The 72089-nt window shown below is 37.1% G+C and overlaps 1 protein-coding gene and 1 long non-coding RNA gene across 3 annotated transcripts; one reads left to right on the forward strand and one right to left on the reverse strand.

Moving 5' to 3' along the window:
- The first annotated feature begins 19929 nt into the window (after positions 1-19929).
- Positions 19930-47825, forward strand: RAD21 (RAD21 cohesin complex component). 2 transcript variants are annotated; one of them, XM_045805757.2, is made up of 14 exons: positions 19930-20137; positions 27210-27384; positions 31953-32082; positions 34085-34184; positions 35816-35922; positions 36809-37015; positions 37474-37599; positions 37911-38033; positions 39644-39867; positions 40933-41092; positions 41479-41627; positions 43536-43685; positions 45407-45490; positions 46104-47825. In XM_045805757.2, exons 2-14 carry the CDS (start codon positions 27241-27243, stop codon positions 46293-46295), a joined length of 1896 nt encoding a protein of 631 aa, XP_045661713.1. In that variant the 5' UTR covers positions 19930-20137; positions 27210-27240; the 3' UTR covers positions 46296-47825. The 2 variants fall into 2 exon arrangements, with proteins under 2 accessions (XP_045661713.1, XP_045661714.1); XM_045805758.2 differs by lacking the exon at positions 19930-20137 and adding an exon at positions 20428-20559.
- On the reverse strand, positions 41048-45016 carry LOC148109430 (uncharacterized). Its single transcript, XR_015725745.1, has 3 exons — positions 44931-45016; positions 42543-42712; positions 41048-41130 (listed from the first exon to the last, which is right to left on the reverse strand). It is a non-coding gene; the product is annotated as an uncharacterized LOC148109430 (long non-coding RNA).
- Positions 47826-72089: the final 24264 nt, after the last annotated feature.

A 72089-nucleotide genomic window follows, 5' to 3' on the forward strand; every position in this document is an offset into this window, starting at 1 on the left:
AAGCCTAAATCCTCACTTTTATTTCCAAAGCACAAGAGCCCATTGCTAAACCTATAATAAAAATGCAATACATACCTAGTGATTGACTGACTTTAGGATTATGATATGATATGATATGATATGATATGATATGATATGATATGATATGTCTGACAGTGAGAGACACAGTCCCTGCCTCATGTAGCTTACTACCTAGTCCGAGAAACACATACTAAAATAGCATGTATTACCAATAATTATTTAACTAGAGTTGCAGTTAATACTAAAATTGTCTCTGAGATCCAGTTTTTAATACTACATCTCTTTTTAGTGAGTCCTTCTGCTCCCATATCCATGAAGCTGTCTCTTCCAGATTTCAAGCTCAGATCAATTTAAAAAACTGTTTCACTCCTCTGACTCGAACTCTGTGGTCCTCAAACTGGGGTACTTTTGCCCCTAGGAGATATATGGCTATGCCTAGAGACGTTTTTGGTTGTCATTTAGGGAGGGAAAGGGAGATGTTACTGGCATCTAGAAGGTAGAGGCCAGAGATACTGCTAAAGATCCTAGGCACTGGAAGACAGCTACAACAAAGAATTGTCCAGCCCAAAATAACAATAACGCCAAGGCTGAGAACTCCTGCTCAAATGCGTATTCTCTCAGATGTCTTCTGAGTAGTCTTCTTCTCAGCCCACCTTCCATGTGTTTCTTTTAATCCCTAGACTTGTCTACAATTGTAATGACAAAGGTTTTTATAATAAGATCTCTTTTGTCTCAGACAGAAATGAATATTCATAGAATATGTGTATTATTTGTGAGGGTGGCATATTTGCATAGAAAGATAAATGTAAACTGCTATCTCCTACAGAAATGAGTTTATTTTCTCACTTTTAGCTTTCCACTGAAAAGAGGTAGTGTGTCAAAGCCTACTCACTGTTCTCCACCCTTAAGACACGTTTCTGTGCTGCATCTGACAACTTACACGCAGATTTTCTTTAGATGTATAACTGTACTATAATAAAGATGAAGTCTGTTAAAAGAATCCCCTAAATGGTAGATTTAATCATGTAACTCATTAATTCTTCACACAAAAATGTTACATCAAAGACATGTATTTTTAAATTTTCCATTGATAACATCTAAAACAAATAAATACCAAACTACATATGACATTTTTAATAGCACACAGTGTTATTGGAAATCACAGTGGCTTGAAATATATTGGTATTAGTAGATCTGTTCTTTCATTTCAAGAAGCATATATTAGTTTGAAATCTATTCAGATCTTTGAATAGTCTAGCTTAAAATACATGCAATTAATATAGCAAGCCAAGTGATTAATTACTTAAGAAATCTCTGAAGAAATTTCTGCTTTGGAATAAGTGTGAATCTCTGACAAAGGGCTTATCTCTTCACTTCATCCAGCCATTCTGGTCTCCTTACTGTTCCTTGAAACTTGGAGGGAAGCTCCTGTCTCAGAACCTTCTCACCTTGTTCCCTCTCCCTGAACACCCACATGGTTCATCCTCTCACTTCCTTCAAATCTTCTCATATCACTTTCTTGGGGGTGCCTTCCCTCACGCCCTCAATACTCTCTACATTTCCTGCACTGTTTTTCTCCCGTGCACTTGTATCACTCTCTAACATGACAAATATTTTACTCATTTATTGTAGTAAGTATTCAATTAATATGTGTTGCCTTCAGCTAGTAAATAAAAAGGAAGGAACAGTGAGGATGCCAGCAACATCTGTTCTGCTGGAATGGATTTAGTAGGCATGGTCTGGCTCTGGAGTACTAATGTTGGTAGCAGCTTCTGACTCCAGTCCAAAGCCAAGGTGGTGTGATTATGGAACCAAGTGTCTCAACAATGCCTTTCTGATTCGTCAGCTTCCTCACAGTGGCAGAGATTACTTTTTCTTAGAGGGTGGTTCTCAGCTGATATTCTGAGAGCCACTCCTGGAGACCCAGCTAGAGCCAGCTCTTCTCCACAGTCTGTCTCATTCATTTTAGATTATCCAGTGTTTCCTATTACACACAACTGAGCCCCAACTAGTATTATGTCCCCATTTTACAACAAGAAAGCTGAACATCAGGAACACTAAATGATAGCAATAAGTCAAGCTCAAGTTTATATGATCCCACAAACAAAATGAACACTTCTAGATTCCTCTTTCAGTGACTCAGAATAGTTAAAACTTACTCAGTCCCAGAAATTCCTCCTCCTAATCCCTCAGAAACATCAGTTTCTGGAACTGATGAATACACATATTCTTTCCAGCCCAGCCCTCTGCCTGGAATAGTTTGCACCTGCTACTGATGCCTGTTAAGACCATTCCCAAGAGGCAAGAAAATTTTGCATCTGAGTATTGGAGTGTTTTACATAATGTATCCTGTATGATATTTTTGTGGAATTTTCAATACATGTTATACAGAGAAACTCAAATTAAGTCACAAAAATCAGCTTGGTTTAGTTATGAAACACCCGTTGTGGGTTTACAGTGTATATTATGGATTCAAATCTTCTTGCAACTAAAAATGGCTTGTTTTCCTTTTCTGATTACTCAGTTGATGACTTGTGTGATTTGGGACAATGAAAGATGGAGAATCTAGCTGTTGCTTCCTCTGTTTTGCACATTCTGTTGAACCAGCTAAACTGTTTTCATGTCTAGTTATTTTTCGTGGATCTGCGGAGTTTGCTTTTGAAACTGAAAACGGTTTTGGAGAGAAAACCATCTCAGAATAACATCATGGGGGAAAATCCTCTCCATAATTTATATAGTGTTATACAAACAAGCCAAGGAGGGGCTACTCCTTTGAAGAGACAAACTTGGTAAGACAGGATTCCATAATATAGAAAGCAAATGAAGAAGAGGGTATCAGAAGTTGAATAAAACCAACATATTTTTTCAGGGATACTTGAAACTTAGTAACACAAGGTTATCAAATACCACGTGTTAACTATAACTATATTGCACTTTTAACACACTGGTTTTTTCTGTTTACATAAAGAGTTATTCCATGAGTTTTTAAGACTTGGTCCAAGAAATTATAGAAAGAATGAACAGCCCTTCTAAAGTTGTAAAATAGATAATAAGAAATTATCATTAGTAAAAGTTATTAAAAGAGATATTCTGTTTTTGCCATCAAAATCAACCATAAATTGCCCACCGCTCAAATAGAAATCTGACTCTAACAATGAAGAGACTACCTCTGAAAAATGGCACTTTCATATTATTTAGCACAATAGTTTATTAGGTTTAAAAGAGAGGAATAGAGAGGAGGGAGAGAGAGAATAAAATCTTTGCCACCATCAATAGAAATTATACATATATACATATAAATATAATCATAAATATATTTATAAACATATTTATAAATACATAAGATATATTTATATAAATTATATAAGTTATATAAATAAATATGTTTATAAATAAATCTTTAAATATATAAATTATATATAAATAGATATGTATAAAGATCTATTTATTTGGTATTGAGTGTTTGTGAGTAGGGGGAGGGGCAGAGGGAGAGAAACTTCAAGCAGACTTCCCACTGAGTATGGCCTGATCCCCACTCAGTCTCACAATCCATGAGATCAGGACTTGAGCCAAAACCAAGAGTCAAACACTTAACTGACTGAGCCACCCAGGCGCCTCAAAAGAATTTTTTTTTTATTTTTTAATTTTTGTTTAAGATTTTTATTTATTTGAGAGCGAGAGACTGAGCACAAGCAGGGGGAGTGGCAGGCAGAGGGAGAGGGAGAAGCAGACTCCCTGCTGAGCAGGGAGCCCGATGTGGGGCTTGATCCCAGGATTTCAAGATCATGACCTGAGCCAAATGCAGATGCTTAACCGACTGAGCAACCCAGGCACCCCTAGAAATTATATTTTTAAAAAAGATTTTGTGTTTGTGAACTGTATCATGAAAACCCATTACAAAAAAAGTTATCCTTGGGGCACCTGGGTGGCCCAGTTGGTTAAGCGTCTCTACCTTTGGCTCAGGTCTGATCTTGGGGTCCTGGGATTGAGCCCTGAGTTAGGCTCCCTGCTCAACAGGGAGTCTGTTTTTCTCCCTCTCCCCATGCCACTACCCCCGCCCCTGGCTTGTGTTCTCTCTCTCTCTCAAATAAATAAAATATAAAACAAAACAAAAAAGTTATCCTAGAAACATTACATAGTAAGAATAAACAAATAGGATAACTCCTAGAATGTACCAGTTAGACTCAAGGCAGAGGAATTGCCTTAAGTGTGTAGGGGTTGGAGAAAGACCCTGCTATGCAAAGTCAAGCACGCGTAGGGTAGAAAAGGAAACCCGAGAAGGTCTCATATTTGGATCTGTAGGAAGGGCCCACAATGTACATTTTAAAAAATCATTAAATTCCACAGCCTGACACATTGCCATACACATACTGGTTCAATAAAATATTTGTCCAAGAGTTTGATACCAGTGATGTCTACTGAGCACAGATGCACATGGCAACTCCTTTCTTCCTTCTACTTTCCTTAAATGGTGAAGTGATACCTAGGGCAACAGATACCATGTTCCAACCATGAAGCCACAAGCCTGATATTTTAAGGGTGAAAGAACAGAAAGATGTAAAAGATGTGGGTCTTTGAGGCTATCAAGGAGCTTCTTCCTCCAGATGTTTTGTTATATGAAAAAATTAGATGTCTTATTCTTTATTCCTGAAACCACTGTTATTTATTACTCACAGAAAAAAAAGGTGATTTATTACTTTCAGGGGGAAAAATGCATTCTTAATTGATACGCAGCTAAAAGGAAAAATTTATCTTTTTTTTTTAAAGATTTTATTTATTTATTTGGCAGAGATAGAGACAGCCAGCAAGAGAGGGAACACAAGCAGGGGGAGTGGGAGAGGAAGAAGCAGGCTCATAGCAGAAGAGCCTGATGTGGGGCTCGATCCCATAACGCCGGGATCACGCCCTGAGCCGAAGGCAGACGCTTAACCGCTGTGCCACCCAGGCACCCCAGAAAAATTTATCTTTTATCCTCAAAAATAGGCCTGGTCTGATTTCAAGTCCCCTTTGCCACAACACTCCCAGACAAAACAAACAAACAAACAAGTCATCTCCTTGCTGATATCTGCAATTCTTCATTTAACAGAACACTCTATCTCGGACATGTGATACTGACTCATACTTCATTGTATAGCACCTGCTTTGGCATTGCCTTTGGGTCTACTCCAAAAGAGAATTTCCTGTTTTGGGAACTTTTGGCTCACAAATTCAGATAATCCTTAACATATCTATTTTTTAATTATTACAGGTTTCCTGGTTCAGCTATTGCTGAACTTTTTTTTTTTTTTTAAAGATTTTATTTATTTATGTGACAGAGAGACAGCCAGCGAGAGAGGGAACACAGCAGGGGGAGTGGGAGAGGAAGAAGCAGGCTCATAGCAGAGGAGCCCGATGTGGGACTCGATCCCGGTATGCCGGGATCACGCCCTGAGCCGAAGGCAGACGCTTTAACGACTGCGCTACCCAGGCGCCCCTATTGCTGAACTTTTGTACTCAAATTAATCACACTGCTACCATGCATTGCACAAATAACCACCTCTGAATTTTTTCCACATCAACCATATTTTTTCCTGGATTCTTCTCTCAAACAGTCTCAAAAACACCATTTGTGCCGGTTATCAATCCCAATCCACCTTTCCTTATCTTGCTTTGTGATACAGGAACTGGACTATGTGAACATCTCCCATTTGGCAGCTGTTGCAATGTTAGGCTTTGTCAGCAGGGGGCGTAAAAGGGACATTGCTGGAGGAAGGGTTTGCTCTTGGGGGGGGGGGTGCTCCCACAACTGTTTTTGTTTTGTTTTGTTTTTTAAGATTTTATTCATTTATTTGAGAGAGGGAGAGCACGAGTGGGGGGAAGGGCAGAACGAGAGGGAGAAGCAGACTCTCTGCTGAACCGGGAGCCAGGTGCAGGACTGGATCCCAGGACCGTGGGATCATGACCTGAGCCGAAGGCAGACACACAACCGACTGAGCAACCTAGGTGACCGGCTCCCACAACTCTTAAAAGCAAGCAACCTATGGGACACCTAGAAGCATTCACGCTCCAGCAAGTTTTGCCAGGACCACTGCCAAGTCTCACTAGCACCTCAGAGGGTGGCTTCCCAGTGAGTTTCCCCAACATTCCAGAATGCTGATTACCAGCAAGTTTCACTGGGGCCCCCACGGGTGGTTTACAGTCAGCCATGACTGGTGACACTGCAGCAGATTTCCCTGCTATTAAGTAGGCCACAGCCACACCCTCTCCAGCATGGTCTGGGCGTCAGTGTTGGCCTCCTTTATCTTCCTTCCATGGGTACTGAGCCGCAGCTGTAGAGGTAGATCTGCTATTCTTATATTCTGAGTTCTTTTTATTGCTTAGTCATTAATCCTCTGTTAACTATTAACTATTGAATCCCTTAGTTAATTCCATATTATAAATTCATTATTAATTCATTATTAAATAGTAATTCTTTATATTAAAATGTACCACTCAAATTACTAAGTGATTTCTATCTCCTGGATAGACCCTGACCGACACGTCATCTCTAGGTCATTCGTAGGAATTATGCATGTGGTAACTTTATTTTACACGAATGTCGAGAGTCTACTGACTTCCAAATATCAGTTGTAATGTCAGGCTAAATTTCCAACCCTGGTAATCCAGCACATTAAGTTTAATCAATATATATTATTTTGCCAAGGTCCAGCAATAGGAAAGACTCAAAAACATTGAATTTCGGTTGTGAATTTCAATTGTTCTTCCTTAAACCCATTGACATTCACTTTAATTATAGTCCAAGATAATATTTCAACTATCAGTCTGAGAATTAAATTGCACATCTAAATACATCAATATTCGGGGAAGTGTTTGGGTATTAGAAATGGACTCTGCTATTGCCTACAACTCAAGAATTTGAAATACTTTTTATTTCTGCTAATAATGAGCCTGTAAGCAAACTACATTTTTTAATGTATATTTTCAACCCACACTGTTGAATATCAGAACATTTGAGATCCTTAGGGTCTGCACTATCCTTTGTCAAGAATGACCAATCGTAGAGAAAATATTTGCAAATTGTGTATCTGATAAGGATCTATTATCCAGAGTATGTTAAGAATTCAACAAAAAGACAACCCAATTAAAAACGGACACAGTATTGGAATAGGCATCCTTCAAAAAAGACACATAAATGGCCAACAAGCATATAAAAAATGCTTAATGTCATAGTCAGAAAAATATAAATTAAAATCATAATGAGATAGCACTTCATATCCACTCAGATAAATTTTTTAAAATGCAACATAAAATAACTAGTGTTGGTAAGGATATAGAGAAACTGGAACTCTGCTACCTTGCTGGTAGGAATCTAAAATAGTGCAGACGCTGGGAAAGAGTTACGCTGTGTCTCAATAATTACCATGTGACTTAGCAATTCCACTCCTCAGCATATACCCAAAAGAATTGAAAACAGGTGTTCACACAAATGTTTGTACATGAATGTTCATAGCAACATTGCTCACAGTAGACAAAAGGTGGCATCAATCCAAATGTTCATCAACTTATGAATGGATAAACAAAATCTGGTATATCCGGAACACTGTTCAGCCATAGAAAGGAATGAAGTATGTACACATGACCATGTGGATGAATCTAGAAAACATTACACTAAGAGAATCAGGCAAGAAAAATGTCACATATTGTATAATTCCTTTTATATGAAATATCCAGAATAGGAAAATCCTTGGGTTAGTGGTTTCCAGGAGCTGAAGGGAAGAGAAAATAGGAAATGACTGTTGAATGAGTATGCAGTTCTCTTTTGGAGTCATGAGAATATTCTAGATAGTAGTGATGGTTGTACAACATTGTGAATGCACTAAATGCCACAGAATTGTACACCACAAAATGGTTAAAATGGTGAATTTTATATGTATTTTACCACAATAAAAAGATAAATTATGGAAGGGGAGGAATTGGAGGTGGAAAACATAATTCTTTCAAGAAGTTTTGTTCTAAAGGTAAACTGAGAAATTATATGGTAGCTGGAAGGAGATATGAAGGGAAGGGTAAGTTTTTAAAATATTGGAAATCTTGCTGTCACAAAACAATTATCAAATAAATACTTGTTGAATGGATGATTAGACGTATTGTTACCAGACAGACATAGAGGGTGGCAGAGCTCACCTCGGGATGAAAAGATGAAGATTGCCATTGATGTGCTAGATCCTTGACAGATGAAATTATGACCCACCTTTGCCTCTGATATTTGTGGCCTCACTGTACTAAAGAAATGAATGCTGGCACTAGGGAAGCAACATAAGGCATGGAAGATCATACAGACTAACTAATGCATTGCTTAAAATATCAGGTAGATTTCACCTCAGTTCTCCTTCCCATAATGAGACAGTAGATAAAGGGTCTGTGCTAACAGCAAGGTGTGTGAATGAGAATTCCTATTTCCAATTGATTGTTGGTGAATAAAAGAGATGAATAACTTGTCAAATTGGGTGGTTATATATAAATGTACTTTAATAAATTCCAAATGGTTGACAGTAAATGCTGGTTGAAAAACATTCTGTGAATCTTTGGAAATTTAGGTTAAAATTATTCATGTCTCAATCTCATTTTTTTATTTTTAAAAAATTTTCAGTACTTTAAACATATGCAAAGGTAAAGAGATAATTAAAGTGATCCTTTGTATACACTTCACCCAAATTCAACAACTATCAACTCACAGTCAATCCTGTTTTATAGTCCTACCCACTCCTCTTCCTACTTCTTGGGGATTATTTGGTAATACCTGCCAAACATCCTATCATTTAACATGTAAATATTCTAGTATGGACCTCTAAAGAATAATGATGCTCTTTAAAAAATAGCCACAAGTGGAATAATAAGATGGCAGCAGAGTAGAAGGACCCTAGGCATGTCTTGTCCCATGAACACAACTAAATAACTATCAAATCATCCTAAATACCCCAGAAATTGGCCTAAAGACTGACAGAACAAATTCCACAAATAAAGGGAGAGAAGAAGCCACATCAAAGAAGGCAGTAAGTACAGAGATGTGGTTTATGGGAGAAAACAGATGGTAGGTACTGTGGAGGAGAGGGAGCCATGGTTGCAGACGAGGGCAAGAGGGAGGAGCACACAGAAGAATGCACAAGAAGGACATTTCCCCAAAGCCATTGGCTTGGAAAATGAGAGGGGCTGAATTTCATGAGTTCTTAAAACCAATGGGGCTTAAAGCCAGGCATTTTAAAGGTCAGTGAGCTTGGCTGGGATAGAGCCCCGAGGGCACTGTCTTGTTCCTAGAGAGAAGGCAGGCAAACAACCCAGGGAGCATGGAAACTGTGATCTGAAGAATGCCTGGGACACACAGTGGAGAGATTATTCACTAGTCTAGGAGCGCTTCCCTGAGAGACATCATTCATGGAGATGCTTCTCTGGAAACAAAGGACCTGGCTGGTGCCATCTCCCTCCCCCACCTCTCAGCATAAACACAGAGTCACAGGCAGAAAGCAGCACAGCTCTGACACTGGCTGCCTAACTTGCTTACACCAAGCCCCACCTCTCTGCACTCTGGAGGAACTGCCCTTCTCAGTCAAGCTTGCCTCAGTCCCAGTGTGGTGGTCCTCTACCCCACAAGACCAGTAAAAACCCCTGCCCACACCATGTCTCCTGACCAGAGTTCTGGAGGGCCTCAGTTCTGGTGGCGTTGGTTTCAGGTCTCATTTCGTAAGCAGACCAGAGCACACCTAGTTAAAAGTCATGACATTCAGGCCACGGACCAAACACTGCCCACAGTAGGCAAGGAGAGCCTCTGCAGATGACTGTCTAAAGGATAGAGCAGCCAAAAACAGCAGAGCACATGCAGCACACACTGGAGACTCCCCAAAGTGCCAGACCCTGGGCACTACATGACCTTGTCCTCATAAGGCCATTACTTTTAGGAGCAGGAGACATAACTAGGTTTTCTAACACAGAGAAGAAGGCAGAGACTTAGACAAAATTCCAAGACGGAGGAATGTATCCCAAATGAAAGAACAACGTAAGGTCACAGCCAGAGATCTAAACAAAACAGATAAAAGTAACACGACTAATGGAGAATTTAAACCAACAATCATGAGGCTACTCACTAGGCTTGAGAAAAGAATAGAAGACATCAGTGAGACCCTTAGAAGAGATAAAAGAGTTAAAAAAGAATCAGAGATGAAGAATGCAATAAATGAGTTTGGAAACAGGCCTGATGCAATGAACAACAGTCTGGAAAAAGCAGAGGAATGAATTAGTGACCTAGAAGATAAAATAATGGAAAATAATGAAGCTGAACAAAAGAGAAAAAGAAGAATTATGCAACACGAGAATAGACTTAGGGAACTCAATGACTCAATCAAACGTAATAATATTAATATTATTGGAATCCGCAGAAGAAAAAAAGACAGAAAAGAGGGCAGAAAATTTATTTCAAGAAATAATAGCAGACGACTTCCCGTAATCTGAGGAAGGACACAGACATCCAGATCCAGGAGGCACAGAGAACTCACATCAAAATCAACAAAAGCAGGCCAACACCAAGACATATTGTAATTAAATTTGTAAAATATAGTGTTAAAAAATCTTAAAAGTAGCAAGACAAAAGAAATCCTTAACTTATAAAAGAAAACCCATAAAGCTAGTTGGAGATTTCTCAACAGATACTTGACAAACCAAAAGGGAGTGGCATGATATATTGAGAGTGGTGAGTAGTGAAAATCTAGAGCCAAGGATATTCTATCCAGCAAGGCTCTCATTCAGAACAGGAGAGATAGTTTCCCAGGCAAACAAAAATTAAAGGAGCTTGTGACCACTAAACCAGCCTTGTAAGAAATATTAAAGGGGATCTTTTGAGTGCAAAGGAGAGACCAAAAGTGACAAAGACAAGAAAGGATCAGAAAAAAATCTCCAAAAACAACAACAAAACAAGTAATAAAATGGTAATAAATATATTTCTATCAATAATTACTTTCAATGTAAATGGACTAACTGCTCCAATCAAAAGACATAGTGCTAAAATGGGTTAAAAAAAGAAAAAAAAAAAAAAACCAAGACACATCTATATGCTGCCTACAAGAGACTCATTTTAGACCTAAAGACACCTGCAGATTGAAAGTGAAGGGGTGGAAAAACATTTATCACACAAATAGATGTCAAAAGAAACTCAAAGTAGCAATGCTTATATCGGACAAACTAGACTTTTTTGTTCTTGTACTGTTTTTATCCTGCTTTGGTATCAGTGTAATACTGGCCTCAAGGAATGATTTTGAATGTGTTCCCTCTATTCCATTATTTGTAAGATTTTGATAAAGCTTGTCATTATTTTTTTTAATGTTTGGTAGAATTCAGCAGTGAAACCATGTGGTCTTGGGCTTTTCTGTGCTGGGAGATTTTTTTTAATTTAAATTCAATTCACCAACTGATAGCACATCATTAGTTTTCAGATGTAGTGTTCAGTACTTTATCATTTTCATGTAATACCCAGTCCTAGGAGATTTTTTATTCCTAATTCAACTTTCATTCTTACTATTGGTCTAAGAAGATTTCCTACTTCTTGGATTTAAGATTCATGACTCAATCTTGGTAACTTGTGCATTTTTAGGAATTATCTGGGTTTTTCCTTTAAGTTATCTGATGTGTTAGTATATAATCGTTTAATGTGTTATCACACTATGTATTCCTGTGGTTATCTGTTCTATTATTTTCTCCTCCATTTCTCGTTTTGGGTTTTGAGTCTTCTTTCTTTTTTCCTTAGTTAATGTAGTCAAAGCATTGCTAATTTTGTTTATTTTTTCGGAAAAAAATTGTCATTACTTTCAATGATATTGTTTATTCTGGTCTCTATTTCTGATTTTCTTTGTTATTTCCTTCCTCCACTAAATTTCAGCTAAGTTTCTTCTTTTTCTAGTTCCTTGTAATGTTATTTGAACTTTTTTTTTTAATACAAGCATTTATAGCATAAATTTCACTGTAACATCTGCTGCTTTTGCTGCATCCCGTAGGTTTTGGAATATTGTGTTTTCTTTTCTTTTCTTTTTTTTTTTTTTTTGAGACATATTTTGATTTGCCATTTGACTTATTTGGCTTATTGCTTGTACAGTAGTATGTTATTTAATATTTATAAATCAAATATTTAATATTTACATTGTAGATTTTCCAGCTTTGTTTTATTGTTGATCTTTAGTTTTATACCATTGTGGTTGGAAAATATACTTGTTACATTTCAGTCTTCTTAAATTTGTAATATTTTGTTATGTCTCTTTTTATGTGATTTAAGCAGGGGATTCTTCTGTGTATACTTGAAGAAAATGTGCATTCTATTTTTCTTGGAAGGATTGTTTTATATGTATCTTTGAGAATTGTGTATTCTGAGTATGCTTCAAGTAAAAAATGTTCTTGTTGGGAAAAAAATAACTTTAACTGAGGGTACTCATTTAAAATAAAGCATATCAGAGGGAAAGTGGGTGGGGGGATGGGTAAAATAAGTGAAGGGGATTAAGAGTATACTCAGTACCTGATGAGCACTGAGTAATGACGTGTAGAATTGTTGAATCATTATATTGTACACCTGAAGCTAATATAACACTGTATGTTAACTATACTGAAATTAAAATTAAAAACTTAATATATTTTTTTAGTTTTTTAAAAAGTAAATGCACAGAAAAATTATACCATGCAAATAGTAACCATAAGAAGAGTGCAGTGGAATTACTAGATAAAACAATTCAAGACAAAGATCATTATCAATGATAAAGACATTTTATAATGATAAAGGAATCTGTTTATTAGGAAGTGATAACAGTCATAAATGTGTGTAAGCCTAATAACAGAGTTTTAAATTATATTAATTAAAAATTGATAGAAATAAATGGAGAAATAGTCAATTCTATAACTATAGTTTGAGATCTTCATATGTCTTTCTTAGAAACTGATAGAACAACTAGATAAAAAAATGATGACATAAAGTATCAGAACATTAAAAAAATAAAATAAAAAATAAAAATATAACCACAATACCATTTCACACCTAAAATAAATAATTCCTTACTATCATCCTTTTTTAAAATTTTTTTCTTTATTTTAAAGAGAGAGCCAACATGTCTGCATGAGCAGGGGGAGGGGCAGGGGGGAAAGCAGAGAGACAAGCAGACTCCATGCTGAGCTTAGAACCGCAGGTGGGGCTCAATCTCACAATCTGAGCCGAAATCAAGAGCCGGATGCTTAACCGACTGAGCTACCCAGGCACCCCTACTATCATCTTTTTGAACCTGACCTTCCACGAGCTAGTGGACAAAGAATTTACCCAGTTTTAAAACTTTTATTCTGCAACTTAAAATCCTATCAATGGTTGAAGTAAAACATTAACATAAATTAAATCCAACAGATTCCAGACAAAAAGTACAGTACATAAGAAAAGAGTTTTATATCAGATGCACCTTTATTAATAAAGGGTGGTTGATTCTGGACCATCCAGAAAAGCAGCTATAGTTATCTATATTCAATATAATGCTAAGAAAGAAAAGATCCTAGTGAGAAAACTATCCCAGGAATAATCCATGACTGTTGCACCTTGGTAATTCTACAACATGTGCAGAGACTCTCCTATATGGACTTGACATGGCCAAAGAGAAGTGCTGTTTGGTTTAGGAGACAATATCATGGAGAGAAAGGTAGTAGAAAGTTTTCCAGGCCTGGCTCAACAAATTCATCATCTCCTAACAATTTCAGATAACATGAAATGCTGCCTTCAAAGCAAACATGTAAAGTATTGCCAGTGAATCTAAAATCTAGAATTGGGAACTGCCAAGTCTTGGAATTAAACATGTAAATATATTTCTTCACCATGAAGCTAGTGACTGTGAAAACTAAAGGAAAATGCTGGAGAAACTGACCATGACTATTGATTTATAGGTCCTGGTTTTCTCCCCTATGATTTAAAATGTGTTTTTAAAAGAAAAATGGAATGTATGACAAAGACTTGGAAGAACACATTTTGTGGGAGACTCACCTGCATGACTAAAAAAATAATGAGGAGACAGGGTGCTTGAAAGTGAAGTTTATAGGTGACAGAATTCTTTCAATGAAATCATAAAACAGTAATCTACGAAAGACCACTAAATGATATAACATAGAAGACTGAGCTACTTGAAGTTTGAGACAAGACATTCATTTTTATGTCCCTTGTATCTTATAAAGCACTTGAACCAGGTAAATGTTTGTGTCAGTGAGGACTAGATACAGCTGCAAATAACTGAAGAAACAAAAATATTAAGACATGACTTTCTCAGTTATAAGAAAGAAGTCTGGAGGTGGGCACCTGAGAGGTCACATGAGAGCTCTACAATGTTATCATGGATCCAAACTTGTCCATCTCACTGCTCTACTATCCTTACCATAATCCTTGTACTCATGGTCCATACTGGCTGCTGGAGCACCAGCCATTGCATCCACATTCCAAGCAGCAAGATGAAGGAAAAAGAAGTTTGGGCTGCTCCTTCTTAGGAAATCTTTAGGAACACTCACATATCCCTGAGTAGAACATATTCACTTGGCCACACCTATATGCAAGAAAGGTTGGGAAATATAATGTTTTACCTGAGGCCATGTGCTAAACTAAAGGAAAAGGGGGAAATTTGGGAAGTGACTCTTAGTTTTTGTCATGGAACTCAATATAGATCTTCATTCTATATCAATAGTGATGGAGAAAATTATCAGATCCAACTACAATAATATTAGAATAGTAACTATTATTTACTGGGTTTAAATAATGTGCCAAGCACTATGCTAGATGCTTTAGATCATCTTGGGTAATGAACACCACAGCCATGAGGGTATAAATATAATTAGCCTGATTTTACAGATGAGAAAACTGAGTCTCAGAGAAGTTGAGCAACTTGTTGAAGGTCACACAGCTACTGAATGGAAGAGCCATGATGTAAACCCAGGTCTACCTAGTTCCAAAGTCTGTTCTGTAAAAAAAAAAAAAAAAAAAAAAATCCTGTTCCTTGATGTGGTCCATGTACCAGCAGCCTCAGAATTACCTGGAAGCTTGCCCAAAAGAAAGGCGAATGAAGAAAAGAATTTTGGACCCCACCCCAAACTGCCAGATGCAAATCGGCAATTTCACAAGTTCCCAAGTTGTAAGCCTATTAAAGTTGGACAAGCATCACTCTCTGCCATTCCACCATGAATATATCAGACCTCACTTTTGCCTCCTTTTTGGGGAAAGAATTTCAGTCTGTTATTTTTCAATGTGAGTTTATATTATGTTAATTCCTCACATAGGATTAGCAGATGCGGAAATAATTTCCAAATTACATGGAAGTTACATTAGTTCAGGTATGATTCCTTTCCCCGGCACATTAACTTTTTGCCACCATCAAGTTAAAGCAAAGCACATTAACACAGCTGAGGCCATGGAGGACATGGGACCATACATGATGCCCATTCACTTCGAGTCAGCTCTTGGCTCAGTTTAGCCACAAGCTATGTCTCTGAAGTGCTTACTGCTAGAGTTTCGTTTATCTCTGTGCATTTTGCCCCTGCTCATAACTCAGCAGCTTCTACCTTCCCTTACATCTCTTCCAACAATCCACCTTCACTTTCTTTTTAGGAAAAGTTCTATATTTAGTGCATGACTTCATGATTAATGGTAATTTAACATGTCTTTTTTAAGTTTGCAAGGATATTTCATTAAGATGTTAATATTTTTGTTAGTTGTATAGAATTTAAGAGATCTACCCAACCTTATTTTCTTTCAAATTGCCCTACTATTTTTAGTAAGCAGTTTTGCAGAATGAAAGGAACAAAGTATATCATGTTACAACAACAAAAACACCTGCATTCTGCAATGGCTAGAGGAAACAGTATCCATTTGCTTTTGAATAAACACCCAGTCTCAAAGTTGCAGCACGATGCACAGAAGAGATGATGGGCTTGAAAACAGAAGAAATGCATCAAAATAATCACTGACAAAAACTCCCAGCTTAAGAGTTAAAACTGCTCTCAGCATTGAAATGTAGTTAGCATGATGAAACTTTCTGAGAAAAGTCTAAGTAATTGGCATAGACCCTGACCCAGCTTCTGCGTCTGCAGCATTCCCTGGTTTCAACCTTAATCCTTGACAAATTTACAGTCCCACCTGGCCCATAGACCTGCTGATCCCTGGGCCTGTTCTGGCCCCTTGTGATTCTTCTTTGCTGACACTACCTGCCTGAACAGACCTTTAGGACACCTGGACGGAGATATTTGCAGCCCCTCTCCAGAGCACAATACTGACTCAAACCCACATGCCCAAAGCTGAGCATGTGGCTATGAATAGGATCTACCATTTCTGTGATTTACAAAACCCTCTCTCAAACCCCATTACCAGTCATTTACTTAATATCTAAGCATATTAAGAATTGGTATTTCAATGTTTTGTCCTTAATCTGTCTGCTTTTTATATAACTTCTTTGTCTGATTATAACATTTTTGGCTAGGATTATTGTCCTTAAAATGCATTTCCTTTTTGATCAAGATTACAGTCTGTTCTAGAGAGAAAAAGGATATTGTTGACAAGAAAAGCCAAAATCTACAATTGTTTTTTCACTTTCTGTCCATTTCTCTGCCTAGCCCCACATCATAAAGAGGTTATCTGCTCTTTCTGGATTTTCCTTAATGAGGTTTAGAAGTCTCATGCAACAAATATTTTATACTTTGATTTTTCTTTATTTGAAGAGTTTTTTTAAATTATGGGGCAAAATATTCGATACTAACCCATTACTAATGTTGAAATACTCCTGAAAATCTATCCATTTGCCTAATTTCTCTCCAAATGCAATGCCTCCTACTTAATATATATACAAATAATATATAATTCTCTTTTTAAAATTTGGCAATTCAGAGGAACAAGTCTACAACATTGTGTGTCAATCTTGAGTAACTCTGCCACTATCAGGTGGTCATCTTTTTCTGTAACAGTTTTTATTTCACGTTAAGTCTCAGTTGTGTGTGTGTACATGGGTGTGTGCATGTCATTGTGAAATAAGACAGAAAGAAGACAGCTGCTTTCATAAACATACTCAGGATGGTGGCAGCATCTAGTTCTTCAGACAGTGACTGTCCCAAATCAGAGAATTTATCAACTAAGTAGTCAGAAAAGAAACGCCGACCATTTTCAACTAAAGGAAGATTAAAGCTATAATTTTTTTAAAGATTTTATTTATTTATGTGACAGAGAGACAGCCAGCGAGAGAGGGAACACAGCAGGGGAGTGGGAGAGGAAGAATCAGGCTCCCAGCGGAGGAGCCCGATGTGGGACTCGATCCCAGAACGCCAGGATCACGCCCTGAGCCAAAGGCAGACGCTTAACAACTGTGCTACCCAGGCGCCCCCTTAAAGCTATAATTTAAATCAGTCCTGTCATGGTTTTAGTCAAACAAATTTACAATTATTAAAATTAACATATGCAGATTCATCAAATAAGTATTTCCAGGTAAAGGAGATGTTCACTACAGCTAACTTCTGTAACAAGAAAGGCTAACTTGACATTTTAGTACAAGGAGATGAATGAGTATGTTGATAGGATGGGACTTTAAGCCATAACAGAACATATACCTTGTTCAAAAGAATCAAATCCAGGGGTGGCACAGAGGTTAAGCGTCTGCCTTCGGCTCAGGGCGTGATCCCGGCGTGATGGGATCGAGCCCCACATCAGGCTCCTCCGCTGGGAGCCTGCTTCTTCCTCTCCCACTCCCCCTGCTTGTGTTCCCTCTCTCGCTGGCTGTCTCTATCTCTGTCGAATAAATAAATAAAATCTTAAAAAAAATCAAATCCAGCAGATTTAGGCAGCTAGGGCTGTATGTGAAAAAACTATATAAAATCCACGAAAGGGAAGGTGGACTTGGGTGGAGATCTGATAGGAATAAAAATAGTTCCAGAGAAAAGAAGTGATAGTACCTTGGGAATTCAGTACTGGAGGGAGAGAGGGAGAGGAAGAGAGAAAGAGGGAGAGAAAAAAGAGGAGAGAGGGGGAGAGGGAGATAAATTTTTAAATAAGGATCACAAAATGGGCATAGAGCAAGTATAGTTAAGAGGGATATTTAACACATCCAGGTATTTTCAATGTTCTTAAAAGTTGGATATCTGATAAATATTTGCCCTACCTTGCTGGCTATTCCATTGCTAAGAAAGTAGAAAGAACAAGAATAATAGCCATAATTTACTGAGTAATTACTCAGTTCCAAGCATTATGCTGTGTACTTTCTATACATGATCTCATTTAATTCTTTCAAAAATCATGAAATTATCCCCATCCGGGCAGTAATTGGCAGGGCCATCTTGTAAAGCCCTGAAATTTTGGGTGCGGAGGGAGATCTATTTTGTAGTAATAGCATTACCCTAAATAATACAGAGGATCAGGAAAGACTCTGTTGAGGAAGTGACTGTGGAACTAAGATGTGGAAGATTAAGAATTAGACCAAGGGGAGGGGATGGACATGCAAGACTGTTTTAAGCACAGGGAACAGCCAGTGCAAAAATCTGGAAGCAGAAGTGCTCACAGTGCATTTGATGATTTAAAAAGTGAAGTGACTGGAGCACAGTAAGAAAGCAAGGGAACAGGCAGCAGAGGAAGCTAGAGCAGGAGGCAGGGGCCTCATCAAGTATTCTGGGTAATAGCCTAAAAGCTATAGAAGAGTTTTTAGAAGGGGAGGGGAGTGATTAGACATGTGTTTTGCAAAGGTTCTTTAGGCTGCATTGCCGGGAAGTGATTAATTGAAAGAAGTCAAGAGTGGAAGTGGAGAGACCAGTTAAGGAGGCTACTGAGAGAATGGAAACATGATGGTGGGATAGACAACAAACAAAACAAAACTAACCTTCGTATAATCCTCCTCCATCTGCTCTGTCTCAGTGTATGGTTCCCCAATCCTGTCCATCTAATCCTTGCAAGTCAGTCCCAAACCAGAGGAATTATCTTTGCAACTCCCTCTACCACAACCTCCTAGGGAATCAGTTGCCAATTCCTGTTGGTTTTATTACCTTTAAAAAAACCCACAAACGAATACAAATTACACCTGGACATTTACTCTAGTCCTCTCCAATATGCCTGGATGGTCTTTCTAAAATGAAGAAGCCTCCGTTAGTGTCCAGACACATGACTTTTTTTTTTCCTCTATCCTTATCTTGTTGTCTACTGCCATGGGACTTTTGCACATGCTGTTTTCTCTTCTTGGCAACTCAACCTCCACATCCCAGCTCCACATCAATTCCTCCAGGAAGACCTTCACTTCCACTCCCAACTTCCCTACTTTTGGGTCTCCTTGTACATTCGCCTTTGTGTGTGTGTGTGTGTGTGTGTGTGTGTGTGTCACAAGTATTTCTAAAGATTCCTCCCTAGATATACCAAAAACTTCATGAAGGCAGGTACTGTCTCTTTCGTATGCATCATTATGCCCCAGACCTTAGCTATCACAATATATGGTTCGGAGAAGACCATCTATAAATATAGGTTGACTCAACGAACCCCTAGATTTTATGGAGCTTGTTTAAGGTTTTCATGTTACCTTCGTCACTACGGAAACATTAAAATGATTTTTTGTGTCATGGCAAACAAAGCTGCACAACAACAACTATTCCCTCTAAAACAAGCATAAGAATAACGGTAAACCCAGATATTCACGCCACCACCAAGCACTGCGCGTGCGCTCTCTGCCAGGTCCGCAACGCGTGAAGACCCTCTAGCAAGAGAATCACCTCTGCGCTTGCTCAGTTCGGGGGCTGCACAACCAGAGGGCGGGGTCCAAAGAAAAGGAAATGGTCACTGCGCCTGCGTCGCTGCTTCTAGGGCTTAGGCAGGCTGCGCAGGCGCATAGATACCATTTTGACCGTAAACATCCTGCCGATTTGAACCGAGGATTTGGGCGGCAGGAAGAGCCGCGGCGTAACGGCAGCCATCTTGTTTGTTTGAGTGAATCGGAAAGGAGGCGGTGGCTGTGGCGGCGGCGGGAGCTGTTCCGAAGCTACACCTCACAGGGGCTCCCCCCCCTTTCCCCGCCCCCTCCCCCGACCCTTTTCCCCTCCCCAGGCCACCCAGCCCGCCCAGCTCCCGGCGGAGAGCAAGGTAAGATACTCGGCCAGCCCCACTTATCCTCGGGCTCCCTCCGCCTACCGCTTCCCTGCCGTCTTGCCGTCTAGGAGCCGGACTCGGGGGGGGGGGGGCGCGGGGGAAGCGAGGGAGAAGAGCACTCGCAGCGCCCCGGGACAGTAGCCGTGCTGCCACCCTCCGAGCTCCGGAACGGCAGCGCCGCCCGCCCAGGCCTCTTCCCCCGGGCCCGCCCTCGGCCAGGACCCGCGCAGCCTGGGCGCGCATTATCGCTTGTTTGGTAACAAATGGTTCTGGTCCGTTCCAAGGCCGAGAAAGCCGTTACTCCGCCAGTTCCTCGGGAGCCGCATCTCCCGGGGAAGGTAGAGGAAACCCTGCGCCGCGGAGGGAGAGGCGGAGGTTTGAACGAGCCCGCTCTGGGGACTGGGCCGCCTACTCCGGTAAAAATGGCTGTCTAGGAAGACGCGGGGCGGGAGGCGGCAGCGGGTTGGCGCCCGCGATGGCAGCTCGAAGGGGCATCAACAGTTCGCCGAGCTTGGGTTCTGAGGTGGAGACGTGCGGGCCTTCCCTTCGCGGGCGCTGTGGAGCCGCACCACGGCGGCGGGCCCCTCGCCAGGGACTGCTGCTGCTCCCCCTCCCCTTTTTTAAAGGAAAAATTTTACGTTGGGCATATTACATATTGGACAGACCAATAGAAAACCCGACCAAGGGAAGTTGCTTCTGATTCTTAGGAAATTAGCATAATTGGTGTCTCCCCCCCCCCCCCCCGACTTTTCTAATGATTAGGGATCTTGAGTGTTTTGATACTGATATAGAGACGCTTTGGGAAGAAGGTGTGTGTTTCTGACAAATGGTTGACGTCTTTTTGCTCGCCGGGAAAGGCTTTGCGATTAATCCGTTGTGATGGAGTGGGGTGACACTGTCTAGTTGTGCTGCCAGATATAGCGGCCTTCTTCAAATTTGAAAGAAGGAAACGCTGGAGGGTTTGCCCACCCTATGATTTGTTAGGCTGTCTTAAGCGTTCAGAAACGCGCTTGCGTTTTTAAGGCTTTCTGGTAAAGGCTTGTGTTTATCGGCTCTCTTAGCAAGCGAAAGTTAATATTTGTTCTCCTAATGCTGTTTAGAATCATCACTAAATTCCAGGAAAAAATTATTTTCATAAAATGAATGCAAATACCAGTGACCTGTGTGAGTCGGCAGAATTTTGGAGACAGGTTGGAGATTTCCTAAGTTGTAGAGTCATTAAATTTCCTTTTTTAATGTTGGAGGCAACTCAGTTATTTTTGAAAAGACACTGATGACATATACCATATCCAGTGATTAAATTATTTAACACTTGGTAAATGGTTGAGGTGACAGCAGTGCATAACTAATGGGCATAGTGCTTTTTATACAAAATTAGAATTACATTAGCAGAGTGTAACCTAATTTTTTTGTTATTTATAAGGACAGCACATTAGTACACTCTAGAATCAAGTTTTCTTGAGTGGCATATGTTTAAAGTATTGTTAAAGCTGATTATTTCTTTCCTGATGAATTTCTGTTTATTAGAACACATACTCTGATAAATTTTGTCTTTTACATTTTAGCACAGAGGAAATTTCTAATTTTTGAGAAATAAAGGTTTTGTGTTGTTTGTTTAAATGTGATGTCTGGTTAGGCATAATCTATGCTCTGCTGTGAAATTTTTTTCAAAGTTACTGTTTACTTACGTCTACAGTGGGATTGTGTTGGTTTGCTGTTCTATTTCATTCTCATAATCCTGTTTGGTAAATATCCTAGTTTTATAGATGTGAAAGCTAAGACTCAAATGTTAAGTAACTTTTAACCCTTATTAAACAACTAAGGAGGGAGCAGAATTTGAGTCTAGGACCTTCTGATTGTAAAACTCTTGTTTAAAGAATGTTAGTACCAAAAGGGTGGGGAGCTCTAGTGTGCAGGGTTGGAAGTAACTTCTGTTCTTGAGACACTCCCCAACTCCCCAGAGATAATTACATTATTACATGAGTTAGGTATAGATGTTTTCCAAGGTTAGCAAATCCCTGAATTTCAATCTTCCAGGTGTTTATAGTTTGTGAAAATGAACCACACAGACTAAGCACCTTAACCTGCTAGTTAATGGCAAAGCAGGATTGAGTCTTGACTTCCAGTATAATAGTATTTACTTTGAGTAGTTGATATTTGTGTATGTTCCGAGTTAAAGCAGTATGAAAAGGTAGGTCTCACTTTCCCAGCAGACCCACTTTCCAAAGGTAACCGGTGTCATCATTTTCATCTGTAAGCCACAGATATTTTATGCAAGTGCATTACATATATATTAGAGCCCTCCCTTTATTTTAAATACATATATGTGTATCATTGTTTAAGGCCACATGGAATTGTTATATGGCTGTATTTGTTAAAAGTCGCTAATTAGCAGCTAGGTAAGTTATTTCTGATATTTTGCCATTAAAAGTCATGCTGGCAGGGCAACGCAGTATTGCAGTTAGAAGTGTGGGCTCTGAAATTCAAGTTCCTACGTGCACTAAATGCTAGTGACCTTTGGCACATTGTCCTCTCCTTTTCTCTCGTTTTCTAGTCTGTAAAATGGGCCAGTACTTACCTCATACGGCTGTCATGAAGACGGACACACAAAATTCTTAGATCTTAGTGAGATTTTTTAAGATTTTTGTTACTGATATTTTACATCTCCAAGTATATCTTTGGCATTATTACTGGAAGTGCAATTTCTGGTTTGAAAGTATGAATGTTTGAGATTTTCATAAGATGTTTGCAAACTGCCCTTCAAAGAGGTCATACCAATTTATACAAACATTGTCCTGCCCTGTTTTCTAACAGATGAGTAAAATACCATAATTCATATTGTAAAAACATGAAGTTACTTTTTAGGATATATTGAAAAAAGTTTGCTGCTTTAGGAAAAAAATGAGAAATCATGAAATTGCTAAGCTGTGCTCTGGGACCAAATGTAGGCTTTATGCTAAGATCTTTTGCAAAGGATTAACAGAGATCTACAGAAATTCAGAATCTACAGAGATTAATCGACTTCTTTTTTTAAGATTGGTTAAAGTATAGTAATACTAAGGAAAAAGATTGTTTAAAAGCAATGATTACACTTTCTCCTTCTTTAGATATAAGCCAGTAGTTGATCCACCACAGTGCTTCAGGCTTCCTTTAGTTATTAGGGTGATTTCCTCTTGCTAATTGTTTCCCAGATTAATTTTAGCACCACTCTGCTTTACTTACCCCTGTCCTGTGCCAAGAAAGCATCTATTTAGGAATCTCTGCCTCTGCATAGCTGGGATATTTTAGGCATGGTACTCTGACCGGAGCTTAAGTCCTGGCCATGAGCTACTGACACCTGTTGAAAAGCACCAGTAGTTTTAATTTCTAAAGTCTCCAGAATTTTTTACATGTGTCAATTATGAGATCACTTGGTGTATCTCATTTCCTTATTCATTAAGCACATATTTAGTAGTTGACATGCGGCAGGCAGTGTTCTAAGCGCTAAATATTAAGGAGATTTTTATTTGGAACACAGCTATGTTCTGCAGTAAAACTTGGGACTTCATGTGTATGACAGTGACTGTATTTCTAAGAACACACTGCCATATTGAATTTCTACAAAATCCTGTAGACTTTATAGTGTTGTAGATGCAACTTAATTTTCACACTAACATTTAGGCTTGAAGTAAAAGCACTGCTTTGCAACATAGGTTCATTAATTATGGGAAGCATATTTTGAACTATAAAATACTGCTGAGCAGGATATGAGATACACTTGAGGTGTTATTATTTAATTCTTCTACCTTAGAGTGTTTGATCTGAATTCTTCCTAGTTTCGTATTCCTTAGTTCTTTTCTTAACTTCACATTTGAGAGAAAGAGTTCACAACATTAGGCAATTGATGAAGCCTGTTTTTTTTTTTTCCTTTGGAGACAACTTTCCTGATGTACATTAATGATCCACTGGGAACATCTGGTTCAGCAAATGAGAATTTCAGGACCGTTTGCTATTAAGTGATGGAAAATGGAGAGGAGGCAAACCTGACTGAATTACCACCCTCCACCCTTTCAAACATTTTTGACAGTCATTAAGTCTCTTGCCTCTGATATGTTTAAGTAATAGTTTCTGTACATCACTGGAAAGAATGGGCACAGTTTTTATTTAAAAGTACAGTAAGCAAAATTCTCATTCTAAAATTTACAGTCTCTGTAAAAACATGAAAATTCAGTTTTACTTTGGATTTTTTTAAGCTAATTCAAAAAGGAATTTTTATTCCCACTAGCAGTGTATAAGGGATGAAGCTTCTGTATATCCTCACTGGGCTTTGGTGTTGCCATTATTTTTTATTTTATGTCTTTCAGTAGATGTGCAGTCATCTCTCATGGGTCTAAATTTGCATTTTCTTAATGAATGGTGATGGTGAACATCTTTTCTTGTTCTTATTTGCCGTATGTCCTTTTCTGTAAAATTTCTTTTGCTCATTTTCTAATTAGATTTTTTTACTTGAGTTTTTAGAATTCTTTATTCTGGATCCAGGTCCCTGTCAGATATGTCATTTTCAAAATTTTTTCCCATTTTGTACTTTACATTCTCGGTGAGCTCTTTCGTAGAACAGAATTTCTTAATTTGATAAAGGTCAATTCATTTTTTTTTCCCCTTTGTGGGACATGTTTTTGGTGTCCTGTGTAAAAACTCTTACTGGGCGCCTGGGTGGCTCAGTCAGTTAAGTGTCTGCCTCATGTCATGATTCCAGGGACCTACTTAGCAGGGAGTCTGCTTCTCCCTCTCCTGCTGCTGCTCCCCATTTGTGCGAGCTCTGTCTCTTTCTTTCTCTCTCAAAAAATAATGCGCGCTCTGTCTCTTTCTTTCTCTCAAAAAAAAAAAAATAGATATATTTACCAACATTTAGGTATACCAAAGTTTTTTCCCTCTGGTTTTTTCTAAAAATTTTAAACTTTTACATTTAAGTCTGTGATTTATTTTGAATTACTTTTTATATAATGTGTGAGGATCAAGATTCTTTTTCCCCCCTTGTGGATGATGTCCAATCACCCAAGCATTATTTTTGAAAAGACTATCCTTTCCCCTGTGCCAAGCTTCTTCATCTTTATGAAAAATCATTTGGACTTATTTATGTGGATTTGTGGGTTCCCTGTCCTATTTCGTTGATCTGTATGTTTTTCTGTCTGCCAAACAACGTTGACTGTTGTAGCTATGTAAATCTTAAAATTGGCTAGACAAATTCATTCCACTATATTCTTTAAAAAAAAAAAATTTACCTATTCCCATTCCTTTGCCTTTCCATATAAATTTTACAAAAATCTTGTGAATGGCTATAAAGAAAACTCACTAGGATTTTGACAGGCATTATGTTAAAGTTTCTTTTAAAACTAAACTGTCACTTATCATGCTACCCAACAGTCATATGTCAGGACATTTGTCCCAGAGAAATGAAAACTCTGTTCACTATAAGTTTATATACGTAGGTTTATAGCAGCTTTATTTGAAACAGCCTCAAGCTGGAAACAGCCAAATATCTTTCAATAGGTGATCGACAAAGCAAATAGTGGTATGTCCATCTCATGGAATGCTAGTCCGTGATGAAAAGGAACATACTATTGATACATGCAATAATTTGGGTGGATTTCAAAGAGTGTTAACTGGCTGAATCCGAAAGGTCACATACTGTATGATTCCATTCATATAACATTCTCAATATGACAAAATGGGTGTGACAATTTCAAAGGATAGGAGAGAGAGAGCTTTGTGTTGATGAATTAGTTTTGCATTTTATTCCCTCACAGTGGTGGTTACACAAATCTGCACATGTGATAAAATGGCATAGAATTATACATACACATGTACCAGTGTCACTGTCCTGGTTTTGATACTCTGTGTAAGATGTCACCATTGGGGGAAACTGGAAAAGGGTAAGTGGGACCTCTCTGTACTATTTCTGAGACTCCTATGAATCTATAATTATTTCAAGATCAAAAATGTTTTTTAAAAAGTTTACTTTTCACGTGCTACAGATGTGCTTGAGTTTGTTTCTGTAAAAACATGACATATATCATCTAGTCCTGGGCATTTTAGAAAAAAAATCATCTGGCAAGGTAGATTTTTTAAATCTTACGTAAAAAAGAGGGAAAATAAATAATATAAGGAAACTGTCAACACAGGAAACATAGGAAACATGGACAGATAACATATTCTCCAACCTGGGGTTTTTAAGCTACTTTTTTCCCCCATATATTTATACATAGCTTGTTGAAAGAAAAATAAAATGTGAATAACACTTGTATTTCTACTAAGGCTTCTTTAGTCATAAGATAAATGTTACATTATGTCATTGTCCTGAATACAGTATTTAAATTATAACTGGACAGGTGCTTTTCGAATTCCTGAGTTGGGAAAACTATATATATATCTATATATAGATATAGATAAAATACTTTTTAAGCCTCAGTTTTTCTAAACTACTCATCTGTAAAATGGGACCAACCCTCCTGTTTATTTGGTGCAATATGAAATGCTTATTATCACAGTGCTTGTCACGAGATAGTGGTTATTATATAAAGCATCTAGCTGAGTATCAGTTGTTAATGGGGTTCTAAAAAATGGAAATTTACACATTAATTAATATCTGTGCCTGAGTGTTTTTCTTCTTGGACATACTTTTCTTGGATGAAGAATATGTTACCTAGCTTTTGGTCAGAATCAGACTCCACAGTCCGTAATCAGGATAGGAATGCGATGAACACTTGATGGAACTTCAAAATGAACAAGAGTTTTCTGGTGACAATTTTTACTAAAAAACAAAACAAAACCCTGGCAGTTTTATTTGGAATATGAAAGTGATTTGGCTCTTTTGTCCCTTCTCTTCAGCTCTTAAAATTTTGAGGTCTTGCCCTCTCAGAACTAAGCAATAGGTGGGTTTTTTTTTTTTAATGTGTATTGTACTTTACTCAAACCTTTCATAGTTCTCATACTGAAAAGAATTGTAAACTATTTTCAGATTTCTTATATGTCTTGATTGAATCTTTGTTTTCATACGGTATTTATATTAACTTTTTTTCCCTTTCAGGTTTCCTCCTGTTTCATAAGCAGCCGGAACAATGTTCTACGCACATTTTGTCCTCAGTAAGAGAGGGCCTCTGGCCAAAATTTGGCTAGCGGCCCATTGGGATAAGAAGCTAACCAAAGCCCATGTGTTTGAGTGTAATTTAGAGAGCAGTGTGGAGAGTATCATCTCACCAAAGGTATGTTTGATGTCGGTGTATTTTTGTTCACTTTGTTGATTGTTTATTGATACGTAGAAATTTGTAGAATTTTAGGTTGACATCTGTGTATATTGGAGGCAAAGAAAAATTTGTAGATTATCCATAGTTCCAGTTTGGTATGTTATTCCCTTTAAAAATCCTGTTAGTGCACATATACTTTCATTTGCCAGTTTTCATGGTAGGTAAGTAAGTATGAAGTCAGGCAGTATCCAAATATTTTGTATTTATCCTTCTAGATGTTTTTGTACTTAAATATGTATATAAATGTTTCTAATTTGGGAATTTACAAAATATTCGAAAAAAGGATCCATTAATTGGGAAAGGTTGTAGGGATCAGATCTAATTGTCTTACCCACCTAGTAACCAGTGTTCATAACTTATGCTTGTTCCTCCTTAGCTCCACAGGCCTACTTGCTGTTTCTTGAAAATACCCAGCTTTTTGCTCTTTCTTGAAGATACTCAGCTTTTTTCCTATCTCAAAAACTTTTATACTTGCGTGCTCTTCTCCTAAATATTTAATTACTGTGTCTCCCACTAGAATGGAAGCCTCATGAAAGTCCTTTCCTTACCTGCCTTGTTTACTTCTCTGTGCCTAGAGGAGCTTTAATTGACATCCTCTGAAACTGTTCTGAAGCAGTGTTTTTCACCCTTGGATTTCACAAATAGTGTAACTGGAAGTAATCCAGGGTTTTTGTGTTGCCAAGAAAGGACTTCAGAACACACAGACACAATTACATCTATTAACATCATTAGTACTTCATTGAAAAACAGATACATTGATTTCAAAAATGTATAAGGACTAATCTCAAAGGAAAAGTCCTTTATATATATCTGTATATATATATTAAACGTCTGTGTTTTAAAGGTCCTTTCCTGGACTTTGTATTAACACATACATGCACCCATTTTCCTGTGGAGAAAACGTTCCAGATCATAGCTGTCTGGAACAGCATTGGTAGCTACTCTTAGAATTGGCAGTTTGGACGCTGCTGGCTGCCATAGTTGGTTAAATAAGAGTAGTTCCTTATTGCTGAAAGAGCTAGGGAATCTCAAAGGAATAAACTTGGGATCTGGAAGATACTTGTTCAGAAAAGTCATGTGCGAAAGAATATGTTCTAGGTGAAAAAGTGAAAGTTAGTATTTGTAATTAGAGCTAAATTATAAAATTTCCATCTGTCTGTGGAATTTTGGCTGGTTTTAGAGTTACAGCTGGTGGATTTTATTATGGTTAAGGACATTTCTATCATGTTATTTCTAAGACAATATTAAAATAAAAACTTTACAAACAGGAAAATAGATGATCTCTAGTCCTATCACCTACAGAAGCCTTTAGTGTTTTGGTATGCCTTCTAAAACGTGTGCATGTTTTTACGCATAATTTTTCTCATTATATGTGTACGCAACTGAATTATATGTTTTATAACAAGTCTGCATTCAGGAAAAGCTCTTCATAGCTTTATCATCATTTTTAATGTTGCATTATACAGCGTCATAGTCTCTTATCCACAGAATTTAAGTACAAAAAATGGGAACAGACTTGACAGAAACTGAAGTAAGGTCACTTGTGTATTCATATATTCACTATAGAATCACTAACGTATATGATTATTAGAAACTGCTCTAAATAGATGCTGCTGGGAATGTCTTAATATATATCATATGCTGAATGTTATCTTTATGACCACAAAGCTCTGAATTCCAAAACACACTTGGCCTGTAGGATTTAAGATAAAGGATTATGGACCTGTAATTCATTGTTTTGATTGTACGTGATTTATTTTACCAGTCTCTTTTTTGGATAATCTATATTTTTTACTAATTTCTTGAATTTTAATTCCTCTGGCCCTGTACGGTGTATTAAAATAACAAAGATCTCTCTGGGTAGTAGAACTACAGGTTTACTTTCCTCTTTTTAAAAAGTAACCATTGAATAAACATTGCTTGCAAAATATTTTGTTCACATCTGTGTCTTTTTTGAATTAATTTTTATGGGAGTTTAGAAATACATCAAAACCAGTATTGCATAGAGAAGCTTCATGTTCAGTGATCTTTGTACACATCTGTAAATTTTTCCTTAATGTTGACGTTTAGGAATATAATTGATGGGCCGGGTGATATACACTTAAAGATTTCTAATATGCGTTCATAGTTTGCTCCGTGGGGAGATAGTACCAGTTTGCACTGCTGGTCGAATTGTATGAGACTGATGTTTTCTACTTTTTATAGAAATGCTTACTAAGGTAAGTAAATGGAAAAAGGAGAAGTTGAGCTGTTTTTTTGAAATTAATATGTGTGGCTAATCTTTAATACCTACAAACACATATTGAGGGTGATTTGGCTTAAAAGGATAACAAATTTTTTCATAGTATGTGCAGAGTACTTTGTACCCTATTAGGGAGGCTACAAAAGAGTACAAGACCATCTGATACATGAAAGTATGTAGGCACACGGTTCAGGAATAATGTAAAAGACTGGACTGTGTGTGAGAGAAAGAATAACTTATTTTAAAAACTATTTCTAAGTGGGTTATTTGATTGATCTTGTTTTATTTTGATAAAATATAAAGATACTTCCACAGAGTGAACTGACCTGAAAATTTCTAATGTTTGATCTTGGTGTGCAGTTCTTGTTATGGGTAAATGTTGGTTTGGTTGTTTAAACAAGTGTCAGACGTATAGCTCAGTTGCAGCTGCGTGCCTTCTGCCCCTCCTACCCCCACCCCTCCATTGGAACAGCCACTGGTAATCTCTAGAGCTTTTTCTGGGTATGTAGCCTGTGTTCCTTATTACACCTACATTCTTAACACGAGCGAGCTCAACAAAAACGCCATACTTCATTTTACCTACTCCTATGTTAAACTCTGAACCAAACTAATATACAAAGAAAGCTTTTGCCCAAACAACACCTTTTTTCAAAGTTGCTAATCCTTTACAAGATAATGGCACGCAAAGGGTTTTAAACCCCTCCTCCTTTCTTAAAGTGAAGGTGTAGTCAGTATTTTAAATTTCCTAAAACCACATCATAAAAGTAGATTCTCTTTTTCCATTAGTTGCAGTGTTTTAATTGGGTATTACTTTTCATATCAAGGATTTTTCATATAAGTAAGTCTAGATTTGATCACAAATTTATAATTTTAGATAGCTAAGAATTTAGAGCAGTAAATTTCATAATTTGTGCTGTAAGTCATGTGAATTTGCCATAAATGTAGAGCCTGAGAGTCATTACAAATAGAATCCTAGGCCGCTGTTTTGACAGTACACATATAACTTATAGTGTTTTATTGTATAAGTAACATATTAATCATAACTTAAGCAAATGATTAACAACTTTATTTGCTACTTTAGAATTTGGTATGATTTGGAAAATAGTCTGGGAAAGTTTGAGTTCATGTTGTTTTGTTCTCAAAAATTTTTCCATATTATAGCCAGAGGAATTTTTAATCATTCTATTTAGATTGGATGCTTGCTTTTCTTTCTTTTCCCAACAAATGCATCTCACACAGTGGATCCCACATAAGTGTTGATTGAAATCTACCTTGAAAAAAACAGGCAGAGGAGTATATTTTCTTGTGAAAATAGATGGGTTACCATTATCCTTTATTAGTTTGTTTGCCTTCCAGTCAACTGATAAAACTCAGTGAAAAGTGGCTTAAACAATAAGGAAATTAACAGTCTTATTTCACTAGAAGTTTAGAAATAGGAAGATTTAGGATTAGTTGAGCAGTTCAGTGATGTCATTCATCTAAAAGACTCACCAATTATTTTTCCTTTTAAAGATTTATTTATTTATTTGGAGGGGGTGCAGAGGAAGAGGGAGAGAGAGCCCCAAGCAGACTCTGCACTGAGCATAAGCCCCATGCAGGGCTCAATCCCACAATCCTGAGATCATGACCTGAGCCAAAATTGAGAGTTGGATGCGCAACTGACTGAGCCACCCAGGACTCACCAATCTTGTGTTGGTTTCTTGTCCTTATACTTATGGCCTCGTGACTACAAGCAGCTCCAAACCCATCTGCTCACAACACAGGAAGGGAGAAGAAAGAGGCAGGCGTTCTTCTTTTATTGGGAAAATCTCTCTCAGAAACTGACTTACTTCACTCGTTTTTCTTGTTGGTCGAACTGGGTTTTGTGCCCACTCAAGAAGCATTAGCAGAGAGGAATGAGTTAGTTCTTCAAGGCTGGGGACGTTCACTTCCCAAACATAATCAGAGTTCAGTTAGCCAGCAAGGAGCAAGAGCTACGGATGGGCAACCCAAAAGTGCTCCATATTCCTTAATGTGCTTGTGACAGCGATCTGTGGAGTACTTTACTACCTGCTTCATAGCTACCTTCATATCTATGTTAACTAATGAATTACTACTGGTGTGTTCTTTGTGGATACCCAGGATTTACAGGTAAAGGCATGAATAAAATATAAGTGATTATTAAGAAACTTCACATAAATGATAAAGTAAAAGCTGCCTATAAATTGCACAGAATACAAGCTTTTGAAGTATGATTACCTCTAAAACCAAAAAATTAACTTTAATATTAATATTTTGCTCATAGGTGAAGATGGCACTCCGAACATCAGGACACCTCTTACTGGGAGTAGTTCGTATCTATCACAGAAAAGCCAAATACCTCCTTGCAGACTGTAATGAAGCATTCATTAAGATAAAGATGGCTTTTCGGCCAGGTATCGTTGCCTTATTTTTTTTAAACCTTGGAGTTTTATGTAGTGTGAAAAACTGCAAAACATATATTCTAGATCCCTTCAAAAATAGGGCAAGGCTTGACGAGGCAGTGGTTCAAGGGAAGAAACCCACGTCTGTCATTCATTTGGAATTATGACAATCACTTCTTTTTTTAACCCCTTTTCATCAGCTTTTATAGAACTGAAGAGTCGAAAAGTTGAAAACTGTTACATGATTTTTTTTTTAATGTAGCTCAGAAAAGAAAATCTTAGGGTTTAAAATTTTTTTCTGAATAATTTTAGCATATTCTTAAAATTCACTTTTAACTTGAGACTTTTATTAAATGTTTTCTATAGTTTTTTGTTGTTTGAGCTTAGGTAATGATTGATTCTAAAGCTGGACTCTAGGAACCAAATTTCCATAGGTAATAACTGGTATTTATCTGAATTCATGTATCACTTTATAATTTTTTAAAGCACTGATGAAAGTTTATTGTAATTAAAATAGTGTATAGGAGAGATGCCTTATACAGTAGTTTCTGCAGCAGCTATGTTTTAGTACTTTATTTTAATATATGAACAGTGAAGATTTTGAGATCTAAGATTTTATTTAAAAATAAGGTGTTTATACAGATGGCTAACTGACACATGAAAAGATGGTTAATATCACTCATCAGGGAAATACAAATCAAAACTACAATGAGATATCACTTCACACATGTCAGAATGGCTAAAATGAACAACACAGGGAACAACAGATGTTGGCAAGGTTGTGGAGAAAGGGGAACCCTCTTGAATCCTCTTACACTGTTGGTGGGAATGCAAACTGGTACAGCCACTCTGGAGAACAGTATGGAAGTTCTTCAAAAATTAAAGAACTACCTTATGATCCAGCAGTTGCAGTACTAGGAACTTACCCAAAGGATACAAAAACACTAATTCGAAGGGGTACATGCACCCCAGTGTTTATGGCAGCATTACCTATAATAGCCAAAGTATGGAAAGAGCCCAAATGTCCGTTGATGAATGGATAAAGATGATGTTGGGGGGGAGGGGTGTGTGTACACAAACATACACAATCAAGTATTCAGCCATCAAAAAGAATGAAATCTTGCCATTTGCAGTGACACGGATGGAGCTAGCTAGAGTGTTAGCTAGCTTATGCTAAGCAAAATAAGTCAGAGAAAGGGAAATACCATATGATGTCACTCATGTGGAATTTAAGAAACGAAGCAGGTGAACAGAAAGGAAAGAAAAGGGAGGCAAACCATAAGAGACACTTAACTATAGAGAACAAACATCAAGGTTGCTGGATGGGAGGTGGGGGGGGGTCAGCTAAATGGGTGATGGGTATTAAGGTGGGCACTTTTTAGATGTAAGTGTTATATGTAAGTGATGAATCACTAAATTCTCCTAAAACTAGTATTACACTATATATTAACTAACTGGAATTTAAATAAAAACTTGAAACAAAACAAAAACCAAAGATGTTTAGGCAGAGGCTGTGATACTTGAATAATTTCTAACATATGGGTGCTAATTGCATTTTGCTTAAATAACCATGCTTTTTGTTTATTTTTGCCTTTAAAAACAATGCATTTTTAGTATAGACCACTTGAAGAATATAAATAATTAAAATAATGTAATGTAAAGTAATCTTACCCTAAAATAACCAACTCCTCTTTAATAGGGTGCTCCTTTGCATTCGTTCCTCTTATAAATTTCATGTTTATTGAGAAAATGGTTATTAATATTTATTTGTTGATATGTCCTTTTAAAGACATCCCCTTAATGCATAGATGGTGCTTTGACTTTGTTTTTGGAAAGTAGTTTGGCTTATGATTATAGAAAAACAAAAGTACTTGGGCTTCAGTGGTACTTCGCATATATTATCAATCTTTTTAGACTGTAACCTTAGGAAATTATACTGACTTTACCTTACTTTGGTCTTTAGATAATCTGTGGTATAACTGTTAGGCCTTCAAGCTTACCATTTCTTTTCCAGGTGTTGTTGACCTGCCTGAGGAAAATCGAGAAGCTGCTTACAATGCTATTACCTTACCTGAAGAATTTCATGACTTTGATCAGCCACTGCCTGACTTAGAGTATGTCCCTCCTCCCTCTTTTAATTGTCAGCTTGGTATACAAATAACGTTACTAGTATCAAACATACAGTTTTCCTTGGAACATCTTGTCATCAAGTTAACATGAGGTTAAAATGCATATGCTTTCAATTAGGATAGTGTATAAATATGAAACATATAACCTAGAAAGTTGTATAGATACCAACTTTAACAAAGCTAAGATGGGAGAATTCTGATGTGCTTAGGCCAAAGCTTGTGTAAACTAAACAGTTTTCCAGGTGTCTGCTTTATATAATGATATCAGTGAATATGAACTATTGCTTCATGATTTTTCTTTGGAGATAATAAAGTCATCTACTGGTTATCATCTTTGCCAGGCTATACTCAGCCACAGTTTCTCTTTTTTTTTTTAAATATAGATAACTCTTTCAAGAGAAAGAAAAGATCGTGTCGCGCAACATACGTTTAAGAGGGGAAGGTTGTACAGAGATGGCTATTACAGCAGAATAGTGTAGTGTGTTTCCCTTTTCTCAAGTCCTCAAAATTCAGCTGTCTTTACCATGACAGGGAATGTGCCTCTAACTTCCTGTGTGATTTAGTAGCACAACTGACAACCAAGAAACCCTTTACACCAAGCCCCATTTTTAGGGACAAATTTCTCTGCTGCTTAAAATGATCTATGACTCCTATTTATGATTTATTTTGATATGTGTGTTAATGTCAGTACTGTCTAGCTGCTTTCCTTTTTTTTTTTTTCTCTCTTCTAATGTATTTTTTAAAAGTTTTCATTGTGGAAATTTAACAGCTAAAAAGCAGAAAGATTAGTATTAGGAGCCCCGTATAGTGATAAACCAGTTTCTTCAATTATGAATATGTTGCCAGTTTTATTTCATATGTGTTTCCCCAACTCACCTTCCAACCCCCACTGGATTATTTTAAAGAGTAGATACCTTACTTCCTCTGTCAATACTTCAGTATCTCTTTTGAGGTAAGGAATTTTCTAAATCTATCCATAATAACATCCCACCTATAAGTTCTAGTAATTTCTTAATGTAATATTCAGTCAGCATTCAAATGTCCCCAGTTAACACACAGGCCTTTTTTTCTTCAGTTTGTTTAAGTTAGGTTCTCTACAGATTATCCAGACTGTATTTAGTTGATATGTCTCAGAAGTCTCTCATCCTTTTACTTGCCATTTGTTTCCTGAATAAACCTGGTCATTTGTTTTGAAGTATTTTACATTCTGAATGTGGACAATGGTAATTCCACGTTTTTGCTTAATATCACATGTCTTTTATTTAATATTTTTAAACAATATGATAGATTAATTTGTTAGAGGAAGAAACAGTCTTAGAAAAGCTGGGTAACTTCAGAGTTCATACCATGACCCTGATGAAAACCCATACCTACCTAGACTGTGCATTTTTAAGTTTTTCCTCTGTATATTACATTACCTAGGTAGTGATTTCAGCAAATTCTGTTTTGCTTGCTGTGATGGTTTTTAAATCTAAATACAAATCAAATATTAGGGCTTATAAACCATGGTGACTTTTGTATGTATGTTTTTTCCTTGTAGAGAGAATTAGGATTTTTTTTTCCTTATGCATTCACTGCAGACTTAAGACTAAAATGTATTTGAAATTTTTTTAAAGTGACATTGATGTGGCCCAGCAGTTCAGCCTGAACCAGAGTAGAGTGGAAGAAATAACCATGAGAGAAGAAGTTGGGAACATCAGTATTCTACAAGAAAATGATTTTGGTAATAGAGAAACAAATCACTAGCTACTAGCTAATAATGTTAGAATTATGTTGCAGCACAACTCGTGATTTAAAAAAGAAAACCCAGACATATGTTACATTTATCATGACAGAAGGACAAAATTTCATCTAATCCTTTTTCGTCAAGAAAAGAATTTGCTTTCCTACTAGTATATTAAGCATCATTTCCATTTATGCACCAAACTTGAGTTCATTATTTGCCTATTCCTGCTTTGCATACTGATAGAACCTATATATGGATCTGTGTGAAAAGTCCCAACACTGAAGTAATGCCCAGTTTTAAACTAATCACTTGGAAACAATTTCATTATGTACTTTTTTTTTTTTTTTTTTTAAGATTTTATTTGAGAGAGAGTGATCTAGCAAGAGGTGGGGCGGGTTGAGGGGAGAGGGAGAAGCAGAATTCTTGCTGATCACAGAGCCCCATACAAGACCGTTCCCAGCACCCTGGGATCAACGACCTGAGGCCGAGGGCAGATGATTAACTGGCTGAGCCACCCTGGCGCCCCATCTACTATTCTTCTTGAATAGTGTTTAAAACAGGTAGCCAAATTCTTTCTTGATGAAAACAAACACATTCTAATGAAGTTTAAGTCTGAATGTTCATGCAACCTAACCTATAGACATATTTAAATTTACTTAACCTATTTAGGATAACCTTAATTTGGAGCCTGTGTTTGAATTTGCTAGTCATGCCCCATAATCAATCAGTTTAGATGCTACAGGTTTTAAAGTTTTAAACTGGATGTTTTAATACTCAAATAAGGTTTCAGTTAGCAAATGTGACAGTGCAGTTATAAGAAATCATTAGCCGTTTTATAACAGTGAATGTAACTTTTTTCAACTAATAACTAAAATTTGTTCAGGTGACTTTGGAATGGATGATCGTGAGATCATGAGAGAAGGAAGTGCTTTTGAGGATGATGACATGTTAGTGAGCACTAGCGCTTCTAACCTCCTGTTAGAGCCTGAACAGAGCACCAGCAATCTGAATGAGAAAATTAATCATTTAGAATATGAAGACCAATATAAAGACGACAATTTTGGAGAAGGAAATGATGGTGGTATATTAGGTAGGTGACAACAAGGTGGTTATTCTAACATTTCTCATTTGCAGTCTTTTAGAGCAGTCGCTAATTCTGGGTCGTAAGCAACTCTTTAGATATACTTGTGTGGATTGTGACTAGTTGATTTCATTCAAGTGTTCTGTGAAACTAGAGCCTAAAATGTTACAACAGTACTTGATTTTGTTAAAGGTGCTTGTCTCAAAGTTTTAAGTTTTACTAGTTCTTAAACTGCTGTATTTGTTTTTGATATATTAAATGTTTTAAATAGAGATGTGAACTAGAAAATAGAATTTTTTTCCTATACCATTATACTTTTGTATGCTGCCTTGAAGAGAAACAGATGCAAGTTGAATGCAGATTTTTTAATTGTTAATTTTAATGTAATTTTATTTTCCCAGTGATTGGCTATTCTTTTAGCATTTCTTTTTCAAGTTATAATAACTAAACTATATTCCCTATTTCAGATGACAAACTTATAAGTAATAATGATGGTGGTATCTTTGACGATCCCCCGGCCCTGTCTGAGGCAGGTGTGATGTTGCCAGAACAGCCTGCACATGATGATATGGATGAGGATGATAACGTATCAAGTAAGCATTTCCTGTTCAGTGATGTGGGCATGTTTATATGCAGCTGAAAAGGTATTACTGTAGAAGACCACAAACTAAAAGTTCCAGCTTTTACTGAGTTATAAAACAGTGCTTATGATTATTGATTCTCTTTGATGTTTAACCCTGTACCCCTCTAGGTTCACCTCTGGAGGGCCTCCTTCATAACTAGAAAAGTGTTTGTTATTGGTACCAGTGGGTTTCTTTCATTTCTCAAGGGATTTTTTTTTCCCCATTTGTAGGAGATGTATTCAATACCCATGCTTTTTGTGATCAGATTTCTGTTTTTATAGTGGGTGGGCCTGATAGTCCGGATTCAGTGGATCCTGTTGAACCAATGCCAACTATGACTGATCAGACAACACTTGTTCCAAATGAGGAAGAAGCTTTTGCTTTGGAACCTATTGATATCACTGGTGAGCAGACAGACTTTTTGACTTATAAAATTCAGAACATAATGTCTTAATTTTGGTTCTTGTCTATTCTGTTACTCTTGTTTTAGATAGCTAAGCTTCTTTCTCCTTTGTCATCTATTACAGAGTCTTCAATTACAATCTAGGTATCTTAGAGAATACCTGTGGAAGTTGCTCTGAAATATAAAAATATAGAACTAAGTTTTTTGCTAACCTGTATCGTAGTCTTTTGGGGTCCCAAAATAATAAGTCACAGGAGTAACAGAAAACATTGCAAAGCATTTTACATTGAAGTACAGATTGATTATCTGTTCCAAAGTTCTAGATTGTATAATAGTTGGGCTACAATCTGGGAAAGCCTAAAGAATTTTTTTTTTAACTGGAAATGTGACAGATTCTAAAATCAGTGTTGTATTTCTTTTAGACATAGCAAAACATATTGGGGGTGCTGCTTCTCAATAAAAGAAGCATGTTAAGATGTGTAATTTAGATGTGAAGCTAAAATTTCTAGATGGTTTATGAGTAAATCAGAATGTAATTCAAGATACAGTTAATTACTTTTAAGTAGAACAAGACTGACTTTTTAGGTTTTCTCCAAGAATTTGATCACCAAAAATTGTGACTTGGGCTTCCCGTTTATAAAGAATGTTTGCTAGGCACCTACTCTGTGTAGAAACTAAAAATAGAAAAATGAACAAGTGTTTATCCTCATGGAAGTTAAGTACTAATTAGTGGAGCGTGGGTAAGTAAAATATGTACTATATTAGTGACAGGTATTATAGCGAACTGGTTTTGCCGGCTGTTTTAAGAACTTTGACTTCCAGAGAAGGAAGGAAACTCAGCTGGAGGATAAGGGTTGGACAGAGGCTGTCCAGAGTAACATCTTTTTACCTGAATATTTTATGCAGAAAAAATCATTGGGCATATAACATTTCTGACAGGATAAAACCTTGAGGAACTTATTTGTATCTTAAGAAATTGAGATAATGCCACCTACTTTGTAGTTTTAGTAAGGATTAGAAATGAATATACAGTAAATAACTAGGACGGAGTTCCAGGTCCGTCTGACTGGGTGTGGACTTTTTTTTTTTTTTTTCACTTAACTGCTTGTACAGCTGCCATATATGAATTGTAACTTTTCCACTAAAAATCATAGTAATTGCAACCCTTTATGGAGAACTTAAGTATTTTACAACTCCTGTAAGTGGTTGGCCATTTTTGAAAGAGGAAATAAAGAGATAAGCAAGATAAAGTTAACTTTCCTTAATGGTCATTCAGGTGTAATAGTAAGTAATAAAACCCAGGACTTGAGCCCAAATCTGTATAAACCTACATGGGCAAAACATACTGGCTTTTGCATTATTTTACTTATTTTTCCCAAAGTCTGTGTATATTCATTAATTCAGCAGATTTTTATTGAGCACCTATAGTATGCCAGCCTCTGTCCAACATGGAACTGTAAAAACAGCAGTTAAAACGAACTCTGCCCTCTTGAGGCTTTTCTACCAGGGATATAGAAAAGCAGGGATACAATGAGACCAAGTCTGGTATTTATCTCTATGTTCCATGATGGCCTCACAGGAAAATGACTTTTTTTTCTTCTGTCATTCCAGTCAAAGAAACAAAAGCCAAGAGGAAGAGGAAGCTGATTGTTGACAGTGTCAAAGAGTTGGATAGTAAGACAATTAGAGCCCAACTTAGTGATTATTCTGATATTGTTACTACTTTGGATCTGGCACCACCCACCAAGAAATTGATGATGTGGAAAGAGACAGGCGGAGTGGAAAAACTCTTCTCCTTACCTGCTCAGCCTTTATGGAATAATAGACTACTGAAGGTAATATAGTGTGCAGAATTTTTTATTCTATATATATTTGGCCATCTTTTAAAATTAACTTTTAAAACCTTTGACATCTTTGATCAGATATTTTCAACTATATGGCACCTTTTTTAACTTAAATCACAATATAATGAACATAACCTGAACTGAAAGATCCTGCTGATACCTGTATTTCTAAAAGATGTAGAAGGAATTTTTTCTATACTAAAAAGCCATATTGAGGTTTTTAATATTAGTTCTCCCTTTTCAGCCGTTCTCTTGCCTTAGTGTACGCTGTGCTTCAAGTCTGCAGTGGTTCTCCTTTTCCCAAAGAATTCTCTGGCGTTATGAGAATTATTTTCACCCATAAGACCTTTTTGCTCACCTTAAGTTCTGCACTTCCAAAACAAGGTTCTGAAGTGAAGAACTCAGTGAAGCAATGCTATGAGACTGTTACTCTAAATTTGAAAAAACATTAATTCTATGGTAGATTTTACTATTTAGTGGAGAAAGTCCTTAGAATATTTCTTTGACTCACTGGTCTCATTATTAGACATTTTCCTAAGGAAGTAATTCAAAATACGGAAAAAGCCATTTCTTTGAAGATGTTCATTATTGTTTGCAGTTAAACTGAAAAAAAAAACAATATGGTTCAAATGTGATATATACACATCTATATATGTGTATCTCCACTCAGTTGAATGTTATGCAGTCATTAAAATTATTAAAAATGGTAGTTTATAAGATTTCCATATAATTGGTATGATTCCATTCCATGGAGTTTTAAGTGTGTGAATATGAAAATAAGCTGAGGGAAAATTTTAAATTATAAGACAGTGGATAATTTCATTTATTTTTGACTTTTCTAAAATCATTGCACTTAAAATCAGCTATCCTGTATTTAAAAATATTAAGATGTAATGAAGTGTGGCTATAACATTTAGAAGTCATGCTGAATTATACAGACACTGATTACAACTATATTAAAATATACTTAATGGTAAGTAGAAATGTCAGTGGTGAATTTTTAATGTGATTTATTTTATAATTGAGTTTTTGGGGTTTTTGGTTTTTTTTTTATAGCTCTTTACACGCTGTCTTACACCACTAGTACCAGAAGATCTTAGAAAAAGGAGGAAAGGAGGAGAGGCTGATAATTTGGATGAATTCCTCAAAGAATTTGAAAATCCAGAGGTTCCCAGAGAGGAGCAGCAGCAGCAGCACCAGCAGCGTGATGTTATTGGTGTGTTCTGTTGGAATAGTTCCTTGATAAAGATTTATCTGTATATTGCCAGAGAAAGAGAAATCAGGAACAAAGGAGTACACTCAAATTTTTGGACAGGGAAATACAGTCAATTGCTGTGTTAAGTAGGAAGCTTTCGGTTTTTGGAAAGGTTTAAAGTTTAGAACTGAGTAATGTTCTGCTCAGAGGATTATTCTCCATTAGATTACAGGTGGTGGAATTGTGACCTTTTCCATGTGTATTGTTACAAATTGAGTAATCTTTGCAGAGGTAACATATTTATTTGGCCTTAAGAAAGTACTTTTGTCTTAATGTATTAAAGTAAACTCTGAAATATTGTTAAAGACTGTATAATTCACATCTCCTCTTTATATGACCAATTGCAGATGAGCCCATTGTGGAAGAGCCAACCCGCCTCCAGGATTCAGTGATGGAGACCAGCAGAACAACCTTTGATGAATCAGCCATGCCTCCACCACCTCCTCAGGGAGTCAAGCGAAAAGCAGGACAAATTGACCCAGAGCCTGTGATCCCTGTAAGTAAGCCCATCAGTTGTCAAGAATTTTACATCTCTAGTAAAAGTATTATCTAAGTAGTCCTTTTGAAATATTTTGGTTGAGGAAAAAACTGACAAGAGAGAAAGAATGGCAGCCAAGGATGTGAACACAGAGTACCCTAAGTGAGAGAAGATATTCCAGGAGTTTGAACCTTTCTGACTCTTCTTACAGATAGTCTGTTTCAGAGTGGCCTAACGTGACCATCTTTGGCTAATGTGGAATCCTCGACTCTAAACTTGGTTCCAGTTTAGTTCAGGGTGAATCTCACAATTCTTGATTAAAGATGAAAAATAATACATGAAACGTGTTAAATTCTTCAAGTATGTCATGAGTAAAGTGAACACGGTCAAACTTTTTAAATTAACACCTAGTTCCTTTTTCTAAAAACTGTGGTTTTCTTCCTTAGCAAGATTGAACATTTTTTCTCAAGTTTTAATGAGATAATTGACATACAACATCATACTAGTTTACGGTATAGAACAGTGATTTGATACTGTGGAATCATTTCACAACGTGTGTATAAAACATCTATCCCCTTACATAATTACATTTTTTTTCTTGCCCTGAGAACTTTTAAGATCTACTCTTAGCTACTTTCAAGTATATGTTACAGTATTAACTATAATCACCATACCGTGTATTAGATCCCTAGAACTGACAACTGGAAGTATCTTTCTAAACCCTAGTAACTACCATTGCATTCTGCTTTTACGAGTTCCACATTTTTTTTTGGATTCTACATGTAAATGATACCATATATATTTGTCTTCCCTTGACTTATTTCACTTAGTATAATGCCTTCCAAATCTATCCCTGTAGTCCTACTTGCTTGTTTTTTTGCTTTTGCTGTCAAATCCAAAAATTATTGCCAATGTCTATTTTGAGGAGCTTACCTGTTCTATGTTTTCTCCTAGTAGTTTTATGGTTTCAGGTCTTAAACTCAAGTCTTTAATCCATTTTGGGTTGATGTTCCTGGTGGTCCAGTTTTCCCAGAACCATTATTGAAAAAAGATTTCCCCATTGCATGGATTGACTCCTCAGCTCTGAATTCTGTTGAAAGTTCCTGCAACATAAGACAGTTTTAATAATCAGAATATACTTATCAAATCGCTTAAAAAAAAAAAAAAGTAAAGCAACACCTGGCTACTTCATGCAGACTTTATACCATTAAGTTCATTTAGGGTAGGAAAACTAAACTATAGGGGAAGTAAGGTCTAGTGTAAGACTTCCCAATCTTAAATTTCTGGAGTAAGTTAACCTTGGGCTGTTGGTTCAGCCTCCATCAAGAGGTACTGGCAGAAGATTCCTCTGCAACTTTAAGAACTGCTTTTCTGTGCCTTCTGGTGGTAGAGTTGTCCAAAAGAGCATCTTTCTGTATGAGCTCAGGAATAGGGGTGGGGACAGGTAACGAGTGGGTTACTCAAGTACAACAGTCCTGGAAGAACTTGTTTTTTTTAACATTCTTAGCTGCTTATATTAAGCCTTAGAGGAAAAATTCAAGAGATAGACTCAGAAAAATGATCTTCTCCTTCCTATTATTTGCTGCCAGAAGAGCTCCTAGGCTCTTATTTAGAGTCCAGGCTTAGTTGTAGTAGCTGTGAGACATTTTCATGCAGTAATGGGTGACAGTACAGGCTATTTAACGTTAAAGCCTTTTTGCATTGCGTTAGTGGGTGGTTCTGTGTTGTGTGGTTTTTCCTAAAATGCCGCTACAGAAAGTTTTGGGGTTTTTTTCCTGTGCATAGTTTTTCTTGTGATTTACAAATTTATCACATGGACATTGTAACTGTTTGGTTCCTAAAAAGTGTAAGAACAAGGTATAATCAATTATTGATTGTGAGGAAGTATGGCAGTATGACCCCAGTATTTCTTCCCCTTGCTTTAAGCCCCAGCAGGTTGAGCAGGTGGAAATACCCCCTGTAGAGCTGCCTCCTGAGGAGCCTCCAAATATCTGTCAGTTAATTCCGGAGTTAGAACTCCTACCAGAGAAAGAGAAGGAGAAAGAGAAGGAGAAAGAAGATGATGAAGAGGAGGAGGTAAGGGAACACTGGCAAAGAGAAAATAAATCCTGTCCCAGACTGAGCACAGATCTTCAACCTGCTCTTTTACTTTCATAGTGGAGCCAAGGTAATTGATGTTGAGCGTCAACAGTGGTGAAAAATGTTCAAGCAGAAACAGCATGTAACCAAATTCTTAATGATCTAGATCATTATTAACAACATCAGATTTTATGCTGTGCTGTAACTCATTGGCTCCCTTGCAGGCTTTTGAAGGACATAGGACTGACTGCCCTTTTCCTGATTTCTCAATTGATTTTAGATTGTTTGTAGCTGGTTTTACTATCTTGTGGCCAATTTTTTACTGCTTTTAGCATTTACCTCTGGTATGACATCTCTGTGGCCTGGAAATCTGATAACCATTTTCCATTTGTAGGAGTTTTGTTTTCGTTAGACTGGGGTGAGATGTGACTTGGCTAAAATAGATTGAGTAAAGGCACTTTAACAATGGATTTCATTTTCAGGGACCTTATTTGGCTCTTCAAGGTTCCCCCCCCCTTTTTTCTGGATCTTTGTTTAAATTTAAAATAAAAACCTTAAAATATCTTCTAGGAACCATTGAAGCCTTTTAAAATTTTTCTAAGACCACAGGTTATGGACTGGGTACATATTTTCATTAATATCCATTTGTATTTGTAATTTATTATTTTTATATTATGTCAACCATTTAGTGGAGTACTGGCTTTTTGTTTTGGTTTTGTTTTTTTTTTTTAAGTAAAAATTTAGCCCCAGAGCTACTAGTCTAGGGTATGCCATTATCTCAGACTTCGTGTTGAATCAGTATTTAAAATTGTTGTGCTTTCATGAAGCCCTTAACTCCCAGCTCTTTGAAATGTGGTATGTAGTTCCAGCATAGCATGGAAGCATCTCAGCTGTTGCTCCATGCCAACTTCAGAGTTTAGAAAGTCACTTAGAAGGCAAGTCCTGTTAGGTAGCTAGGAGCTGGGCAGCTCAAGTGAAATCAAGTATTATGGATTATAGCCCCCCCCTTTTTTTTTTTTAAGATTTTATTTGACCAGGGGTGGTGGGTGGTAGGGTGGGGACAGCAGAGAGAGGAGGAGAAACAGACTCTCTCTGCTGATCAGGGAGCCCACCTGAGTGGGGCTCGATCCCAAAACCTTGAGACCGTGACCCCAGCCAAAGAAAGATGCTTAACCGACTGAGTCACCCAGGCACCCCATACCCCATTTCTCTTGAAACACTGTATAGACCAGTACTACTTACTCATCTCCTACTGTGTGCTCTTTGATACGGCTCCACAATGAGGTTGGGATCTGCCAGAATATAAATCGTCTAGAAGATCATGCTACTGAAAAAATATTTATACATTCAGTTGAAATAAGGAGTGTGCTTAGTGACATAGCTGATTTATAAGTTAATTATCTTAACAGGGGCCAATCAGTAACCAGTAGCTCACCAACCAGCAGTATCCAGGGGCCACGCAGTGTAGACCACATCCTTAGAAGACCAGTACAGAATCTTATATCCAGCCAAATGTTTGCTTGCAGATACGGAAGACTTTCTTCTGTAATTTAAGAAAGACAAGCTTCAGAGTTCGTACTAGATGCTAAGAGATTTATAGTTTTCTATTACTCAGAGTACACAATTTAAATTAAAACATTCAGGACATAAGGAAATAGTTCATTTTGCAGTAGACCACTTTTGTCAGCTTTTTTGTGTGTTGGGGCCTTTTCATTCAGGACGAAGATGCTTCCGGAGGTGATCAGGATCAAGAAGAAAGAAGATGGAACAAAAGGACTCAGCAGATGCTTCATGGGCTTCAGGTAGGTACACCAGTCCTGACTTGAGCAAAGACTTGGCATTGCTCCCTTAAAAAAATAGCAACACGGTAGGACCAGCAAGCCTACTTTCAGTGCTGTGGATTCTAATATATAAAGAGTAAGAGTAAGCCTGAAGAGCAGCCAGGTGAACGCTTTCCTATGGTTATGCGGCAAAGGGAAGCTGTGGTGGTGGTTTATAGAATGCCTTTGTGTCTACATCTTCTTGGTTTTCGTAGATCATCTTTAGTGTTGAATTGTTAAATTTATCGAGTCAGATACAAATGAGATATTTTGAGCATCTGTGAAATACCAGGCAAGTTGCTCAAGGTTTCCTAAAATAGGATAGTTGGATTTTAAAAATAAGTTGAAATTTTAGGAACTGTGTGTGTTCAGTTTTACTATTGTATCACATTTGTTGGAATGTTGTTCCTTGGACCTTTGATTTTAGAAATGCCATAATATACTTTGCCCCATTACCTTCACTCAAGACTATTCAAAAAAGTCCACTCCGAGCAGAATATACAGTGTACTTTTTCTGGTATCCAAAATTGGCACCCTTTTAAAATTACCACCTTACTGTGAGATTACTTTAATTCTTCCTTTGGTTTTATTTCAGCGAGCTCTTGCTAAAACTGGAGCTGAATCCATCAGTTTGCTTGAGTTATGTCGAAACACAAACAGAAAGCAAGCTGCAGCAAAGTTCTACAGCTTCTTGGTTCTTAAAAAGCAACAAGCTATTGAGCTGACACAGGAAGAACCATACAGTGACATCATTGCAACACCTGGACCAAGGTTCCACATTATTTGAGCAGCTAGAAGCATTATAGCTAGTGTTCATTTCACTAGTGTATACAAATTGCCCCCATGTGTAGGGCACACAAAACCCTTTGAGAAAACTTAGATTTTTGTCTGTAAAAAGTCTCTGCCTTTTTCTTCGTTTTTTTCCAGTATTTTATCAATTTCATCTTTAAGGGAAACTACTTACATGGATGTGTTTGTGTTCTGATGGAGAAAACAAGCACACCCAAGAACCCAGAAGATCATTTTAACAGTTCAGAACAGATGTGTGCAATATTGGCGCATGTAGAGTAGCAGTTGAAAGTCAGGATTTTTATCTTAGTTCTCCATCACCACGTTGGAAAGGAAGACGTGTCGGGGGGAAAATGCCTGAGAATTTAATTAAGAACGATGGTGTGAGTCTTTGAGAAAAAGAAGTTGTCTTTTCCCACTAGTAACACTGGCAGTCTTGTTAACGGCTGTGTTGGGGGATGGTGCCCAAAACAGATTGTCCTCTTGAGATACTATTTTAAAGTGTAATTCCGTAATGACCAAGAGGGTGTGTGAAACTGTGCTGTAACTAAACCCCTTCAGCTACAAAATGGTAGGACTTGGTTTAAAGTGTTCTTTTGTAAGTCATTCCATTTGAAACTTTTTAATGAACCTGACTATTCTAAAATCTGTTGTTTTAGCGAGGCTCTAAAATGAGCAGAAGTAGACTTTTTAGAGTAGAATATAAAAACATTTATAACTTTCCAGAAGCTCTAAATCAAAGTTTTAAAAAGATGTTTGGATATATTTGAGTACTCAGATCATGAAAATAGAAATTGCTATGCCAACTAAAAGGACAGACTGTTGGGAAATTAGACACCTGGTTGACTTTAACCCTTAAGCAGACAATGCTGTTAATAACTAATGGCTTCTCTGATATTTATTGTAAGTTTTAGTACTGATCTCTTCCCAGTGCTGCACACTCCTGTGTTTGGAACTTTATTTTAATGGCTTTGCAACAGAAATCCTATATCCGGTTTCCTATAATTTAAGGAAAGCATCCAAATAAAGGCTTTATTAACAGACCAGATAGCACCAGAAATTATGTGACTGTTATGATTATCAGAACATGTCTTAACTTTTTAGGGCAAAATTATTCACACTGAAAGTTGTAGCTTAAGTGTTGGCACTTTTGTGGAAAAAAAATCACTTTTGAAACTCACTCAGACTTCAGTGTATACCCAGTAATTTTAAATTATGTGAAATGTTTTAAATTAGTGAACTCGTAATTACTGTTTTGATGATTCAGTTTCTTGAGAATGGTAAGTGTATAAAATTGCTATTGCAGCTTTATTTTCAATATGTGCCTGTAAACCATGGATTTTTCTCCCTTTGTAAAAAGTCATTTGTAGATAATTGAATGTTTGATTATAGAAAGGTCATTAGTTTCTTGTTAACACATTTTGTTAGTCTGGTTTTGTTGCTTATCGGGTTTAATATTGTTCTTGAAAATAGTTGATGCTATGTTATGTATAACTTTTCTAATAAAAGTTGTGGTATAAGCTGTAAATTTTGGAGTATTGATTATCTGGTTGATGGTGTTCCCCCAGGAGGATGTTAATTAGGCCTTATCTGTTGTTTGCGTTATCTAGAATAATTGTCCATACAGATAGTGATTTTTTCAAGAAGACTTAGGTTAAAAAAATGAAAGATTAGTGTGTCTTTAAAAGAAAACCCATGTGATCTGAAACTTTGCTAGTATGTTCTAATTAATATACATCATCAGCCTTACGTGTCTAAGATTAAAATGGAAGTGGGGCACAGATCTATCCCTGTAACTGCTAAGTACCTACAAATTTTGACATGCCCTGTCAGTGTAAGCCAATGAGCAAGTACTGGAGATTTCCTGGGTCCATCTGAGAAGCCTGTTGCAAGCCGGGGCATTCAGTAACTTGAAATGTACCTTCCTGTGCATTGGAGCCTTATGCTGCTCCCATCTGTGAGCTTTAAGACACTAAGACTTTATGCTTAAGATATAGCAAGGTTAATGGGATGCCTAGGAGGCTCAGTTGGTTAAGCGTCTGCCTACAGCTCAGGTCATGATCCCGGTATCCTGGGATCAAGTCCCGCATCTGGCTTCTTGCTCAGCAGCGAATGTGCTTTTCCCTCTGCCTGCCATTCCCCCTCCTTGTGCTGTCTCTATGATAAATAAAATCTTAAAAAAAAAAAAAAAAAAAGATACTGCAAGGCTTACAAACAGCATTAAACTATTGATGGTTTAATAGGAAAACCAGTATTTACTAAGCACCAATTACACTCAAACCCAAAGACTCTTTAATATGAGGCACACCACCTGTGATAAAACAGACTTAGGGAGAAATAATCTATGAAAGTGATGGGAGCTCAGAATATAGCATACCAAAGTATCTGGGGAGTAGTCCAGAAAAGATTCTCAGAAGATATAAAATAACTTCGATTCAGAGTCCAAGATGGCAGTGTAGGGAGATCCTGAACTCACCTCGTCCAGGAACACCAAAATCTACACCTACTTTCAGGACAGTTCCTCCTGAACTGAGGGCTGACTGAACACAACAAAAGAGACCATACACGGAAGCAGGAGGCGGACACGTGATAAAAGGAATCCCCAGGTCCTGACGCTATGAACTGTGGTAGGGAGGGATAGTACTGAGGGACTGAGCAGATCTGTCCTGGGGCACAGAAGAGGAGTCATGGTTTAAAATGGCAATTAGTATGTAAATGATGGGAGAGCCTCTGGAACTCTCTCTAGGTCCCTGGGGTTTACATTCCCCATCTACCTTGATAGGACCACATTCCCTGCACCTTGGCCAGCCAGTTACTTCAGTGATCCCTGGGAGCCTAGGCCACACCAGTCCTGGATGTCCTGGGGCCCAGAAAAAGAAGCTGTAATTTAAGAGAAACTAGAAAATAAAAGATGCAGCCCTAGAACTCCACTGAACAGCGGGGGAGCTGCTGGAACTCTCGAGTCAGAGTGGCAAGTGCCATGGTTTACATTCCCCCCTACACTTTGGTCAGGAGATAGAGTCTGGGTGCCCTAGCGAGCTTACCACCTTAGCCCTGGGCCCCCTAGTCCACACCAACCCCACCCATCCCACCAACACAGCCCAAGGGTAGCACACATCAGGACACTCCTGGTCATGACTTTGGCTTCAGACAACTTGCTGGGGAGTCCCCAGCACAGAGTACTCTGAGACCTCCCAGTTCACTCCAGCTGCCTCACCAGGTTGCCCCTTATGCAGAGCACCTCAGAAATCCCTAAGCCCATGCCCACCTTGATTCCAGCCACCTTGCCAGGGTACCTCCTGTGCAGAACACCCCAGGAAACCTTGGCCTATAGCAGCCTCAGCTCCAGTGGCCCCACCATGGCACTCCCTGCACTGTGGATCCCAGGACATGCCAGCTTGCACCCACTTCAGCGGTCCTTCCAGGACATCCACTGCACAGAGAGCCCCCTGATCACCCTGGCTCATGCCCTCTTTAGCTACATCATGCCAGGGTGCCCCTGTACAGAGGACCCATAAGCCCCCTGTCTCATGCCTCACCTCAACTCCAGTCACACTACAAAGGCACCCTCTGCACAGAGAACCCCAGAAAACTTTGGCTTCAGCTAGCCTGCCAATGTGCCCTCTGCACATAGAGCCTTGGGCCCCTCAGCTAGTACCCACTTCAGCTTTAGCTGTCACGCCAGGGAAACTCCTGTTCAGAGAGCCCTGGAACTCCCAGCTGGAACACATTTAAGCCTCAGCTGTCCTGCCAAAGCATACACTAAGCAGAGAGCATCAGGACCAGTCCAGCCTATGCCCACTTTAGCTCCAGCCATACCCCCAGTGCAGCCCCAGCAGAGAGTGCCCCAAGACTCAGCCCACATCAGCCACAGCTCTAGCCAGCCAGTGAAAGTCATCGGGCACACACAGTCTACAGATGACCATACACAAGACCATTCTTTGAAGTTTAAGAAAACTGGAAAGACAGAGAAATATGCTCCAAATGGAAGAACAAAACAAACCTCACAAAAGAACTAAATGAAACAGAGATAAGCAATACGACTGATAAAGAGTTAAATGATAATAAAGATGCTTAAGAGTGGTAGAACTCAGAGCTTCAACAAAGAGGTAGAAAATATAAAAAAAGAACCAATCAGAGCTGAAGAATACAATAACTGAACGAAAAGTACACTGGAGGGAATCTAGCAATCTAGAAAACAGGGAAATAGAAAACACCCAAGCTGAACAGCAAAAGGAAAAGGATAGGTTAAGTGATTTCTTGGACAACACAGAAAACAAACATTCACATGATAGAGATCCCAGGAAGAAGAGAGGAAAAAAGGAGAAAACTAACTTAAAAAATTAGAGCTGAAAACTTCACTACCCTTAGGTAAGGAAACACATCCAGTTCAGGAAGCAGAGAGTTCCAAACAAGATGAATCCAAGAAGATCCACACGACAACACATAATAATTAAAATGTCAATGATCAAAGAGAAAGAGACATTTTAAAACAGTAAGAGAGAAGCAAAAAGTTGCATGTAACAGAAACCCCATAAAACTCTCAGTTAATTTTTCAGCAGAAACTTTTCAGACCAAAAAGGAGTAGAATGATATATTCAAAGTGCTGGGAGGAAAAAAACCGACAACCAAGAATATCTGACCTGGTAAGATTCAGAATTGAAGGACTGAGATAGAGTGTCTCAGGCAAACAAAAGTCAAAAGAGTTCATCACTAAATTGACCTTATAAGAAATGTGAAAGGGACTCCTCTAAGTGGAAAAGTCCATACTTAGACATAATAAAAATATGAATAAAAAGAAGATATGACAACATACACATGAAATGTAGAGAGGTGAGTAAAAAAATTACTTTAGAATATGTTTGAATTTAAATGACTATGAACTTAATAGAGACTGCTATGTACTTACAATGTTATATATGAACTTCATGGTAACCACAACCCCCCCCCAAAAAAAAAGTGTGTGTGTGTGTGTGTGTGTGTGTGTGTGTGTATAAAGCCAGGCATAACACTGCAGAAAGTCATCAATTACAAAAGGGAAAGAAAAAAAAAAAAAGGCAAAAGAAAGAGAACTACAAAAACAACCAGAAAACAATTAACAAAATAACAATAAGTACATACCTATTAATAATTACTTTAAATGTAAATGGTCTAAATGTTCCATTCAAAAGACAGAGTGGAGAATGGATTTTAAAAAGCAGAATGGGAGAATGGATTTTAATATGCTACCTACAAAAGACCCACTTTAGACCTAAAGACACATACGGACTGAAAGCGAAGGCATGAAGAAAAGGTGTTCCATACAGATGAAAGAAAAAAAAAAAAAAGCCAAGGTAGCAATACTTCTATCAGACAAAATACATTACATAATGATAAAGGGACCAATCCAACAAGAGGACATAACAAAAATATATCTATCCACCCAACATGGGAGAACCTAAATACACAAAAGTTAACAGACATAAAGGGAGAAATTGACAGTTACACAATAGTACAGGATTTTAACACTCCACATAACAATGGAGAGATTTTATAGGCAGAAAATCAACAAGGAAACTGTCTTTGAGTGACACCTTAGACCAGATGGACATAAAATATATATGGAACATTCTATCCAAAAACAACACAATATACATTCTTTTCAAGTGAACATTTTCCTGGATAGATCATGTTAGGCAACAAAATAAGTCTCAATAAATTTGTATGTGAACCACACACTAATGCCACCTTGGACAAATCTACCATGAGGACCTTTCTGTGACCAGAAATCTTAAATACAGCTCCCTCCACCCTGATTGTTTTTGTTTCACCACACCCTGAAGTACACCCTCAGTGTGTAATGTCTCTGATCTGCTTTAGAGCTAGGACGATGATTATCATCTATTATTAATCATTCTCCAATGTGGTGTTTCCCAAGCATGTACTCCCAGACTCTAGGGCTGTGAAAGCAGATCTTAGGGGAGGTGAGTTTACAGAGATCTACTTGTCTTGCAGCCATTGAAGACATGCTTCTGTCCATAAGTCCCCTTAGTAAATCATATCTCATCAACCTGGGTTTGTCAGACTTCTTCAGTCTCCATCAGTCTTCATCTCCTTTAGCCTTTGGAGGTCATTTTGCACATACCTCCCTTTCATGGAACAGTTTAAGAAGACTGAAACCCTATCATTCATCTTTTCCAATGACAAACAGTATGAAACTAGAGATCAATTACAAGAAAAAAAAACTGGAAAAAAACACAAACATATCAGCTAAACAAGGTGCTACTAAACAATAAATTGGTCAACCAAAAAATCAAAGGGGAGACCAAAAAAATACATGGAGACAAATGAGAATGAAAACACAACAGTCCAAAAGTTTGAGGATGCAGCAAAAGCAGTTCTAACAGGAAAATTTATAGTAATACAGGTCTACCTCAAGAAACAAGAAAAGTGTCAAAGCAATTTAACCTTACACATAAAAAAACTAGAAAAACAAAACAAAGCCCAAAGTTGAGTACAAGAAAGGAAATGATATAGATCAAAACAGAAACAAATGAAATAGAGACTAAACAAATATCAAAAGATCAGTGAAACCAAGAGCTAATTTGAAAAGATAAAATTAATAAACATAGTGATAGGTACATCAAGAAAAAAAGAACATGAATAACTAAAATCAGAAATGAAGGAGTTGGGGCGCCTGGGTGGCACAGCGGTTAAGCGTCTACTTTCGGCTCAGGGCGTGATCCTGGCGTTATGGGATCGAGCCCCACATCAGGCTCCTCCGCTATGAGCCTGATTCTTCCTCTCCCACTCCCCCTGCTTGTGTTCCCTCTCTCGCTGGCTGTCTCTCTGTCGAATAAATAAATAAAATCTTAAAAAAAAAATGAAATGAAGGAGAAATAACCAACACCACAGAAATACAAAGAATTGAAAAAGACTTTTATGAAAACTTATATGCCAACAAACTGGACAACCTAGAAGAAATGGATAAATTCCTAGAAACACAGTCTTCCAACTGAATGAGGAAGAAATAGAAAATTTGAACAAAATGATGCCTAGTAACAAATTGAATCGGTAATCAAACTACCAACAAACAAAAAGTCCAGGGCCAGATGGAATCACAGTTGAATTCTACCAAACATTTAAAGAAGAGTTAGGGGTGCCTGGGTGGCTCAGGTCATGATACCAGAGTCCTGGGATTGAGCCCCACATCAGTCTCCCTTCTTGGTGAGGCTCCTTCTCCCTCTCCCCCTGCCTGCTGCTCCCCCTGCTGTGTTCTGTCAATAAATAAACAAAATCTATAAATAAGAAAAGAGAAAGAAGGAAGGAAAGGAAGAAGGGTTAATACCTATACTCTTCAAATCAAACTATTCCAGAAAATGGAAGAGGAAAGAAAGCTTCCAAATACATTCTATGAGGCTGGCATTACCCTGATACCAAAACCAAAGTACATAAAATAGACAACTACAATATCCCTGATGAACAGAAATGCAAAAATCCTCAACATTAGCAAACTCAATTCAACAATACATTCAAAGTATCATTCATCACAATCAAGTGATATTTATTCCAAGGATGCAAGGATGGTTCAATATTCACAAATCAATCAACCTGACATACCACATCAACAAAATGATAAAAGCCATATAATCATCTCAATAGATGCAAAAAAGCATTTGACAAAATTAAAAATCTGTTCATGATAAAAATTCTCAACAAAGTGGGTTTGGAGAGAACATACCTCAACATAATAAAGGTCATATATGAAAAACCTACAGCTAACATCATACTCAATAGTGAAAAACAGAGCTTTCTAAGATCAGGAATAAGACAAGGATGTCCAGTCTTACCACTTTTATTCAACAGAGTACTGGAAGTCCTAGCTGCAGTAATCAGATAAGAAAAAGAATATAAAAGGCATCCAAATTGGTAAGGTAGAAGTATAATTTGCACTATTTGCCAATGACATGAAATTATATATAGAAAATCCTAGGGGAGCCTGGGTGACTCAGTCAGTTAAGCATCTGCCTTTGGCTCAGGTCATGATCCCAGAGTCCTGGGATTTAGCCCCACTTTGGACTCCCTGCTCAGCAGGAGAGTCTGCTTCTCCTTCTCCTTCTGCTTTTCACCCCTACTTGTGTTTGCTGTCTCTTGTTCTCTCAAATAAATAAAATCTTTCAAAAAAGAAAAAATCCTAAAGTGTCCACCAGAAATTATTAGGATGGACAGATGACTTTCTGTAAAGCTGTAGGAAACAAAATATAGAGAAATCTGTTGCATTGCTATACACTAATAATGATGTAACAAAGAGAAATTAAGAAAATAAGTCCATTTACAATTGCACAAAAAAGAATAAAATACCCAGGAATAAATTCAACCAAGGAGGAGAAAACCCTGTACTCTGAAAACCTGTAGCAGGTTGATGAGAGAAATTGTGAATGGCACAAACAAATGGGAAAATATTCTAATAGATTGGAAGAATATTGTTACAATGGTTTAGAAGAAGTAATATCATTACAATGTCTCTACTACCCAAGCAATCTACAGATTCATTGCATTTTTTCACAGAACTAAATCCTCAAATTTGTATGGAACCATAAAAAACCTTGAATAGCCAAAACAATCTTGAGAAAGAAGAACAAAACTAGAGATATCGCAATTCCAGATTTCAAGATATACAACAAAGCTGTAGTAATCAAAGTAGTATGTTACTGGCACAAATATAGACACATAGATCAACAGTACAGAATAATGAGCCCAGAAATAACCCCACCATTATATAGTCAATTAGTGTGTGGCAAAATGGTGCTAGGAAAACTGGACAGCTATATGCAAAAAATTGAAACTGGACCACTTTCTTACACCATACACAAAAATAAACTCAAAATGCCACTGCTCACATCCATGAGACCCACAAGACTATGTCAAACAAAGAAGAAATTCTTAACAGGTACATGAGTACTCACCACAGCTATCCCCCCAGCACAAAGGGAGCAGGAAAAATCACCCATCACCACAGTCTTTCTCTGAAAGGAGTCTATTTGCATACTTTAAAAGCTGCTACTAAGGGTCAGCCTTTTTTAAATTTTTTTTTTCTTTCAGGCTTTATATTTAGCACATATATAGGAGTTCCTGTGATCCTCCCCAGAGGCCAGGGAAATCAATAGACACCTCCTCTTCCACTCTCCCTCTAACTCACTGTGAGACATAGTTTCCTGAAAAGAGCTTGTATGCAGGTCAGGTCCAGTACCTCCACAAAATGGCTCTGGTCGTGCCACAGCCAGTGAACATATCTGGCCGGTCTGATGCCCCCACAAAGCAGCACCATTGCTGCCATATCTGGTGCATAGCTTTGGCTGGGACAGGCACCACAACATTCCCCCAAACAGGCTCTCACCTGGGAGGTATGGGGGCAGGGCAAAACACATATCACTAGTATCTCCATAACAGTCACAGCTGAGTCTTGAAGTCAGCCATCTAGCAATCATGGCCTAGACACAACAGGAGGGCACATGCAGTCCACACAAGTGACAACCCTGGAGCACCTGGCCCTGGTGATTAGGAGGAATTATGCTTCTGGGCCCCAAAAGATGCCTTCAAGACCAGAAGACATGGTTGATTTACCTAATGCAGTAAAACAAACACAGAAAGTCAAGCAAAATGAGGAAACAGAGGAATGTGTTCAAAATGAAAGAACAGGACAAAACCTCAGAAAAAGAAGTAAATGAAATGGAAATAAGCAATCTACATGACAGAGTTCAAATTAACAGTCATATATATGCTCAGCACACTTGGGAGAAGAATGGATGAACACAGTGGGAACTTCAGCAAAGAGATAGATAATATTAAAAAAAAACAATCAGAGCTGAAGAATACAATCACTGTGATGGAGAATATAAAAGAGGGTATCAACAGCTGATTAGACGATACAGAAGAATGGATCAGCGATCCGGAAGGCAGAGTAATGGAAATCACACAAGCTGAACAGCAAAAAGAAAAAAAAACATATAAAAGAAACTTCATAAGGTAGCAGCTGATTTTTCAGCAGAAACTTTGCAGGCCAGAAGAGAATAACACTATATATTCAAAGAACTGAAAGGAAAAAACCCCACAAACAGGAATATTCTACCTGACAAGGTTATCTTTCAGAACTAAAGGAGATATAAAGAGTTTCCCAGGCAAAGAAAAGTTAAAGTTCATTACCACTAAATTGGCCTTACAAGGAAAGTTAAAGAGATGACCTTTTCAAGAGGAAAGGAAAAGGCTATAACTTAGAAGAAAATTATGAAAGGAAAAAATTTCACAGATAAAAATAAACATATAGTAGGAGTGCCTCGTTGGCTCAGTAGGAAGAGCACATGACTCTTGATCTCAAGATCAAGAGATCGAGCCCTATACTGGGTGTAGAGATTACAAAATAAATAAATAAATAAAACTTTAAATAAACACATAGCAAAGGTAGTAGATCAATCACTTACAGAGCTAGTATAAGGTTAAAAGACAAAAGTAGTAAATTTGATTATATCTAAAATATTAAGGCATTCACAAAATAAATAGAATTAAAAATATTACATCATATACATGATAAAACATGGAAAGGTGAGTAAAAACATACTGCTTTTAGAATGTATTTTAATGTAAGAGGCCATTGACTTATTATAGACTGCTATATAGAATGTTATGTATGAACCTCATAGTAACCACAAACCAAAAAGTTATAATAGATACACACACACACACACACACACACACACACACACACACTTAAATAAAATAAAGGGGGGGAATCTAAGAATAACACTAAAGGAGTCATCAATCACAAGGGAAGAGAGCAAGAGACTAGGAAAGGAAAAGAGAAGAACTGCATGAACAATCAGAAAACAAGTAACAAAATTACAAACAGTATATACCTACTAATAATTAGTTCAAATATAAATGGTCAAAATCCTTCCATCAAAAACATAGGGGGATGGAATGATTAAAAAACAAGATTCATCTATATGCTACCTACAAAAGTCTCACTTCAGACTTAAAGACACATACAGACTGAAAATGGAGGGATGGAAAAAGATAATCCAAGCAAATAGAGAGGAAAAAACTGTGGTAGCAATTTTTATATCAGACAAAATAGACTTCAAAACGAAGATTGTAACAGGAGACAAAGAAGGGCATTACATAATGATAAAGGAATCAACCCAACAAGAGGATATAACAATTATAAATATCTGTGCACCAAATATAGGACCACCTAAATATATAAAGCAAATATTAACAGTCATAAAGGGAAACACTGATAGTAATACAATAATGGTACTTTAACACCTTTCTTACATCAATGAATAGGTCATCCAGACAGAAAATAAGGAAACAGTGGCCTTGAGCAACACACTAGACCAGATGGACTTAAGAGATATATATAAAACATTTCACCCAAAAATAGCAGACTACACATTCCTTTCAAGTACACCTGGAACATTCTCCAAGATAGATCACATGTTTAGCTACAAAAAAATCTCAATAAATTGAAGAAGGACTGAAACCATATCAAGCATCTTATCTGACCACAATGGTATGAAATTAGGAATCAGTTGGCAAAAAAATTTTTCTTTAAACACAAACATGTGGAGGATAAACAACATACTACTAAATGACAAATAGGTCAACCAAAAAATCAAAAAATACTTTAGACAAATGAAAACGGAAATAATGCTCTAAGATCCAGGGGACATAAGCAAAAGCAGTTCTAAGAGGGAAGTTTATAACAATATAGGCCTATTTCAAAAACAACAAGCAAGCAAAAGTTTCAAATAACACTACCCCCTAGGTTAGGTAGGGAAAAAGAACAAATGAACCCCCAAGTTAGTACAAGGAAGGAAATAGTATAGATTAGAATGGAAATAAATGAAATAGAGAATTAAAAAAGAAAAACAAAATCAATGAACTTAAAATTGGTCAACTTATAGACAGACTCATTAAAAACAACAACAAACAGAGAGAGGAAGCCCAAATAAACAAAATCCAATACGAAAGAGAACAACTACAACTGACACTACAAAAATACAAAGGATTACAAAGGATTATTAGAACAAGTATACCAAAAAAAAAAAAAAATGGACAACCTAGAATAAATGAATAAATTCCCAGAAACATACAATCTTCCAAGACCAAATCAGGAAGAAATAGAAATTCCAAACATAACAATTACTACTAACAAAGTTGAATTGGTAATCAAAAAAACTCCCAACAAACAAAAGTCCAGGACTGGATGCATTCACATGGGAATTCTAAGAAACATTTAAAGAAGAGTAGTACCTATCCTTTTCAGGGTATTTCAAAAATAGAAGAGGAAAGAAAACTCAGACTCATTCTTCCAAACTTATTCTCTCCCAAACTTAGGCCACTGTTATCTGGATACCAAAACCAGACAGTACAAAAAAAGAAAATTACAGACCAATATTCCTGATAAACATAGATGCAAAAATCCTCAACAAAATATAAGCAAACCAAATTCAACAATAAAGGAATCATTCAGCACAATTAATTTAGGTTTGTTCCAGAGATGCCAGGATAGCTCAATATCTGCAAATCAATCAACATGATACACTTCATTAACAAAATGAAGGATTAAAACCATATATTTCAATAGATGCAGAAAAGCATTTGACAAAATTCAACATCCACTCACAATAAAATCTCTCAACAAAGTAATTTTAGGGAGAACATGCTTCGATATAATAAAGGCCATATATGAAAGCCCGCGGCTAACATCTAACTCAATGGTGGAAACTGAAAGCTCTTCCTCTAAGATTAGAAACAGGATAAAAATATCCACTCTCTCCACTTTTATTCAACATAGTACTAGAAGTCCTAGCCACAGTGATCAGGCAACAAAAAGTAGTAAAATGTATCCAAATTGGTAAGGAAGAAGTAAGACTGTCATTATTTGCAGATGACATGATATATATAGAAAACCCCGAAGAGTCTACTAAAAAACTATTATAACTAATAAAAAAATTCAGGAAAGTTGTAGGATACAAAATTAACACATAGAAATCTGTTGTGTTTCTATACACTAACAAAAAAGTAGGAGAAAGAAAAATTTAAACAAGTAATCCCATTTACAATTGCATCAAAAGTAATAAAACACCTAGGAATAAATTTAACCAAAGAGGTGAAAGACTTACACTCGGACAATGATAAGATATGGATGAAAGAAATTGATGACAACACAAATGTAAAAATACACCATGTGCTCATATATTGGAAGAATTAATATTGTTAAAATGCCCATACTACCCAAAGCCATCAACAGATTAAATGCAATCCCTACCAAAATACCAATGGGCATTTTTCACAGAATTAGAATAATCCTCAAATTTATATGAAACCATAAAATATCCTGAATAGCCAAAGAAATCCTGAGAAAAAATAACAAAGCTGGAGACACCACAACCGATTTCAAACTATACTACAAAGCTATACTCATATTTAAGAAACAAAACAAATGAACACAGGGAAAAGAAAAGAGAGAGAAGCAAATCAAGAAACAGACTCTTAACTATACAGGGGAGGTTACCAAAGGGGAAGTTGTGGGGTGGAGGATGGGTTAATTAGGTGATGGGGATTAAGGAGTGCACTTACGATGATCACTGGACATTTTATGTAAGTATTGAGACACTAAATTGTACACCTGAAACTAATATCACACTGTGTGTTAACTAACTGGAATTTAAATAAAAAACTTTTAACAAACCCACAAAGCTGTAATAATCAAAACAGTATGGCACTGGCACAAAAACAGACACATAGATCAATAGAATACAGAGCCCAGAAATAAACCCACCATTATATGATTAATTAATCTATGACAAAGGAGGCAAAAACAACAGAGAAAAGACAGTCACTTTAACAAACTGTGTTGGGAAAAATGGACAGCTACATGCAAAAACCTAAGCCTAGACTACTCTTTTACAGTTTATATTTTTAAAAAAACACACACAAAAAAAAACCTCAAAATGGATTAAAGAGTTAGACGTAAGACCCGAAACCAAAAAATTCCCAAATGAAAACAGGCAATAAACACTTTGACATCAGTTGTAGCAGTAGTTTTTGGATTGGCCTCCTCTGGCAAGGACAGCAAAAGCATGTAAAACAGACGAGTGGGACTCTAAGAATCTTTTGCACAGTGAAGGAAACCATCAACAAAACAGAAAGGCAACCTACTGAATGGGAGAAGATATTTGCAAATGATATATCTGATAAGGGGTTAATATCCAAATTATATAAAGAACTCATACAACTGAACACCAGAAAAAAAAAAATCTAGTTAAAAAATGGACAGGGAATACACATTTTTCCAAAGAAGACATACAGATGACCAATAGGCACATGTAAAGATGCTCAACATCCCTAATCATCAAAGAAATGCAAAAAAGCAAAACCACTATGAGGTATCATGTCACATCTCTCAGAATGACAATTAACAAAAAGACAAGAAATAACAAGTGTTGGCAAGGATGTGAAGAAAAGGGAATTCTTTTATACTATTGGTAGAGATGTAAATTAGTGCAGCCACTATGGAAAACAATATAGATATTCCTCAAAAAATTACAAATAGGACTACCACCTGACCTAGCAATTCCACTTCTGGGTATTTACCCCTACAAAATGAAAATGCCAATTCAAAGAAATATATGTACCCTTATGTTCATTGCCATATTATTTACAATAGCCAAGATATGGAAGCAATCTAAATGTCATCAATAGATGAATGGATAAAAATGTGTGTCGGGGGGGTGTGTCCACACAATGTAATATTAGGCATAAAAAAAGAATGAAATCTTACCATTTGTGTCAACATGAATGGACAAGGAGAGTATAATGAAATAAGTCAGAGAAAGACAAATACTGTATCATTCCATTTATATCTGGAATCTAAAAAACAAAACACAACAGAAACAGATTCATAAATACAAAGAACTAGTGGTTTCCAGAGGGAAGGAAGTGAGGGATGAGCTTAGGTGGAGTAGATTAAGAAGTAAAAACTTCTGGTTATAAACAAGTCACAGGGATGGAAAGTACAACATGGAGAATATAATCAATAATGTTGTAATGAATTTATATGGTGACAAATGGCAACTAGACATGTGGTGACCATTTTGTAATGTATATAAATGTTGAATTGCTATGTTGTACATCTGAAACTAATACTGTATGTCAACTATACTTCAATATTAAAAAAAAAAAAGAGTACCAAACAGAAGTCACAGAGCTGAAGAATAATCGAATTGAAAAACGTACTAGAGATGTTCAATAGGAGACTAAATGAAAAAGAAGAATGGATCAATGAACTCAAAGACCAAGCAGTGGAACTCACCCACTTAGAGCAACAATAAGAAAAAATGATAAAAGTGAAGATAGCTTAAAGGACTGATAGGATAACATCCAGGTACTTAACATTCATATTATAATGGTCCCAGAAGACAAGAGACTGAGAAAGGTACAGAAAATTTATTTGAAGAAGTAATGGCTGAAATACCATCCTAACTTGGAGAAGGAAAGAGACATCCAATTCCAGGAATCCCAGAGAGTTCCAAATAAGAGGAATCTGAAAAGACCCACATCAAGAGATGTCATAATTAAAATGTCAGAAGTTAGGAGCACCTGGGTGGCTCCGTTGGTTAAGCGTCTGACCCTTGATCTCAGCTCAGGTCTTAATCTCAGGGTTGTGAGTTGAAGCCCCTCATTGGGCTACACATTGGGCATGGAGCCTACTTAAAAATAATAATAATAAAATGTCAAAAGTTAAAGACGGGGAGACAACCTTAAAAACAGCAAGAGAAAAGCAACTTTTTATATACATGGGAAAAGCAACTTTTTATATACATAGGAATACTCATAAGACTATCAGATTTTTCAGCAGAAACTTTGCAGTCCAGAAAAGAGTGGCATGATATATTAAAAGCGCAGAAAGAAAAAAAATTCCAGGCAAGTATCCTCTACCCAGAGAAGTTGTAATTCAGAATTGAAGGAGAATTTTCCAGACAAGCAAAAGTTAAATGTGTTCACCACCACCAAACTGGCCTTCCAAGAAATGTTAATGGGATTTCATTAAGCTGAAAAGGAAGAATGCTAATTAGTAACAGAAAATATGTGAAAGTCTAAACCTCACTGGAAAAGGTAATTAAATAGTAAGAATAGGGGATTAATTATTTATAAATCTAGAATGAAGGAAAAAGACAAAAGTAGTAAAAATATCTATAACTACAATAATTAGCTAAGGGATATACAAGATAAAAAGATATAAAATGTGACATCAAAAAATTAAACATGGGGTGAAGGGAAGACTAAAAGTATAGGTTTAGAATGTACTCAAATATGAGTTGCTATCAACTTAAAACAGATTGTTATAAATAAGTTGTTATGTGTAAGCCTCAAGCCAACCCAAAAGAAAAACCCATAGTAGATACATAAATGATAAAGAGAAATATATCTAAGCATTCCACTAAAGAATGTCATCAAACCACAAAGGAAGAGAGCAAGAAAGGAAGGAACAGAAGAACTACAAGCATCCAGAAAATAATTAGCAAAACGTCAGTAAGTACGTACATATCAGTAATTTCTTTAAATGTAAATGGACTATATTCCTCAACAAGAAGACAGAGTGGCTGAATGGATTAAAAACAAAAACCATCTATAACCTGCCTATAAGAGACTTCAGCAGTAAGAACACATCCAGATTAAACGTGAAGGGGTGGAAAAAGCTGTTCCATGTAAGTGAAAATTAAAATAAAGCTGGGGTAGTTGTATTTATATCTAACAAAATACTTCAAAACAAACACTATAATAAGAGACAGAGAAGGGAATTAAATCCTGATAAAGAGGTCCATCCAACAAGCAGATATAATATTTGTAAATATTTATGTGCCCAAGACAGGAGCACCTAAATATATAAAGCAAATGTTAATAGATCTAAAGGGAGAAATAAATAGCAAAATAGTTAATTTAGGTAACTTTAATGCCCCACTTTCATCAATGGATAGATCATTCACACAGAAAATCAACAAGAAAAAATCTTCTTTAAAACACATTAGACTTAGGCACATACAGAACATTCTATCAAAAAGCAACACTACATTCTAAAGTTCACATGGAACATTCTCCAGGATAGATCATATGCTAGGTCACAAAACAAGTCTTAATACTCTTAAGAAGATTGAAATTATATCAAGCAGACAATGGTATGGAACTAAAATCAATTATAAGAATAAAACATAATTCACAAATAGGTGAAGATTAAACAACATGCTACCAAACAACCAATAGTTCAAGGAAGAAATTAAAAGGGAAATAAAAAATCTTGAAATATCTTCAAACAAATGAACCACTTTCAAAATATCTTGAAACAAATGAACACTGAAATAAAACCTACCAAAATTATGGGATGCAGCAAAAGCCATTCTAAGAGAGAAGTTCATAGCGATAAATACCTATATCAAGAAACAAGAAAAATATCCAATAAATAACCATTCTCAAGGAACTGGAAAAAGAACAAATGAAGCCCAAAGTTACTAGAAGGAAGGAAATAACAGATTAGAAAAGATTGATGACATTAAGAACTGGTTCTTTGAACAGATAAAATTGACAGACTTTTAGTTAGACTCACCAAGAAAAAAAGAGAAGGGGCTTAAATAAATGCAATTAGAAATGTAAGAGGAGATATTATAACTGATACCAGATATACAAAGGATCATAAGAAACTACTATGGACAATTATACATCAACAATTTGACAACCTGGAAGAAGTGGATAAATTCCTAGAAAGATATAACTTACCAAAACTGAACCATGAGGAAATAAAAAATCTGAACTGACCAATTACCAGTAAAGAGGTTGAATCAGTAATCAAAAACCTCTCAACAAACAGAAGTCCAGGACCAGACATCTTCCCAGGTGAATTCTACCAAACATTTAAAAACAAAATTAATACCAGAGGTATCTGGGTCACTCAGTTGGTAAAGTGTCCAACTCTTGATTTTGGCTCAGGTCATGATCTCAGGGTTGTGAGATTGAGCCCTGTGTCAGGCTCCACACTCAGCACGTAGTCTGCTTGAGATTCTCTCTCTTCCTCTCCCTCTGCCCCAGCCCACACTCACACTATCTCTCTAAAATAAATAAGTAAATCTTTTTGAAAAAGAGTTAATACCAGTAATTCTCAAACTCTTCCAAAAAAAATAGAAGAGGAGGGAACACTTGCACACTCATTTACCAAGCCAGCATTACCCTAATGCCAAAACAAGATAAGGATGCCACAAGAAATTACGGGCCAATATTCCTGTTGAACAGAGATGCAAAAATGCTCAACAAAATATTAGCAAACCAAATTAAACAGTACGTTAAAAGGATCATTCACCATGATCAGTGGGGTTGTGGGATTTATTACAGGGATGCAGAGATGGCTAAATATCCACAAATCAATTAATGTGATACACCATATTAACAAAATGAAGGATAAAAACTATATAATTATCTAAACAGATGGGGGAAAGTATTTGACAAAATTAAAAATCTGTTCATGATAATAAACTCTCAACAAAATGAAAACAGAGGAAATGTACCTCAACATAATATGGACCATATATCACAAGCCCACAGCTTATATCCTACTCAATGGTGAGAAAATGTAAGCTTTTCCTCTAAGATCAGGAACAAGACAAGAATAGTCACTCTTGCCACTTTTGATCAGCATAGAAGGCTTATCCAGGGCAGTTATGCAAGAAATAAAAGGCAGCCAAATTGGAAAGGAAGAAATAAGACTGTCACTATCTGCAGGTGACATGCTATTATGTATAGAAAACCTTAAACACTGCCAACGCCCAAACACTATTAGAATTAATAAGCAAATAAATATACTGGATAAAAAAAATAAATATACAAAATATGTCACATTTCTACACACTAATAACAAGCTACCAGAAAAATTAAGAAAAAAGAATTTCATTTACAATCACATCAAAAACAATACCTAGGAATAAATTTAACCAAGGAAGTAAAAGACCTGTGCACTGAAAACTATACTACACTGATTAAAGAAATTGAAGACAAAAATAAATGGAAAGATATTCCATGTCCATGGATTAGAAGAATCAATATTGTTAAAATGTCCATACTACCCAAAGCAATTGATACATTCAATGTAATTCCTATCAAAATCTTCACAGTATTTTTCACAAAAATAGAAGAAACAATCCTAAAATGTGTATGGAACTACAAGGACCTTAAATAGCCTAAGCAGTCTTGAGAAAGAACAAAACTGAAGGTATCATGCTTCCTTATTACAAACTATATTAAAAAGCTATAGTAATTAGAAGAGTATGGTACTGGCATATAAACACACACATAGATCAATGAAACAGAATAGAGCCCAGAAATAAATCTACATATATGTGGTCAATTAACTTACAACTAAGGAGCCAAGAACATACAATAGGAAAAGAATGGTCTCTTCAGTAAATGGTTTTGAGATAAGTGGGTAGCCACATGCAAAAGAATGAAAATCAACTCCTATCTTATACCATACACAAAAATCAACTCAAATTGGATCAATGCATAAGACTTGAATTTAAGACCTGAAACCAAAAAATTTCTAGAAGAAAACATAGGGGATAAACTCCTGGACATCTATCTTGGCTATGACTTTTTGAATTTGACACCAAAAGGAAAGTAATAAAGGAAAAACAAACAAGTGAGACTACAACAAACCAAAAAGCTTTAGCACAACAAAGGAAACCATCAACAAAATGAAAAGGCAATATAAAGAATGGGAGAAAATATTTGCAAATCATATATCTGATAAGGGGTTAATATCCAAAATATGCAAATAAGTCCTACAACTCGATAGCAAAACAAATAATCCAGTTTAAAAAAATGAACAGAGAAACTGAATAGGCATTTTCCCAAAGAAGACATCCAAAGGCCAACAGGTACATAAATAGGTACTCAACATCTTTACTTACCAGAGAAATGAAAATCAGAACCACAATGAGCTATCACCTCACATCTGTTAACAATGGCTATCATCAAAAAGACAACAGATAACAAGTATGATGAGGATGGGGAGGCAAGGGAATTCCTGTGCACTGCTGGTGGGATTGTAAACTGGTATAACCAGTATGGAATACTCTATAAAGGGTCCTCAAGAAATTAAAAATAGAACTACTATATGATCCAATAATCCCACTTCTGGGTATATATCCAAAGGAAATGCAAACAAAGGAAGAGATAACTGTACACTTATTATTGCAGTAGTCACAATAGGCAAGATACGGAAACAACTTACAAGTCCATCAATGAGTAAATAAAGAAAATGTGGTCTCTTTCTCTCTTCCCCCTTCTTATCTCTCTCCACCTCCACCCCACACATACACTGGCATATTATTCCATCATGAGAAAGAAGGAAATCCTGCCTTTGTGACAATATGGATGGAACTTAAAGGAATAATGCTGAGATAAATGATAGAAAGACAAATCCTGTATGGTAACACGTATATGTAGAATCTAAAAAGACTAACCTCATAGAAATATAGAGTAAAATGGTGGTTATCAGTGGCTGGGGGATGGTGGGAATGGGGAGATGTTGGTCAGAGTATAAACTTCCAGTTATAAGATGAATAAGTTCTGGGAATCTAATGTATAGCATGATTACTGTAGTTAATAATATCAAATTATACACCTGAAAGGTGCTAAGAGCTTACATCTTAAATGTGCTCACTATAAAAAAAGAAATGGCAATTATGTGATGTGATGGAGTTGTTAGCTTATCCTATTGTGGTAATCATCTGCAACACAGAAGTGTATCAAATCAACATATGTACAACTTAAACTTATATGATGTTATATGTCAATTATATCTCAAAGCTGGGGGGTAAAGGAAATGAAATGGGATGAATATTATAATTGTATCGTTTTTCCACCATCTTAGAAAGGAGTCCGAGTTTCAAGACATCTTTTAAGGAGCTTTTCCCAAACAATTAAACTGTATAGTGCTAAAGAATTAGAAATATTCACAAATTCTTAGAAATCAGAACGGATCCTCAATAGTCATCCGTGAGAGTCCTAACCCAAAAGCAGATGAACACCCGCACCATTTAGAAACATTCCACCTGTCAAAATTCTAAGGTGGTATGACCTACTGGTTACTATAATACAATTCACTAAGCAGAATTATACAAGTTTGCTATCACAACATTATGTCTTATGAAACCGCACAACAAAATTAGACCCACTGCTGTGAAAGACCACTGACTTCACGATCAGGCACAGCTGGGTTTAAAGCCCACTTCTGTCACTGGTGTGCCCTGGCGGGCAAACCTCTTCCCTTCTCTGAACCTCAACTTCTTTATCTATAAATTTGGGTAGCAATACCTATACCTCATGGGTTTGTGAAAATACTCTCTGAATGCAACAGGCATCAAGCCAGGCCAACAGCTGGTACCCAGAAAGTATCAATAATTATGTAATTATATCCTTCTATACATTTCTCCTTTTTTCATTATGTTTACATTATCAGAACAAGCAATTAATTTCTATAAGTCTCTCCTATAAAAACAGTTTTAAAAATTTCTCTCATAAAATTTGGAAGCCAAGGGACAACATAGACAAGCAGCCACATTCCATAAAAATAGGAAGCAAGCCCTGTACATGATCCCCTCAAAGAAGGGTTGGGGCCCCAGGACAGTAGTGTGTGAATGCTCCATTTTGAAAATAAGGCGCTGCTTTTGACTACTTTTCTTGCCCAATAGTCTTATTTTCATGCTGTTTCCTCTAAACATTCTTACATTATAGTCAACCCGCAAGTCAACAAGGAACTTTTAAAATGGTGGAAGCACACGGTGGTTTGTATTTCAAGAACATGCTCCCAGGAGCATGTGTTTCCTGCTCTGCATTCCGCCTGCTTTTCTCCCAGTTGGGCTTCTGCCCAGAGTGCATAGGTTTAGGCCAGCGAGGCAGGTAATGGAAATGAATGAAATGGCCAGGTGTATGGCAATACAGGGTGAGAAGGGACAGTGGTGGACTGGATAAACGGAGGGGGGATGGGAGGACAACGTCCGCTAAAATCTCATCAATGGCTGGTTCAGAAGAGAAGATCTGTCATGGCACATTCTGGGGTTTATCAAGAAAGGTCGGGAATCCCTATTCTTATGTGGATACTTGGGATTTTTAAATGCAATATATGATTCAAAATTGTTTTCAATATCATACCGGCCACACATCTGCAGATACATATAACCCATTAGCCTCAGGTTGGTGGATTTTGTTGAGCCAAGTGTGAAGACTATAAGGGAAGCAATTTTGTACCACTACAGCAAGCCTCCCTCAGATCTTTTCTCAGTCACTCCTTCAAAGACCATAGGCTGGCTGCTTTCTCTTTAAAAAACATGGTCTTAATTTTTCCCAAAGCTTTTATTTGATTCTCCAGGTCCACAGGGAGACTTTTTACTCGACTTTATGCTTCAGGTTATGGCCTGCTAATACCTTGTGTGACAGCTGTTGTGTAAGCATTGTAGAAGCATGTAACCTGATGGAAACCTCTACGTAGAAACAGGGCTAGAAAAATTTAAATCTAGAGACAACAGTCTCATCCCTTCAAATCCACAAAAGCCAAACAATGCAGTGATTCTCAACTGTTATGAATGCAAGAGTTATGTGAGAGACTGTGAATGTGTAGGCTTGAAATTTGGCCCCAGAATCTGCCTTTTCAACAAGCATTCCTGTGGTTCTGAGTCCCGCAATTCCCAGATGACATTTTCAGAGACCACGATTTAGCCTTACCCTTCGAGTTGCCACTTTGAACACATGGCCAACATCTGGAGCCCCAACTGGTGAGAGGAAGAGCCCTCCATGATCAGCTATTATTTATGCTCTAGGACTAATTAATTCTCAATTGGCCAACAGCTGTTCAGCAGGAAGTTCTCATACAATTCAAGGATGAAATGAAGCTCTCCAAGTTGAGCAAACTGGTACAGTGTTATTTCCCGGGGCATCTGGCCGAAGGGGTCTTCATGTCCTATTCTAATTATCCTAGCTGCTGAAAGTCCCCTCCATGCTAGGAAAATGAGCGAGAGCCAATGGATGGATAAGAATCCTATCAAGGGCAATAATTAAAACACCAACGGATTCTCTTTATAAATGAGTTTTGACCTAGTGGTTGAGGGCATGGGATTCGAATAAGGGAAAGGTGGGTTCAGTATCAGCTCTGCTTCTAACTAGGAACCATAATGAATGTCTTAACGTCTCCAAGTCTTGCTTCTCTCCTGTGGAAACTGGTAAGTCTTCTGTGAGGAGTAAAGAACATTAAGCGATCAAAGCACTTAGCATAGTTACTGGCCCATGCTAGCTGTTGTATACCTGTTAGCTGTTAATCAGACCAGAAATATTTAGGTTCCTTACCTCAGTGAGGTATGATTCCAGCTGCCAGGTATATGGACATGAACAAAATAGACACAGTTCCTGCTCTCATAGAGCTAGTTTTCTGGTGAGTGCAAGGGATTCAGGATGGTTTCTCCAAAGAAACAAACCTTCCTTTGATTTCCCCAGAGAAATTGTTCCTTTTCTCTGTTTTCACAATATTTTATTTATACCTCTTTTAGGAAACTTATCACAATATACAGTAATTTGCCTGCTTATTCATCGTTCTTTTGACTACTTGACTATGAACTTTTAGAGGACTTGTCTGTAATTTTAGAACTCTTTAGCCCAGACTAAGAGTTAGGGGGTATTAAATTTTTATTGGATTTAGATTCACCAATAGTAAAGGATGAAAATAAAAGAACTCATCAAGCCAATGTCTGTAGTTTTTCTTAAGAGTGGAAAATGAATTCTTATGGTTTTTAAAACATTATTAGTTTGCCTTAAAAAACAAGGAAGGGAGAATAATTTATCTGCCAGCTTCCCTCTCCCAATTGGCAAAGGTTTGTTCCATGGGACATTGACCACCATTCCTTCTAGGACCACGGGCAGGTTCTCCTGCCTCACTTGCTTTTAAAAAAGCCCCAAGGCAGCAGTCTACAGGCTCTGGTATGGTTTTTTCTTATAAAGTTGTTCAGAGACCACCTAACAGAGGTCGTTAGATTGGAACAAATAGCCAAAAGCCCCAGATTCAGGTGATACATTGACACGTTTGGAAGAGAGCCCCTCAGAGTTTAAATCAGTGGTAAAATACAGGAGAATACTTGATTTGAGATTCTAAATCCCCGTAATAATTCTTGGTGTGAAACTTTGCTTTCCAGGAAACAAAAGTGTCACTTTCTTCATGCTGATTGAAAGGTAATAGCGGGTGAATTTCTTTCCCAAGCCATCCCAAATGTGTTTAGATGGACTCTCCTGAAATAATAGAAAATGCCATATTTGCTTTGTGATACAACTCACATATGAAATGTTGTCCCCTTCCTCACCAAGCCCTCATCATGACAAACACTAAACGAAGTCATGTGTGTGAATACACATTTCTGGAAAGCTCCACAAATGTAAAACAACAACACAGATTCCTCATGAAGAAGAGCTACCATATTAGATGAAGATAATATTAACCCTTAATCTGAAAATCAATTTCAGTAAGATAAAAGGATATCACACAGCTAAGGTTGATTTCCTGGGGTAACTATTGCAAGTTTTACAAATTTAAAAGTTTGGGGGAATTTCAGTGCGGAAGGTTTTCCTTGGTAAGACTCTGGGGCAGAAATAAGTTTCCACAATATTTTTGAAACTTTGTCACCATCAGTGGTTTCCACAAACATACCCTAATGTATACAAGTAAGGAAGAGGGGTATTTTCAATTTGACAAACATTTACTGAACACTAGAATCTATGCTAGGTGCTAATATCATATAGAGGTATACCCTTGCAATTATCCCTTCAAAGATTTCAAAGAAGTGGTGAGTGGCATTTGGAGTAAACTTTGAAGAATGAGTGGGATTTTTCTTTGACAGGTGAACTACAGAGAATAAGAGGGAAGGGTGTTCCAGGAGGAAAGACTAGCACAGGCAAAGACAAGGAGATACAAATTAGCAGGGTTGATTTGGAAGCTTGAATATAAGGAAGCAAAGGCAAGGTAGCAGGCAGAGGTCAGGACTCACTATCAAGATAATAAGCAATCTTGCTGGACATTCTACAGGTTCGAGGCTCAAGAGCAACAAAGAATTGCTCCTTCCTCAGCATAGTCTTCTCCATCTCCCTATGTTCACCAACAAATACAGGCCCTCAACAGTCTTTTGTGCTTTCAGCTTTTAATCGGGTCATATGGGATCTTTATACCTCAACAAACCAGAAAGTAGAAAGCTGAAAGACATTTCCAGACAGTAATAAATTTGCTTTCAGAGTAGGACCATTTTGTATAAGACTTCTGGTTCCAGCTGTTTATTTATGAACTTTACTGCCTGAAAAACTGAATTGCCCCATTATGCCTTCCGTTTCTCTGAGAGCCTGAATGTATAGAAGAACACTGGGCCCTGGAAAATCATTTAGGAGAAGAAAGAACCAGAGGATTCCAATGTCTTCAGACTTTTTTCTGGGTTACTGAAACAGGCATTCATGGTCAAGAGTATTGGCAAAAGGGGTAGGTCCTTGGCAATAGGGAATGAAGAATAGCCACATGAACAATTAGTTTTTCTGGAATCTTTTGTTGATCTTGAGCCAAAGTTTGGGACAGAGTGTCTTCATAATGGCCCAAAGGTGAGGAATGATTAAGATCTTATGCACAGTTACTTTTGCTCTTAGGAGAAAAATAACAACAACAACAACAATAATAATAATAATA

The sequence above is a fragment of the Ursus americanus genome, chromosome 9 (assembly GCF_024610735.1).
Source record: "Ursus americanus isolate L20-20 chromosome 9, mUrsAme1.1.p, whole genome shotgun sequence".
Taxonomy (NCBI): Eukaryota; Metazoa; Chordata; class Mammalia; order Carnivora; family Ursidae; genus Ursus; species Ursus americanus.

Coding starts and splice junctions, on each gene's coding strand:
- RAD21 (XM_045805757.2), top strand. CDS start 27,241: ATGTTCTACGCACATTTTGTCCTCAGTAAGAGAGGGCCTCTGGCCAAA. Junction 43,686..45,406: donor AAGATGATGAAGAGGAGGAG/GTAAGGGAACAC, acceptor CTTTTCATTCAG/GACGAAGATGCTTCCGGAGG. Junction 45,491..46,103: donor AGATGCTTCATGGGCTTCAG/GTAGGTACACCA, acceptor GTTTTATTTCAG/CGAGCTCTTGCTAAAACTGG.